Genomic DNA, 72,089 nt, shown 5'->3' on the forward strand with positions numbered 1-72,089 from the left:
ACATTGATACTTATCTTCCATTTGGCTATGGCTTCATCTGCAGGTATCCAGCTCCTTCTTCATTTCTAACTTCATTGCCTCTGCACTGCAAGTGGTCATGCCCATTCTCCCATAGCCTCATGGATGAGGCTCTGATACCATGTTAATATTGAGAGAGGCAGAGACACAGTGAAGAGCTAACATGCTCTCACCTTCTTCCATTCATTCATTAATTCATAACCACACATAGAGTAAGTGTATACAATAGTACTAAGGTCCGTAGGACCATTCACACTGGGTCTAAGACCATCGACTTATTTAATGTCCCACACTTGCTGATATAGCTAGACTAGGTTAATGTCGGTCATATATACTAACAAGAGAATAGTATGAGCTTGATATTCTAGCACCTTTTAGGGTTTCTAATCATCTTTTAGGTTTATAATGGGCTCTAGGGCTTCATCGATATCCAATTCTTGAGGGAAGTCAAATGTTGAACTTGTGCGGCTTCATTTTATTGTTGGTTCCTCCTCTTCCTAATCCAATTCAGGGCATTCTTCTTGGATATGCCCAAGCTCATTACAAAGCAAGCATCGATGATTGGGGAATCCCCTTTAGCTGTGCCCTATCCCATTGTACTCATGATGCTTCTTTCCTTGGTCCTTTAAAGTCATCTTCAAGAAGTTCTTCTCCATTAGGTCTTATCAAAGCTTTGGCTAGTATGAGAGAATCTTGCAAGTCTATTGGCCTTAAGGATTCTAGAGCAATGTCCCAACAATTGATTTGTTGAATTTTCACAAATTGGGAATAATAGGCTTCTAGACTTAGTAGGTGGCATAAGAAAAAGAACTTTTTTATCTTGATAGTGTAATAGGAAGGCGGCAAGTATCTCTATTTTATAGCCTTCTTGATATATTCTCAGCTTACAAGGGTTTCGAAGGGAGCATCTCAACACTAGTACTTCCACCATAAGTGTACATCACCTACCAGCTTCATATTTGTAATCAAAGCCTTGTTAGTTGTGCTTATACATAACACATTAAAATAATCTTCAAGGTTTTTGATCCAAACTTCAACGTTATAGTCTCAATATTGGATTGTTTTATCTGAACTCAAGCGACTTGACTTTATTCAAGAGGAACTTATTTTCTTGGAGTTTAGCATTAACAGAGTGTGTCTTGAGGCTATTGGGTTTAGGATAACTTCAGCTCTTCTTATCTTGAACTCACAAGTAAAAATGTTAAGGCAACACATGCGTAACTTATTGCAAACTTATTCATCTTTGCTCTAAGACCACATGTAACATGCCCAATTTAGGGGCCCTTGTGGTAGCACGATTTAGTAGTCCATCAAGAGACTTTTCTTAAACAACACCACCTAGTATTCCTTAGAATAACATGGGGTTTATTGCCTAGGCTCTCCCAAGTCCACTTCACAATGGAAGATTTCATCTATAACCTGTAAGGATTGACCTAATTTCGAGTTTCTAATTCAACATAAGGTCACCTAAAAACTTACCTAGCATTAATTAATCCGTGAGAGCCACTGCATTTCTAAGCTAACTCAACTAAAGTAGGTCAATGTTGCACTTGGTTCATAGTGAGTGAGAAATGAGAGGAGCAATATGTGACGTCCTCTTTACCTGTAGGGTATAGTCTCAACTCCGTTCCCCTAAAATGACATTGATCAGAATCTAAGAGAACACACTAGGTAGTCACACATTTGATTCTTCCCTAATTTCGTTACCTTTAAAAAAAAACTCTCGGCTCATTGGGACCACCCATCCATAAGATGGCAAACCCATTAGGAATATCACCCTCCCACTTTCCTTAGGGGTTTGTTTTAGTTATCTAATTATCCTAACATGTTTGTGTTTGATATGAAAAGACAATTTCTTTAATTAACCATTAAATACTAGTTTCTTTACGTAATTTATGATCACATACAAACAACAATGTCAAAATAACCCTTTGAAAGCAACTATAAAATAATGTATTTATTCATGCACCAAATGTAGCATTCCATCCCTTAATTTGGTACTCGTGTCTAATCTCAAGTATACAATCCCTGCCCTAATGTTCCCTTGATGAGACACTAACAAGCAATGAGCCACCCCTTGCTTCTCTCCACACTCTCACCATCGAGAGGGGGTGGAATATCTACTCATGCAGGATGTATTAGAAATTTTGGAGCCAAGAGAAGAAGAACTATAATGTATCATGGGGCATGATGCACTTGATGATTTTATAGATTTTGATATACATGATGCCACATCAAATTGATGAGGTGGATCAATATGATGGTATGAGTGTCGACGACATCTCTATCATTGTGAGCATCCAAGAGCAGATTGAGGATGCGGCACCACAGCATGAGATCTCAGATAAGAAATTTCGAGAGGTTGCAAGAAATCCTATTTGGTCCTCGACCCCAACTACACAGTTGCTTCCCAGAGGAGAGAGATGAGGGTGGCTTGGTTGCAAGAGGAGTCCTATATGCTCCATTACAACAGCAGATAGATGATGTAGAGAAGGTAATATTATCAGATTCACGTGTAAATTCACCAATAGGGCCTCTAAGGCATCGGGACCCTTAGGGAAAATTTTTGTTGGGATCGGGCCCCTAGAACAACCCTAGACGTAGGTTCGCATCTGGGGGCCTAAAATTCGTGGCCAAGGTACTCTGGGGGCTCAATCCTGATAAAAATTTACCCCAAGGGTCAAATTCAGTCCCCCAGATGCGAGCGTCTAGCTAGGGATGCTTTGGGGGCCCAATCCCGTTACCCCAAGGGTCCCAATGTCCTAGAGGCTCCACTAGTGAATTTGCACGCCGCATGCATAGTGAGTCTCACACAGTGAGTCTGGCACTGAACTTGTGTGATGTAGGAGATTGTCTATATAGATGATTTTACATCTAAGCAGCAAGGTGGATGATCTAGTAGCCAAGGAAGGGTGTAGGACTCAACATTGAAGGAGTACATCGCCCATCTTGTGAGCGATATTATTTTATTTCATAAGACATGCTCTCACTTGAGAACTTCCTAAAGTTGAGGGCACTGCCCTTCAAGACCATCCCGATGAACTCCAACTTGGAGAAAGTAGTGTTGCTTTGACATTCAAAGCTCCTCTACTTATTCTCTAGTACTAGGTTTGGGCCACTTTTTTCCATGATAGCCCATGGCATGGTTGCTGGTGTTCAAGACCAAAATGTCATTAGGTAGGAACTACTAGGGCAAAATGTGTTGCTGCTGCCTATGATCAAGAATAGCTCTGACCATGGTGAGTGTAGCTTGAAGAAGCCTAGGAGAGAGTAGATGTGCTTATTGCCAAATGATATCTCATCACCAATGTAATGCACTTTGTAATCTTCTCTTGAAGTAATAAAAACCGATGTTTGTTGGATTTGCGTGAAATGTACTTTGTCGTACGTGTCATTTATTATTATTTTTTCTTTTATTTGTCACCTTTATACGCAACACGATTCGTACCCTAAATTAAATACGCAGTGTTTTATCAAATTTGTGCACAACATGTATTCATTTGAATGCATGTAATGAGAACTCAAAGACATAAATAAAACAAATAACAAGAGAATAAATAAAAATAAGATGCACCAAAAAATTTGTATTCATATTCATAACATTTTACATGGGATCCATTAGAACCAAGGTTTTACAAAATCTCTTTGCAAGCTACATTCCCTATATGTTAAGTAGTATACCTCTATCATTGTTGATCTCTGTGAGGACTATCCTTCCATCACTGGAAGAACCTTACTATCCGCGATCCTTGTGATGGTAACTCTCCTTGCATGCATTGTTGCATAGACTGAGTCTTCGAACAAGTCGATGAGGTAGGCTTTAGCAGCTTCTTGTAGTGCAAGGAGGGCCTAGGTAGGATAGTACTTATCAAGTTGCTTAGCAACAACTGGTATCTTAGACTGGCACTTGGAGCCTTGGTTTACCCCTAACCCTACTAGTAGTGACGTCAATAATGTTGCAGTGCTCTACTCTGTTGTTGTGTTGTCTAGCAATCGCTTCATGAGAAGCTCACTCAGCGTCAAGTCTCGTTCTAGCGCTCTCTCATGGTCAATTTGACTCCTGCATGCTAGGTTCAACACTCACTATATCTCTTGTATCTCTACATTCTACCTCAGGCTCCTAGTGTTGAGTGTTGAAATGACTTGTTTTTTTGGCTGATTTTTGTTGTTTTTGAGAGCTGAATGGTTGATTTTATGAGATGATTGATTGGTTTGAAAGTGGTTTGAGAGTTTTTTGGATGATATTGATTGTGTTTTGGAAGTTCATGATGTTTATTAGTAGAGATATGAGGTTCTGATATGTTCTGATAGGTTCTGATTGGTTCTGTATAGCTTCTGTTTTGTTCTGTTTTGTCATGTTTTCTCTCTATAAGGAGGGATGGATTGATGATTGATGAAGATTGAGATCTTTTGAAAGCGTATTGAATATTTTTTAAGAGTTTGGAATGGTTTGAGTATGAGTTATGTGGTTTTGATGACCTTCTGTAACCTTCTGTAGATCTTATGTGGAGCCTCTGTCTCTGTACTGTGACTGTACTGTAGTTGTTCTGGTACTGTACTGTGACTGTTCTGTAGACCTTCTGTATGCTTCTGTATATATTCTATAGAATGTATATGTAGCTTGGGAAATTTTTCTAGCCTTGGAAAGAGGTGAATACAAGTGCAAAAGAGCTAAAAGAAGTGAAAGAAGTAGTTGCTGAAGACTCAAGTAAAAACTGAAGTGAAGTGACAGTAGTGAGCTATGAAAGGACACTGTAGTGGCTCTGGTGACTCTTCATATCAGACATATCTCTTGGGAGGGGTATCCACGACCTAAGAAGGATTGTTGAGAGTGATTATGAGAGATTGTAGTGAGGAGATGATGCATTATTGATGGAGAGAGAGAGAGAGAGAGAGTCAGAGATAGCCAATTCTACTAAAACAAAGTGATTGTATATGAGAGATTGAGAGAGAAGACTATGAAGATATTGAAGATGAATACTATGTGATGTATTTCCATTCAAAGATGGTGTATTCCTTTGCTTTCTTTGTTATATTGATGGATTTTGTGAAGATATTGAAGAATATGGTTGATTCTATCAAATCCGTGGGAGATCTACATGATGCTGCATGAAGATTTGTTGTGCCTGGTGTTCTTTTCTTCATTGTGATCATATAAAACCTAATAAACAAGCTTGTTGATGTTACAAGATAGATTTTCTTGCAAGAGAATTCCCTTTTCCTTGGTGTTCCTCTTGGGGCTCCATGTTTTTGGTGCGCAGCCGGGGAAACTTGCCATCAACAAGCACCAGAAGAGGCTAAAAATGAAGGAAATGGCATTGCCAAGAAGAGGAGAATTCAATGGATGTTTGCAAAGTTCCTTCTTCCACTGAAGAGTTGGAATTTCTCATAATCAAAGCCACTTTCCACAAGAAGTTCATCCCACAATGGCGGAAACACATCACCATTATAATGCATGCTCTATGTGGTGGACAGTTTCCTCTTCCTGATGAAGCAACAGAAACTTGCATCTTAGTGGTAAACTGTTTGGGAACAAACTGAAGAGTAGAAACAGAGAGAATGACCATACATGGAAGATTTGACATTCATTGAGAAGTTTCCAGACATCATCAAGTGGGAGATTGTGAAGAAGCTTCGGGAGTCTTGGTCTGTGGAGGTTCACAAAGACAAGAAGAAAAAGAGTTGGAATTTGTTCATAGATGCTCAACAGCAAGATACATGGGATGCTTGGTGCACTGATAATCTTCTGTTTGTCCAATTAGCAACCCACTGGAAGTTGGTAGACAGAGTGTTCTTTACAACATACACTGTTGAAACCATCAGAAGCTGGCATTACAATGATGATGGCACCACCACAATGCTTAGACGTATGCATTTTGACACCTTCAGAACCGAATACCTTCCTCTGTGCAGTGGCATGAAAGCAGAATTCAGAGATGTTGAAAAGGAAGAAGTAGAAGAAATGTTGGCAAGACAGCCTCCAGAGACTAAAGCCTTGTGTTATCCCTCTATGGAGCACTAACAACATAGTGGAGCCAACCCCCTGATGAATGACGCAATAAAGAGGCAAGCGTTAGAACGAGTCCAGAGGTACGTGAGAAGAGAGAAAGCAAAAATCAAAGTTGAGAACGAGCTCGCAGCAGAAGCCACCTTTGACGCCCTTGTGGAACTCTTTATAGAAGTCCCAATGGCACATCAAGCCCTTCCTCCTCCTGCTGGAGGTCCACTTCCAAGCCAGATCCGTCTTGGAAATATTGATGACAGGCCAGCGAATGTAGTTCCGTTTGCCAGTTTTTAAGGGAGAGTACAATGAAGACCCCGATCTTCATGTAGCAGAGTTTATGGTAGCATGAGTAGCTAACAATGCCAGATGCCCTGAGCATTGGTTGGTAATATTCCCCACCACTTTCAAGGGCACGGTGTTTCAGTGGTATGAGAGACAAGCAGCAGGAACTTTTGGCACATGGGACGACCTGAAGATGGCCTTCCTCACTAAATTCAGGCGTAAAGGTTTTGAAGAGCGAATGCGAGAGGAATTTATGAACCTAAGTCAGTCCTCTAGAGAAAGAGTAGAAGCTTATGTCTCACGAATGGAATCCATCCTGAAGAGATGGACTAATCATAATCTAGATGATGGCATTCAGAAGGGGGTGTTTCTCAGAGGATTACAACTAGAAGTCCGTAAGTTTGTGGAGCTGCAAAGACCAGCCACACTGCAAGCTGCAACAGAAGGTGCAAGACTGTACGATGAAGTGGAAGCTAGATTGGCGATGAATCCAGGAATAGGAGTCCTACCTCCTCTAATGCCATGAATGATGTACCCACCAAATGTAGTCCCAGGGACAGTCCCCTACCCCTACCAACAGATGCCCCCAATATCACAGTACAGTGCACCAAATCCACAGTGGCCACAATCCATGCCTCAAATGATGCTTCAACCACAACAACAATGGTCCCAACCAATTTCCCCAATGCAAATCAGCAGCAACAGTGGAACCCTACCAATTGGAGCCAACAGCCAACAGTTCAAACAAGAGCTCTGAATCAGAATCAGAATAGAGACCCCTCTGTGCCAGCCCAACCTATTTATGCAGTGATTGCAGAGACTCCTCAAAACCCTACTGCCAGTACCTCAAGAGGAGAAAGCTTGAAGGATTATTTATCCAACTCAGTTGCAACTATAAAAAAGGAGTTGATGTATGTGATTACAGAGCAGCTACAGACGCTGAAAGTGAATACCGCCAGCATATCCAACGTTGCAGGAGCAAGAAGAGATGTGATGCGGTCAAATACTTGGTGTGGGAAGTGTCATCAAGCAGGCCATTTAGCCATTGAATGTACGCGAAAACCAACCATTCCTAGAGCTTTCTGTTCCTATTGTTTGCGGAAGAACCATATAGAGGATATTTGCTCTCTGAAGGAGATGCATGATAGGAGAAGGAAGGAAAAAGACGCAAGATTCAACTTGCTAGAATCCAAAATGACAACACAGGATATTGGACCCAAGCCTAGGGAGTTTGGTCCTACTTTCGGACCCAGAAGATTTCCATCCCAAAGTTACAGAGGAAGACAGTCTGGCGGTGGTCAGAGATCAGAAGTGGAGTGTTACAGATGCGGAGAAAAGGGACACATTTCACCAAATTGTCCAAATCCCAGAAGGTCAGTGGATTATAAGCCCTTATGCAGTCGATGCAAAGGAGAATTCCACACCGCAAAAGACTATCCAAGCCCAGCCCCAGTAAAAAACAGTGCTACTGATAGTCCGGCCAACCCAAGAGCCTACCTCCAATTTAGTGGAATTGGAAGTTGCTGCCATCACACGTGCAAAGAAGAAGGAACCACCTATCCAGAAAGAAAACAATCCTCCTACCAGAACAATGAAGTTCAATCTTCCACCAGAAGAACAGAACAGAACAGAGCCTGACAGTGCCGTACAGAGCACTACAGTGCCATAGAGAGTTACAGAGACAGTTCCAGAGACAGGACCAGAGGTCCATGAGATAGAAGAGGAGGAAGTGCCACAAGTGGCAGAAGAAGTCCCCATGATGCCCCTGTTGGAAGAACAAAGGAAAATGAAAATGGGTGTTGTCCCATTCCCTAACCGGTTAGAGAAGCCAGTGGATCCTATTAAGGAATACGATCTGGTCAAATATCTAGATACCTTTAAACCAAACCTCACATTCCGACAATTATTGATATTGTCTCCCAGTTGCCGAAAAATGTTCAAAAGTATACTGACAAGAAGACGTGGATTAAGGATTGCTCCCTTAATAGCAACAAGGTCCAACAAAGCTTCAGAGCCTGTAAAAGAAGTGGACGTAGCTAACGCCTTCCTAGATCTGGGTACCCCAGAGACTGGCGTGTGGATAGAAGGCTGCTTCATTGCAAATGCACTGATTGATGGTGGCTCATAAGTGAACATTATGACGGATGTGACAATGAAAGATCTAGGCCTACAAGGTGTGCAACCAACCCAATGGCTCATTAGACTGGTGGATCATAGCAGAATCAAGCCTTTGGGCATTCTCCCATATGTGAAGACTACAGTGGCTGGAAAAGATTATTGGCTAATCTATCTGGGGGTGAAGCCAAACTCTTATGGTACATCCTACCCTCTGTTACTGGGCAGACCATGGCTTTTTGAAGCCAAAGCAAGGACGGATTGGTTCAAAGGAACCTTGACCTTGGGAAGAGGATCCAATAAAGTGGTGCTGAAGCTATATGGTGCTCAAAAAGGACATGGATCCACCTCCTTGGAATTATCTTCTGACTCCCCTAATGAGGCTACAGATGGAACATCAGCAGACGAAGATGCTGTCAAATAGATCCTTCCCAAGAAAACAGTGGCACGTTTCTTAACAGTGGATACTGTAAGCCAACTCCCAAAAGATGCAAAGCCATTATCAATGGGTGAATACTTCCTGCCTGAACTAGGAACGATTTTCGAAATCACTTCTGACAGTGAGATAGAAGCATGGATGTACTGCTCTCCCTGTTACATGGCCATATCAGAGCCAGAGACAGAGGCAGAAGATGAAACAGAGAACCTGTTTTTCTCTTACAGAGCTCCTACCGAGACAGAGACAGAGACAGAGACAGAGGCAGAGATAGAGCCAGAGGCAGAAATAGAAGAGGATGGAGAGGTTATGAAACCGAGATGGAAGAATCTATCCCACCCGAAGAGGATACATATGGAGAAGAAGTTCCAGAAGCATTGGAAGCAGACGAGCTCATGCTATGGGTAGAATGGCGATGGTACCATTTGGTCTGGTAAATGGATCTTCTCATATGCAAAATATTTATAAGAAATGGGTTAAGAAGACCAAGCTGTCTTTCAGCAGTGGCTCTTGCTGTCCTCAACCACCTTTGCTAAGAAAAGATGATGATGATGCACCGTGCCAACAAGCACCAGTCTCACAAACCCAATAGGCATCAGAGGGTCCCTGTTATGTGACGTTCCTGGATGTGTCATCAGAAGATGAGTCTTCAAGCCAAGAGGTAACTAATCGTGAAACCAAACCCGAAACGGCTCTAATCCCATTCCAACATCTCAAGGAGCACCCTAAGTCTCCACCAAAAGAAGAAGTTGGTTCTAGTGGGACATCAGAAGAGGACACCACTCCCTTGAAGGAGTCGGATCTGTATCCAGAAGCAGTCCGTGGGACCTTCATCCGTGAAGTAGAAGGTGAAAGGTAGCTAACTTTTGTGGATGCAGATGGCACTGAACGCCATTTGAAGGTGGATAGCAGCCTCCCAGAAGAGGAGTTGTCAACCTTGTACAACTTGTTGAAAGAGAATTTGGACGTGTTTGCTTGGTCCTATAAAGACCTAAAGGGGATTGATCCCACAATATGTTAGCATCATATTGACTTGGAGCCTGATGCCAAGCCAGCACGGCAACGATAGAGGCGAATGAACCCGAATTATTCCACATTGGTGAAAGCAGAGCTGCTGAAGCTTCTGGAAGCCGAGTTCATCTATCCAGTGGCAAATAGTGAATGGGTCTCACCCATCGTGGTTGTACCCAAGAAGAATGGTAAGCTTCATATATGTGTGGATTTCCGCAAGCTGAATTCCAAGACGAAAAAGGATCACTTTCCTATCCCTTTCACAGACCAACTGTTGGACACAGTGGCAGGACATGAGCTTTATTCCCTTCTGGATGGATTCAGCGGATACAACCAAGTCCAAATCACAAAAGAAGACCAATCCAAAACAACCTTCACCACAGAATGGGGGACCTATGCTTATCGAGTGATGCCGTTTGGGCTCTGCAATGCCCCTGCTACTTTCCAGTGAGTCATGATGGCCGCATTCCAAAATCATCTGCACGACTTTATTGAGGTATATTTGGATGACTTCTGTGTCTTTAGTTTGATCCGGGAACACTGGGGACACCTGGAACAATGCTTTGATCGATGCCGAGAGTATGGGATTTCCCTCAACCCCGACAAATGCATCTTTGGGGTCTCTTCTAGAGTTCTGTTGGGCCACATTGTCTCTGCACAAGGGATATCAACAGACCCTGCAAAAATAAAAAAGATCGCAGCTCTGACAGCACCCACCAACCTCAAACAGTTAAGGGGATTCCTAGGCCATGTGGGTTACTACAGAAGGTTCATAGCCCATTTTGCAACAAAGGCAACCTCCTTGCACAAGCTTCTGAGGAAAGATGCAGAGTTTGTTTGGACGGAAGAATGTGACACAGCCTTCAACACTCTGATGCAGTGTCTGATTGAGGCACCCATTCTGCAACCTCTTGATTGGACGAAGGAGTTCCATGTACACACTGATGCATCTATTGAAGGCTTAGGCGCAGTTCTCTGCCAGAAGGGCTCCTCAAAGCTAGATCAACCCATCTATTATGCAAGCCGAAAAGTCACTGATAGGGAACGGAACTATACAGTGACAGAGCTTGAGTGCTTGGCAATGGTGTTTGCCCTAGAGAAGTTCCGCCACTACCTCCTATCTACCCACTTTAAATTTTATGTGGATCATGAGGCCCTATCTTCCCTGATGAACAAAGCGGATGTGAAAGGACAAATGATGAGATGGCTCCTTCTATTCCAGGAGTTTGACTTTGAGGTAATTACCAAACCTGGTCGTTCCCATGTTCTGGTTGATCATCTGTCGCGTATCCCACAAATTGCAAATGAGGAGCAGGATGATCCAGACCTCCCTGATGCTTCCCTATTCCTGGTAGAAACTGTAACTCCCTGGTATGCAGACATTGCCAATCTGCTGGCAACCAAACAGTACCCTCCTGGTATTTCTAGTCGGAAAAGGAAGAAGCTTATGTTAGAATCAGCCCCCTACACCCTGCTAGGTGGTGCACTGTATAAGAAAGGCAAAGATGAAGTGCTCAGAAGATGTGTTGCAGGAGATGAGATTGGGATTGTTCTGAAGGCTTGCCATGACGAGCCATGTGGAGGCCACTTTGCAGGAGAAGCCACATCCAGGAAGGCTCTGCTAGTAGCAGGATACTGGTGGCCTACCCTTCATAAGGATGCCTATGATTACTGTAAAAGATGTGATACTTGTCAGAGATGGGAAAACCCACGAAGACAAGTGCCATGCCCTGCAACCTATCCTTCCTTTGAAGCCGTTTGAGAAGTGGGGCATCGACTTCATAGGCCCAATCGATCCTCCCACCAGAAGGAAGCAGAAGAGATATATCCTCGTATGTACGGATTATGTCACAAAGTGGTGTGAAGCTAAAGCCCTAAGACGAGACAATGGTAACAGCGTGGCCCTATTCATGTACGAGAATATCATCACCTGTTTTGGCAGTCCCTTAGAGCTGGTAAGTGACAGAGGCACTCATTTCATTAATAAAGTCATGGAAGAGTTGACAGAGGTGTATAAGATCTGCCATTGCAAGTCCACTCCTTATTACCCCAGAGCCAACGGCCAAGTCGAAGTCACCAATCGCATCCTCTCCTCGATTCTGACAAGGACGATTGCCGCACATCGTCGTGATTGGGAGATCAACTTACAGAGGCCCTTTGGGCGTACAGAACCTCCCATAAAGCAGCAACATGACAGACACCCTTCCAGCTGGTGTATGGTACAGACGTTGTTTTCCCTGTTGAACTAGAATTACCCTCTTTGAGAGTGGCTATCAAAGAGCGTTTGGGGGATGATGATTCACTGCAACGCCGTCTCCTGCACCTGGAATGTTTGGACGAAACTCGCAGGATGGCTCTACAGTGCATGGAAGCCACGCAAGCTCGATGTAAGGCTTACCATGACAGCTTCATCAAGCACAAGGAGTTCAAAGAATGTGATTTGGTCCTAGCCTATGATTCACGATTTGGCAAGTTTCCTGGCAAGCTTCAACAGCGGTGGATGGGCCCATATAAGGTACTTGCTGAACCCTAATGGCTCTGTCCAAGTGCAGACCGTTGATGCCTCTGATGATCCCTTCCTGATCAATGGATATCGCTTGAAGAAGTACTTCTCTCCTTGGGGATCTTGACAATCATGGTCACCTGATCCTTTCCCTCGTTGGCGTGGCACTGTCATTCTTATGATGCTACTTCTGATATCCGTTCTTCAGCCACTCCTGATGAGATGGACACAACCCTCTGTCCCCTCAACCCCACCTTCTAGCCTTGATCTTTTATCCTCTATTTTCCACCAGCGGCAGTGGTGAGGTGGGTTCTGACAAGTGGTATTTCTACCATTCCCTTGCTTAATTCAAAAATAAGAAAAGAAAAAAAATATATATCGGTCATGGGAGAAAAGGACTTAGGTCCCTGTCATGCCGACCTATATCTTCGAGAAAAGGTGGAAACACCCTCGGGAGTAGGAGAAAAAGAGACAGAAAAAAAAACAAGAAAAAAAAAACAAAACTGTTATGGGAGAAAAGGAAGCAATTCCCTGTCATAGCAGGCATCGTTCCAAGAAAATGTGGCAAACACCCTTGGGCGAGAAGCTGGTTGTGGAAAAGGTGGCAACACCCAGCAGTTCAGAAAGTGGATTCATCAATTGATATCCCCAGGATCCAATTCCAAAGCTACCTCCCTTGGTACGCTGTGTCCTGGGCCTCTCTGCAGAACGTCTAACTGTCCTCTAGCAGACGACGTGTTCCTATCCAACACAACGTTCGATTTGTTGGCTACCTCCCTGGGTATGCCTCTTCAACAAACTGACGATGCAATCTTCATCGACAAATAATCAAGTGACACGAGCTTTCATCCTAACCGGATGGGGAAGTGAGTATGGTTGCCCTCTGTATCTATCAGAGAGTGAGACAGAGGGTGGGGCGAGTGACTGGTCTTTTCCCTTCAAATCAAATGAGAGGTGAGCAGTGTGAATGAAGTGTTGCACGCACAGGATGGGCCTCTCAATGCACAAAGCACAATTTGTTTCTGTGCACTGCATTATAAGGCTCCATGGCCTTCCTTCTCGCACCGTATGCCGGCATAGGGCGGGATGCACAATTGCACCATCAAATGCACACAAGGCATACAACCTTTGCACAAGTGACCGTGAGGATTACATCAATGGGTTTCAGGAAAGGGCTGCCCTCCTGTATCTATCAACAGAGCGTGAGACAGAGGGTGGGTTGAGTGTGACTGGAGTTTCTTCAATCAATTATCGACAGGTGAGATTGAGGGACGTTACGACACTTGGAGTCAGGTATGTTCCCGTTTCCCTATGCACCCACGGGATGGGTCTCTGCCATCATCACAGGACACGTCACTATGTTCTGTACACTGCACTATAAGGCTCCCTTGCCTTCCTCCTTGCACTTATGCCAGACGGGTTGGACGCACTAATGCACCATCAACTGTGCACCCTGGCATACTCCCTCTGCACCATTCCCCCTTTCGATTTCTAAACCGGGTATGAGATATGGGTTTCAATCATTATTCCTCGAGTGATATTAGTCCTGGGGCGAGTGACAATTCTTTCATTCCATTTGAGTGACTATGAGTTGAGTGTAGTATCCCTCATCATCGACGAATTTCCTGTGATTTCTTCAACCAGCTACCTCCCTGGGTGTTGTCGCGTGGTCCCTGCCATGACGGATGTGTGCTGTGAAGATGCCTTGGTACCTCCTCTTGCAGAGCCGACAACGACACAGGACGTGCCATCGACAATCAACCTTGATTCTCGATAATATGGGCCAAGTTTTTCTAACCCTACAACTTCTGATTCTCAATGATGTTCATGTTTTAAGTGTGGGGACGTTAGTGGATGGTCTGTTATGTGGTCCTAGGTCCATGTTGCTCGGTTAACCCTATCCGTTAAGATTTTAGGTGTGGGGACGCGTCCCTGCGCGTCTACATTGCATATCCTTTTGCATATACCTCAACTTGCTAATGCCTCTATGCCATGACTTGCTTTTACCCTGATGGGGTCCCTTCCCATCCACCCGTTCATTTTCCACCCACCCTTGGGACTGTTCCCTTCCAGTTTTCCTTCATTCCCTGATTTTGCGGTCCTGCTATGTGAATGCACCCTACGTTCACCAAAATCCACATCCAACCTTATAGCCTTGTTCCTCCCTTTGAACTGACCAATTTTCCTTTTTACTTACCCCTGTTCCGGTGCACGATTTTCGAGTTATTAATTTTTGAAGCATTTTGCGCCCATTAGTTGCTTTTCCATGTGAATGTACTTTTCTTGCTTCGGAACGGTGATCTGACATCATAGCCCTGATAACAACTTTCTCCCTGACATTTTTCCTTTTTACTCCGTGTCATTTTGATGCACGGTTTGTCCAATATTAATTTTGCGGTTTTTTAAGACTTTTTCGTGCGTCTTTTTGACATTTTTCCATGTGAACTTGCCTTGTTTGCATTAGAATTCCAATTTGATTTGATAGCCGTGTCCACCGTGCCTTCCCCCACCTTTTTCCTTTTTCCTCCATCCACTTTTGCCTTCTGTATTTTTTATTATTAATTTTTAAATGTATTTTCGAATGTATTTTTGGTATTTTTTGCATGTGAACCCTTCCTACTTCAACCGAAACTGTGTTTTGACATGACAACCCTGTACCCCCCTTCCTGCGGACATTTTTCCTTTTTACTACCTGTCATTCCGACGAGCGGTTCCCAATATTAATTTCCGATTCCATTTTTGGGTCTGTTTTTTGGGTTTTTTCCATGTGAACGCATCTTATCTCCGTCGGAACTATATTTTGATGTGATAGGATTGTCGGGCACATCTTTCTGCATATTTTTCATTTTTCCTACACCTCGTTTCGATGCATGGATCTTTCGATATTAATTTTTAATTGCATTTTTGGATCCGTTTTTTATATTTTTTGCATGTGAACGCCCTGTCTTTCCCTCGGAACTCCCGTTGCACATTTTCCCTGTCTTCCCCCTGTCGTCCTGCCCACTTTTTGTTTTTACATCATTTTGTTTTGATGTTTGGATTGGGAGATATTATTTTTTTTTTATTTTTCCGTGTTTTCACCCGACTCGTCCCGCGCGTGAACGTGCCCGTTTTCGATTTTACGCGTCTCCACACGCCCCGGTCGCGTCCACGTGACCCGTCCTGCCATCCCGGTGCTATTTCGATCCCGTCACGGTAAAATTTTTTTTACCCCGCCCCGCGCACGCGCGTGGGACGGGGTACGCCTCTCTTGCATGGGCCCCCCCGCCCATTCTTTCCCCTTGGGCGCCCCATCCCTCAGGCACCCCACCCCATGACCCCCTTCCCCCTACCCCTTCCCTCGGGCACCCCTTTGGGCCCGTGCCCATACCCCTGCCCCTACCCCTGCCCATCCCCCTATGGCCACCCCCTGCCCATGGGCCCTCCCGCCCATTACCCTACCCACACCCTTCCCTATCCCCCCCCTACCCCGACCCCTTTCCCCCGTAACCGCCTCCCGCCCTCTCTCTCTTTCCCTCTCCCTCTGCGTGTCCCTCCCCTCCCTCCATCTCTGATCCTCCATCTCCCTCTCCATCTCTTTCTTCTCCCCTCCTCCTCCTCTGCTCCTTCCTCCCCTCCTTCTTCTCCCGCTTCCCCTCCATTATCTTCTTCTTCTCCCTCTCCTACTCTTCTTTCTTCTCTCCTCCCTCACTCCTCTCCTCCATGCAGTTCTGGCCCTGCCCGCCGTGCCGCCTGCCACCTCGACGCCCGCGCTGCCTCCGTGGACGCCATCCTCCTCGCTGTCGGCGCCTTCCTGCCCGCCGTGCCTCCAGCTATGGCCCTACCCTCTGCGCCCGCATCCCCACCTCGACTGGCGCCCGCCTCTAGCCCTCGTGGCCCCCGCCAGTTGCCTGCGCCCCCTGTGACGCTGCGCCCTGTCGCGTGCCGCCTCTACGCCAGGTGCCGCCCTGTTCGCCAACGAGCACCGCCACGTGGCGCCCCGCTGCCGCCGCAACGCCCCCTTCATCCGCTGACGTGGCCGCCCACCACGGTCTCCTACCCTACGCCCGTTGACCCCGCCTTCGCCCTCCTCCACGTGCCCCCCATCACACACATCCACCTACACCCCCTATCTAAGCCCCCCTTCCCCCCCTGCAACCAAACACACAATCCCACACCCCCCACACACAAGCCCCCTTTCCCATCACAAACACCCCATCCCCACCCAAGCCCCCGGTCCTACTCTCCAACCCCATTAACCTACCTAAGCCCCCCTTCCCCCCCCACATACACACAAACCTCTCTAAGCCCCCCTTCTCCCCATACACACACCTACCCCACCTCCACCCGAGCAACCAAACACACAAAACCCCCCTACCCCCTTGTAAGCCCCCTGTCCTACCCTGCAGACCCGCACCAGCCAACCCCTTCATAAACCCCTGTTCCCCCCAGAAACCCGCAGAAATCTGCAGCCCATTTTCAGTCCCCGATCACCCGCCAAGGGTGCGTCCGCACGCGTGGCTGTTCGTGCGAGTGTGCTTATGCGTGTTCGTGAGCGTGTGCGGGAGCTTGTTAGCTGGTTGCTGACATGCAGTTGCCACGCAGCCTATTTCTGGGTATTTTCCCGGATTTTTAATTTCAAAAACCTGCAAACCTTTTTTTAAAAAAACACACAACATTGAAATTTGAAAAATCATTCAAAAAACCACTTAAAATTCATAAAAAAATACAGAAAAATCTAGAACAATTCCAATCTTTCTGCAACAAATTGCCATATTTTTCTAAACTGAAATTTCAAGAAAAAAAAACATTTAGACCATTTTAAAATTCAAAATTCTTTTAAAAATACCCAAAAAATGAACAAAAATTCATTAAAAATTGTAAAAAATTCCAAATTAATTTCTGGAAAATTCCTTAAAAATTCCATTGATATTTTTACTTATTTTTTACCTATTTTCTAAGCTGTCAAAATACTTTATTAAATCCTAAATTAATTTAAAAATCCTTTTTCATTCAAAACACACACTGAAAAATATCGAAACAAATCCAGATATTTTTGGATTGAGGAGAGTGCATTCTTTGCATTTACATACACCCACTACCAGGTATTTTCCCTTTTATTTTTTATTTTTTCTTGCTACCCCAAATTTCAAGATTACTTTTTTTTAAAATGAACCCTAAACACCACCATGGCACGCGCGTTCGCGCTCAACACACCATTTTTTAATAAAAATAAACCCACCGTTCACTTAGCACGTGCTAAGTGCGCTTAAGAGGCACTTTAATATTTTTTAATTAAAATGAATCAGCCATCACAAGAGCACGCACTAGCAAAAAAGCACTCCACATCACTTTAATTTTTAATAAATGAACTTGCATTTAGAGACCTACGTTTTTATCATATTGGTTGATCTCTTATCCTTGGTTTTTGTCTATTGCTTTGCATGCATTCTCCTTGTTTGTCTGTGTTTGTGGTGTATGTGTAACCATCTGAATGGCGCATTCTCACGCTCCTCCCCCTATCCAGTATGTCCCACTAGTCAGCAGGGATTACTCTTCCCTACTCACTTTTGAGCCTCTTACGAAGGCGGGACTCGCTGCTTTTGTGGCTGCCTCCTTTCCATTGCTTCTAGAGGATCCATCGATGTGTGATGAGTTTTTGGCCTCCTACAGCAAGAAGTCGGGACTGGTCCAGGGTACTTCTCTGACTTTGACACCTCGAGGCCTAGAGAAGGCTCTGTCTCTTCCCTCCAAAGGTGAACCCTTTGTTACCACTCATCGCCAGCTTTTCTCTAACGAAGAGATTTTGAAGCTGTTACAAAAGCAGACCAGGGAAATTCTAGATGTTAAGAAGGTGATCAACTCTTCAGGAGTTTCCTTTTCCATGATCACTGATCATGTGTGGAAGTTGGTCTGTCAGTTTCTCCAGGACAGGTTTATGCCTGCAAAAACGTCATCCCATTACTTGTCCAAAGAGCTTTTCACAGCTTCAAGGATGGTGTTAAAAGGAGTAGCTATTGATTGGAGCACTTACCTACTCACTAAGATGGATCAACATTTCGTCAAAGTCACCCGGGGCAATGTTATCAATGTCACCTATGGATCGTACTTGTCTGCCTTCTTGACCTACTCAAGTTTATAGAAGAGTGTGCCTCCACCTCCTCCATCTGATCCAGTACCTCCTCCTCCACCTTCAGATGAGTCAAAACCAATTGATATAGAGGATGATGATTCTCCACCTCCCCTGGTCATACAGCACAAACGCTTGAAGCGGGTAGCGGATAAAGCTCCTTCAGTTCTTCCTTAAGTGCCCATTCCTACTACCTCTGGCAGTGATCTCCCTGGTTATCTCACATGTAATAACCTATTCAGAGCACATCGAGAAGGTTCGTTGGATATATCAGTTCCCTCACTGAACAGTCTAGTATCGGGAGATGCCATTCCTTTCCTACGTAAAGACATTCAGAGTTCCATTGAATTCTCCATGACTCCACTGGCTGCCGTTAAGGTGTTGACTTCCTTGGTTTTTCTCATATGATGTTGAATTGAGGGTTGATAGAGGCCAACCACTCGATTCATTTACCACCATGACACCATGAGGTTAGGGAAATTCAGGACAATGATCTTTTTGTGGATAGTATATTGATAGACATGTATGGAAAATGCAACTAGAAGCTTGTGGAGTGTTTGACAAGATGCCTTCCCAAAATGTGGTGGCATGGATAGCAATGATTAAGACCTATGGTATAAACCATGAGGGTAAAATGTTTAAACAATAGTTTAATTACATGCCACAACAAAGTGCCCCTTGGGTGAAGTGCTTCAAGATAGTGCATAGAGACCAAACATGAAACCTACTCTAGATTACTTTGCTTATATGGCTGACTACTTGGCAAGATTTAGGTGCTTTATTGAGGCATAAAATGTTGTTGTAGCCATGGAATAACTGTTAAGCCACTACTTTTGGGTTTCCAGTAACCCATTATTTAGTCTACTTAAACTAGTCTCAAGAGCTAATTAGTGCTACATTATTATTTTTTAAATGCCTTATTTTTGGCAATAGGTGAAATATCAAGTCCTCTATAAATAGGAGTGCATGTGAGTGCATCCCATAATCTATTTATTTTAACTAGTCCATCATTCAGCCCTCTATTGGCCACTATTGCCCTCACCCCTTTTGGAGGACATTGCCAATTTGTAGAGCCTTGTTGAAGTGCTACCCTATTGTCCACAACCACTACAGTGTCACATGACCTAATTATCAACCATCCTACTACTATGTCCTAAGTATACAACTCTTTCCTTGTTGGTTTGGAACACTTCTTAGCTGCTACATATCTATTTGATTGCTTCCCAACTAATTTTGCTTACTACCTCTAGCACTCTCAACTTTGTAGCTACTACTTTAATAGGTCACCTAGTCCCTCTCTATAGACGCGCTATGTTCCACAAAGGAAGGAGGGTGGCCCCATTTGTAACTTTTAATAAAGACACGACGAAAATATCTCGTGACCCATGTAACTTTTAATAAAGACACGCGGATTGTATTAAATTTTCCTCACTAAGCCTCAAGTTTGCTATTATTTCTACTATGAAATCAAGAAGGGTATTTGGTATGGAAAAACCCTAACGTAAGTCTCCTAGGAAGCTGAGAGGATTACAAACCCTAAAATGTTAGGAGTAAAGGATTTCTTTTCAAGCCCTATCGTGCTTGAAGCTGAAAGGAATTCAAAACCCTTAAGTAACTTTATGAGCTATGCGACAAGCCCTAATTCAAGGAATGGGTAGGATTTTTTTGTAGGGAATCCAATGTCCCAAATTGCAATCAACATTGCAAGGATACTCCTTCATTCAAAAGAATGAGGAAATGAAGTTAGACTATCTCTGGAAATCTCAAACAATAAGGGGAATAAAGCTGAGACTAGATGCTATCGGATCAAATAAAAAATTATGTTGTTAGAAAGAATAAAGAATTGTCTAGTATAAATTGTGCACTTCTACTTGTGATTGTACTTAGGATCACCTATTTGGAAAAATGAGCTATCTGATAGAAAGATTGATAAAGAATTCTTCAAATTGGATTCAAGGTGAACACGTGGGAGAGGTGCGCTGAGCACCCCCAGCTAGCCGCCAACCCTATCCAAGGGATTTTTTGATAGCCATGTCAGGAATGTGAACCGAACCCATCATGAGAGGTCTCTCTGTAGAAACGTCTATTCGTAGGAGGATGCTCAGGTGCCAGGGGGCTCTGCCTAGAAATCCCTTAATTTCGAGTCCTACTCAGATGGTCTGCATGACTCCCGAAGGAATCTCAAGGCCCTATTACTAGTGCAAGGGCAAAAACTTGGAGGAACATAAGACGCATCCTTATGGATTGCGGAAATTGTTCTATGGACACGATTTATATCTCTATTGAAATTTGTTTATAAAATTTACTTTCAAGGAATTTGTCTAAACTGTTTCACATCAGTGCATAAATTACGTAAAGGAACATGTGACTAATGGGTTAATTAAGGAATCTACTTGTATGTGTTACCACTAATGTGCCCTTATATCTCCATTGAAATTGTTCTATGGACACGATTTATATCTCTATTGAAATTTGTTTATAAAATTTACTTTCAAGGAATTTGTCTAAACTGTTTCACATCAGTGCATAAATTACGTAAAGGAACATGTGACTAATGGATTAATTAAGGAATCTACTTGTATGTGTTACCACTAATGTGCCCTTAGGTAAGTAGGAAACTAAAGCTATCAAGGGAAGTGGGTGGGCGGAACCCGCGATGGATCCACCCTATGGTAGGGTGGTCCCAGAAAATTGGGAGGCTTCTCAAGATTAAAATCATGATGACATATTGACCTTAGATAATGTAGGGTAGAACCCTGGCTCATTTCATTTTAGGGGACTGGAATGGGACTTTACCCTACGGGTAGAGCAATTGAGCGATGCATCCCTCTCATTTCCCATTCTCTTTGAACCAAGTGCGATATGAGTCCGCTTTGATTCAGATGCTCTGCGCAAAGCATATCGTCTTAAGACCAACGCTAGAAGGCTATAGAATGACTTGACCATTAGAAACCTAGAAAGATTCAAGTCAATCCTGTTAGAAGTCAAGCTCCCCGTGTAGTGTGTGACTGTCTTTATGTACTACCGACATGACAGCTAGTGTACAGCTGTCTCCTGCATGTGACTACATTAAATAAGTCGGTTAGCTAGTCAGTGACCTGACTATGGTTAGTCTGTCTAGTCAGCATGTCACTTACTCTATGTTACTCTTGTATGTGTGTCTTTACTCTATGATGATAGTATGAGAAGAAGATAATGGAACCTGAATGGTTCAGACATAGCTCAACCCTGTCTCTCTCTCTTCTTCAAACATGGTATCAGAGCAGGACTTGGTGGATCTCTGAGAGTTGGAGAAAGTGAAGATCTACTTCCAGGAAGTGAAGACTCATTTTTCTTTTGTGCAGACAGGCTGCCATTGTGGACTGCAGGTAGGCATTTGTTCATTACACACTCCAGGGTCAAGATCAGAGCTTGTGGCTTCTTGAGAGCCCTGAGGAGGCTGGTTAGAGTGCATTTGGGTGTGGCATCAACATCACCATCATCATCTTCATCAGCAGGAACTGGAAATAGAGGTCTGCAATCAACGTGATTGTGCCTGTTTGGGCTGAAGGCCTGCACTGTCTACTGCAATCACTGGTGACCATAAATGGGTCATGAGAGGCATGTATGGCTATTGAAAAAGGTCTTTGTGAAGTACATGGAGTAACTACTTGTGGTTGAGCTCTGATATGAGCTGAAACAGAGTGGGCAGAACTATGTAAATTGTCTGCACTGCTGTATACACAGCATACATGGAGTCTACAACACTTTGAAGAGCATTGGAAGCTCTTGAGTATGCCCAGAAGCACCTGTGAAGTATAGGTACATGCTGGAGGCTACATGTACTTGTCTTGATCAATTGCAAGCTGAGTTTGGTGGCTGAAATACACAGATCTGAAGCTTCTTTTGTGGCTGGAAACTGTCTTGGATTGTGGGCAGTAAGCATTTTGCTTTCTACTGAAGCACAGAGTGACAGATGCAGACATCTGAAAGACATATATACTGTCATATGCATGTTAGAATTGTCTTGGGTTGAGAGGAGCATCAAAAGCCACTGAATACTGGAAGTTTGCAGCTGAAATAAAAGAAATCTTGTCTTCTTGGGATGAATATAAATTGCAGACATTTTTGGTTGACTTGCTTGTCAGATATAGACAGGGTATTGTCACTACATAGTCATGTACTGACGGTGACATATTGAAACAAATGTATGGTCTGATTTAAGGACTTTTTTGAGCTAGTTGAAGCGGGTTATGCTGGTTTATTGACTGCAATCTTTACATAAACTGTTAGCATTGGCACTTGTTAAGAATACACTGGCTGATGTCTCTATGCTTATGTCTGAAGTGGCATATGTACCAGGAGTCAATTTAGCAGCTTTGGAACATGCATTACATGTATCCAGGTGGAGTTTGACTTTGGAAAGGCTGCTGTAATTGCAGTTTACAGGTTTGGACTGCATGCTTTTGGAACCTGGCAGTGGATCTGCAGGAGTTAAATCTGAACCGAACATCAGGCATATGTATTGGCAATTGTCTTTATGAGTTGGATCAACCGATTGGGACGTTGTTTGGGCTGATATTTGACTGAAATTTACTGGTTTTTTTCCTGCAATTAATTGCAGAAAACTGTCATAAACAGTTCCGGGCTGAAGTTGAACTGTTAAGAAAATCTTGGTTTGCAAGTAGTCAGGCAAGGTCTGCAACATGGCAAATGCTGATAGAACTGATAATGTAACCCAGATTGTGGGAGAAAAGCTTGATAGCAACAATTATGCAATATGGAAGTTCCGCATGGAGAACTTTCTGATAGGCAAAGGATACTGGGACTTAGTGACAGGTGTTGAGGCTGAACCTGAAGTTCTAGATAGGAATCCTACAGCTGATCAAAGACGAGCACATCGAGCTTGGACGGAAAGAGCTCGCAGAGTTTTACATTGGCTGTCATTATGTATCTCGGATGCTATGGTGATGCAGATCATGAACTGTAAATCCCCAGCAGATGCATGGAACATATTGGTCAGGTACTATGGCACAACTACGAGTGCCAGGAAGATACAACTGAAGCAAAAATTCAACAACATAGAGAGGAAGAACAGATCCATACAGGACTATGTCACGGAGATTAAAACCTTAGCAGATCAGCTCGCATCTGTTGGCTCACAGGTAGAAGATGAGGATATGGTTGCAGTGACCTTAAATGGCTTGGGTCCGGAGTATAAGTCTTTTGACACTTCAGTATCTGTGTGGGCTGAGATGCCTGATTTTAATGAGCTGGTTGCATTATTGATTCATGAAGAGGTGAAGCTTGGCTTAGCTACAGGGTCAAGCAGCTCTAAGAATAAGGATGCAGTTTTTTATTCGAATCAGCGTGGTCGTGGTAGCCGTGGTAGAGGCTATGGATCTGGCAGAGGAGGCCAGCAGAATGCATCCTATAGTAATAGCAATCAGCAGTCATCACATGCAAGAGGTAGTGGCAACTTTCGAGGAAGGGGGAGATCTAACTCCCGTGGCAGAGGCTCATGGCAGCAGCAGCGTCAGTCAGACAATCCAAATAAAGATAAGGATTGTCACTACTGTGGAAAGTATGGGCATATTGCAAAGGATTGCTGGAAGAAGCAGGGAAATCAGAAGGGCAAGTAGCATGGACATTATGCTACGTCCAGTCAGGCAGATGACTCTGGTGATAGACTGTTTGCCATGCAATATGTCAAAGATAAGGCTGCTGAAAAATCATCTGATGATGCAGTGTGGTACATTGACTCGGGGGCGTCGAATCACATGACCCCTCATGGTGATTGGTTCACGGATATGGTGGCTGAAAAGCATGGCTATGTATGCACAGGTGATGACACGCAACATAGCATTGAGCATAAAGGCAAAGTGCCTCTGGTTGTACATGATGGCATGAAGAAGAATCTTCATGATGTTTTGCATGTTCCTTCGATTACGAAGAACCTATTGTCTGTGGGTCAAATGACAGAGCAGAACTTGCAGGTTCACTTCAATAAGCATGGCTGCTTTATTGAAGAGTTTGGCAATGGATGCAAGTTGATCGCGAAAGGCCACAGAAATGGAAGAATGTTCACTCTTGATGCTACACTGCCAGAGCTGAATTCCGCTATGTTTGCTCAGGGTTCTGGCACTATCAAGGACTTAGAGATTTGGCACAAGAGAGTGGGGCATGTCAATTTGCAGAGGCTGCAGACCATGCAGAAGAAGCAGCTGGTAACAGGGCTCCCTAGATTCCAATATTCAGATATTGGTCATGTCTGCGAGGCTTGCCAGTTTGGTAAGCAGTCACGATTGCCGTTTGTCAGGCATGTAAGACAGAGTACACGACCACTGCAGTTAGTGCACTCTGATGTTTGGGGACCAGCTCATAATGCATCTATGGGGGGTTCCAGATACTATGTATCCTTCATTGATGACTATAGTCGATATACCTGGCTTCACATATTGAAAACAAAAGATGAGGTCTTTGCTGTTTTTCAGAAATTTAAGGCACAGGTTGAGAAGGAATTTGAGTGTTACATCTCTTGCTTGAGATCTGATAGCGGTGGGGAGTATGTCTCCAATGAATTTGCTGATTTTTTGGCTGAAAATGGCATTCGTAGGCAGCTAACCTGCAGCTACACTCCGCAGCAAAACGGAGTAGCTGAAAGGAAGAACAGGGTTCTGATGGAAGCTGCTAGGGCCATGATGAATGAGAAGCATATGCCTCTTTACTATTGGGCAGAGGCTGTTGTGACAGCCGCATATATTCTAAACAGGACTCCCACTGCAGGCATTCATGACATGACACCGTTTGAGAGGCTCTATGGCTATAAGCCGGATGTAAGACACATGAAGGTCTTTGGCTGCCTTGCTTATGTGCACATTCCAGATGAGAAAAGGAAAAAGTTGGATCCCAAAGCGCATAAGAGTGTGTTCATTGGATACTCGCAGGAGAAGAAGGCATACAAATGTTATGATCCCTCTACCAGGGAGACTTTGGTAAGCAGGGATGTCATCTTTGATGAGCTGGGCTCTTGGTATGTCTCACCAGTTGCAGTGTCATCCGATGTGCCTTCCACTCATGTCTCTACAGTTGATATGCAGCAGAGCACTGCTATGACAGGACCTATCAGTCAGACAGTATCCCCATGGACAGGGAGATTGAGGAGCTCACCGTCCACTGACACGGGTATGTCAGTGAGGGGGAGACATGATGTCTTGGACAGCAAAGGAAAAGAGAAAGTTAGTGAGGATGGTATGATGACACCTGGCAGAATGACTTCGGGCTATGAGTCTAGTGATACTTTAGACAGCGAACTTGGTATTCCGACTGTCTATACGCCTGGCACGAGGCAGAACAGGTACATTCCGCCTCATGAGAGAGGTGAATCGAGTAGTGCACCACAGCCTAGACGATCGCAGAGGGTCAGATACCCTGTTGACAGGTTGACGTACTCTGGTTATTCTGCAAAGCATTATGCATACATGACAAAAGTGATGGAGATCAAAGAACCAGGTACTTATGCTGAAGCAGCAAAGGATGAAAACTGGTGCATGGCTATGGACGAAGAGATGAAAGCCTTGGCTGAAAATCAGACTTGGGATTTGGTACCACTGCCTGAAGGGAAAAAGCCTGTTGGCTGCAAATGGGTTTATAAAATCAAATGTAAGTCTGATGGCAGTGTAGAAAGGTACAAAGCAAGGCTGGTCGCTAAAGGATATGCTCAGCAGTATGGCTTGGATTATGATGAAACATTCAGTCCGGTTGCAAAAATGGCAACCATACGAACTGTTATTGCCTTGGCTGCTGCAAAAGGCTGGAAATTGCAGCAGATGGATGTTAAGAATGCATTCCTCAATGGTGATTTAACAGAGGATGTATACATGGTTCAGCCGGAAGGGTATGAGCACCCTGATTTTCAGCATTATGTGTGCAGGCTGAAAAAGGCACTGTATGGGCTGAAGCAGGCTCCGAGAGCCTGGCATGCTAGGATCAGCAGTTACTTGCAGAGTCTTGGATTTGTTGTTGGCAGGGCTGATCACAGCCTGTTTACAAAGAAGACTGACAGTGGCTTGGTAGTGCTGGTCATATATGTTGATGACCTGATAATCACTGGAAATGATGACTTGGGAATTCAGCATGCTATGAAGATGCTGAAATCTGAATTTGACATGAAAGATCTGGGAGATCTGAAGTATTTCTTGGGTATTGAGGTCGTACCAGCTGAAAATGGCTTATGGCTGATGCAGAAGCACTATGCCATGGAAATGCTTAAGAAGTATGGCATGGCTGAATGCAAACCACTGGATACACCTCTGGACCAGAATGTAAAGCTAGACATGAACACTGGGGCTGAAGTAGAAGATGTGACTATGTACAGGCAGATGGTCGGCAGTCTGATTTACTTAACCATCACTAGGCCTGACTTGAGCTATGCAGTAGGGCTGATAAGCCAGTTTATGCAAAAGCCGAGAAAGCCGCACTTGGATGCAGTTAGACGCATCATGAGGTATGTTAAGTCCACTGTAGACTATGGGCTGTTCTATGTCAGAGATAAGCCCTTGATACTGATTGGATACACAGATGCAGATTGGGCAGGATGCTCAACTGACAGACGATCTACGAGTGGCTATGCCTTTGGCTTTGGTAGCGGCATGATCAGTTGGAGCAGCAAGAAGCAGCCTACGGTTGCTTTATCTAGTACTGAGGCAGAGTACAGGGGGGCTGCATTGGCAGCATGTGAGATTGCTTGGCTGCTCAAGCTTATGGCTGACTTGGATATTCAGGTTGATGCTCCAGTGAAACTGTTATGTGATAATCTGAGTAGTGTACTCCTGGCCATGAATCCAGTTTACCATGCCAGGACAAAACACATAGAGGTACACTACCACTTTATTCGTGAGATGGTCCTTGCAGGAAAGGTTGATCTTATGCATGTGAGGACTGATGAGCAGGTAGCAGATATCTTTACCAAGTCTCTGGGTAAAGATAAGTTTTGTGGTTTTAGACAGCTACTTGGTGTGCAGATGCTGTCTTGAGCTTGAGGGGGAGTGTTAGAAGTCAAGCTCCCCGTGTAGTGTGTGACTGTCTTTATGTACTACCGACATGACAGCTAGTGTACAGCTGTCTCCTGCATGTGACTACATTAAATAAGTCGGTTAGCTAGTCGGTGACCTGACTATGGTTAGTCTGTCTAGTCAGCATGTCACTTACTCTATGTTACTCTTGTATGTGTGTCTTTACTCTATGATGATAGTATGAGAAGAAGATAATGGAACCTGAATGGTTCAGACATAGCTCAACCCTGTCTCTCTCTCTTCTTCAAACAAATCCTATTAGGGTTGACCAATACGTTTTGTTATGGAGTAGACTGAGGAGTCACTAACCGACAAACCCTGTGACATTCCGTGGGAGTGCCATGCAACGTCTTTTGGATCAGACTCCTAATGGACTACTAAATTGGTATCAGAGCAAAGCAACAAATAACATACTCAAAATAAGAATAAATCAGATAGAGTGAAGTAAGGTTTTCACTAGAAAATATTTTTTTTGTTTACTCACATGAGGATTATTTTTGTGTCCAAACCTACGAGGCGTGGAGTAGATTCCTCATATTTCATATCATTTTTTGGATTGCTATGAGCTCCTCAAGCTATCGCCAAAGAACTTACATGATGGGGATCTTGGATTGCCTCTACAACCCTTCACCGTTGTATGTGGAAAAGTGTTTAACCTGGAGTGCAGGTTACTGCTACATAGATGCCAATCGGTTTTCTTATCTTCAAAACAATTTGAAGAGGCTAAAATGGTTGGAGGAATTGAAGATTATCAAGTTATTCATCTTCCATGAGGCACGTGTGAACTTGATCCTGCACATCAGATGCCGGCAGGTAGAACAGACTTGCTACATCTATGAAAAGGCGGTCAAAGTCTTCTCGGCAGATAGAATTAAAGTAATGGGGTGATACGAACGTCATGGCTATCAGAAGCCAGGATTTCTTAAACGTTCCATAACTTACCGCTTCCTAAGAATCCATTCCTCAAATCCATATTACTACTCTTTTGGACAATTATCCATCAGGAGTCCTCATGATGGACTATCCATGTCCCTATAGAAGAATCCAGTAAGAAATTGTTATCCTAGCATTGATGTATCTTTTGGACAATTATCCAACTTATCTCTGTCTCCCCCAAATGATTGTACTTGAGGCTTATACCTCTTTTGAATAAATGAGAATTTTATGATTATCTGACTTGTTGCATAGTGTTGAAGTATGTGTGATTCAATCATAATTTGTGCATTGAGACAAGTTGCGAAGAGATGTGTAAATGCAATCTTAACATGAAAATTTTAATCAAATTCAGACACAACCCTAAACATAGAATCAAAATTGTGTTCCAGCACTAAACACAATATTAGTGAGTTTGGGAATCTCCCAATTCCCATTTTTTGAATACTAAAAAGGTGGCACCCGAATAACATGCCCATAAGTTTCTCAAAACTATATGATGTGACCTATCATTGGAAAGCGCTTGAAAAATGGAATCTATTGAGCTATAGAGCACTCAATTTGGAGTTATAGTGTTCAAGTTATGAAAAATCCAAAGATTTGACCATGTGTCCCAAACTTATGGGAAATTACCATATTCCCCAATATGGTGTTACTAAGCCACCAACAGAGGCTCAAGAGAAGAAGTTTCTTCTCAAACAAATCAAACCACCACAATGTGATGGGAAGGATAAGACTGTTGAAGCCAATGCTAAGGTATGGATTGAATCCATGGAGGATTATTTCAATACAGTAGGAACAACACCTGCAAACCAGGCCATGATTGCCAAGCTCAAGCTGACCAGTGAGGCTAGGCTCTAGTGGAAGTAATGGTGCAAGGATCAAGCAATAGCTAAAAGTATAGTAACTTGCAATAAACTCAAGGAAGCAATGCAAGGGAGATATATGCCACCTGCATATAGGACTCAGAAGATGAATGAGTTCTTTAAGTTAAAGCAGTTTGGTCTATCTCTGGAGGCATACCACTCAAAATTTGTCTCCTTGCTAAAGTATGCCCTGACTATGAGCATATCCCAACAGGTTTCCAAATTTTGCGATGGGTTAAATCCACCAATGAATACTCGATTGGAATCTATGCGTCCTAGATTTACAAGACATGTTGATAAGAGTAGGTCCCATTGCCCAAGAAGTTCAACCCAAATCCATGAATAATAGATCTTGGTCTTACAAAGACCATAACTAGGCAATGACAAAAGCAGAATTTAAAAGAGTACAAGGACAAGGTCAAGGACAGTGGAAGAAACCAAAGGCGAACGCAGTTAGTGAATTTGTTCCTACACAAAGAAATGACCAAAACCTGCGATGCTTCTACTACAAGGAACCCATGCACTTCAAAAGAGAGTGTCCCAACTTGGTGAGGACCACCGCCAAGGATGATTGCATGGGCAAACCAGAGCTACGTGTGGTTGGGGTCAAGCAGGAATGGGGAGGGCAAGGACTTCCAATATCACCATCAAGGAAGTAAATGAAGAGGAAGAACCAACTACGAAAGCAACGATTGAAAAGGTGATAGTCCATGCTGCTCTCCATAAAAAGGGACCGAATTGCCAATTCTCAATGATCCAGACCCCTTCAAACTACCAATGTAAGAATTTCAAAACTTTGATTGACTGTGGAAGTATGCATTCTTTTATTTCTCCTGCTTGTGTAAGGAAGCTAGGAATAACCATAATAGATGCACCCACTTTACTTGTAGAATTAGCAAATGGGTGTGAAATCACTTGTACTAGACAAACTGCCAAAGTGAGATTCCTACTCGGTGGAAAGCCAACATTTGTAAAATTCAGAGTAATGAACTTAGGGGCCACATTCACTATGGAAGGGGCCAAATTTCCTTCCAAAGTTCTGAAGGGGGACTAGTCACAACTGAAGAGGAGACTGGTAAACCCAAAATCCAATTAGCAAAGGCATCACAGATAGTTAAGGGAATGCACAAGGGTTTACCCATCTACTTGATCAAGCTGAATAAGCTAAAGCAAAGCAAGGAGTTTGAAGAAAAACCTTCATGGTTGAAGGAGTACACAGATGTGTTCCACGAAGACTTGATGGAGCTACTGCCCCCAAGGGAGATTGATCATGAGATCAAACTCATACCAGACACAGCTCCAATTGCAAAAAGACCTTACAAAATGTCTATTCTTGAAGCCATAGAATTAAAGGAGAAGCTCAAGCAAATTTTAGATCAGGGGTTCATTCGGCCTAGTAGTTCACCATGGGGAGCTCTTGTGTTGTTTCAGAAGAATCCGGCTATGCATTGACTATAGAGGGCTAGATCAAGTAACCGTCAAGAATAAATATCCTATCCCAAGGATAGATGAGTTACTCGATCGCTTACAAGGGAAAAAAATCTTCTAAAAAATTGACTTAAGGTCAGGGTATTACCAAATCGGCATAAAGGATGAGGATATTCCAAAGACAGCTTTTAACATCAGATATGGTCATTTTGAGTTCATAGTAATGTCCTTTGGATTAACCAATGCCCCTGCTACATTCAATAGGCTAATGGAGGATATCTTTAGACCATATCTTGACGAGTTTGTACTTGTTTTCTTTGATGACACCTTGGTCTCTACTCCAAGGAAGAAGAAGACCATGAACCTCAACTTTGCATTGTCCTTGAAATCATGAGGATGCACAAGATTTATGCCAAAAAGAAGAAGTGTGCCTTCCTGAAATGTGACATATTGAGTATCTAGCCTTCATTGTATCAAAAGAGGGAATCTTTGTGGATCCTGCAAAGGTTAAAGATGTACAAGAATGGCCCCCACCAACCGCTATTAAGGAAGTGCGTAGCTTTCTTAGTCTAAAAAGATGGTATAGAATCTTCATCAAAGATTACGCCTTAATTGCGGCACCCCTCATAGATTTACTAAAGAAGTAGGTTGCCATAGCGTGGATAGCCACTGAACAAGCAAGCTTCGACCAACTCAAACATAGCTTAGTGACAATGCAAATTCTAAAGCCCCTGGACTTGAGCAAGGAGTTCGAAGTTGTTACAGATACCAGCTCACTTGCACTAGGCTATGTACTAATGTAAGAAGGCCATCTCGTGGCATATTCCTTAAGGAAGTTAAAACCCCATGAGAAAAATTATGCTACTCATGACTTAGAACTGTTGGCTATCATTCATTCCCTCAAACTCTGGAGACACTACTTACTCAAAAAAAAAATCTCCCTGGTCACGGACCACAAGAGCCTCAAATGGATCTTCACCTAGGCTGAACTCAACATGAGGAAATGCCGCTGGATCAAGGTGCTACAAGAGTATGACCTTGAGATCAGATATAGAGCTGGCAAGGAAAATGTGGTCGCTGATGCCTTAAGTTGTAAAGTGTTCATCAACTATCTCATTATGGAGGAACCTTCGACGGCTTGTAGATCACTATCCATCATGGTGTCAATGCCAAGCAACCCTATCCTCGAATTGGCTAGGGAGGACTCTAAACATGACCCACAATATCAAAAAATGATAAAGGAGATCCTAGAAAAGGACCAAAATCCCAAAATCAAAGTTAAATACCAAGAGTACTATGTCTATGAAGGCCTAGCCTACTTCAGGACAAGGCTATGTATTCCTTCAAGCCAAAGACTTAAACAACGAATACTCTGGGAAGCACATGATTCCCCTTTCTTTGGTCATCCATGATATGCCAAGACTCTTAACATGGTTAGGAAGATCTATCATGGGGAAAGACTTAAGGGATATGTACTCAAATATTTCACGTAATGTTTGTCTTGCCAGCACATCAAGGCAGAGCATGCCAAGATGCCTAGAAAGCTAGAACCTCTCGACATCCCTCAGATGAAGTGGGAATTTATCAACATGGACTTTGTTGTTGGGTTACCCCCAATTCCAGGTGGGTATAACTCAATTATGGTTTTAGTAGATATGCTCACCAAGGTTGCACATCTCATACCAGTAAAGACAAATTATAAGGCTTCAAATATTGCTAGATTGTTCATTAAGGAGATATTTAGACTCCATGGTCTACCCAAAAGGATCATCAGTGATTGAGTCTCCCTTTTCATATCTAATTTCTAAAGAGGGATATTTGAAGCTATTGGGACCCAGCTCTACTTTAGTACGGCTTATCATCCTCAAACAGATGACCAAACAAAAAGGGTCAATATTAAGTGATTCAAGATATGCTTAGAGCATATTGTTGTCGCAAACCCAAGAAGTGGATCCAATATCTACCCTTGGTGGAGTTTGCCTACAATGCTTCCTTCTAGCAAAGCATTCAAATGACACCTTTCCAAGCATTGTATGGGCATGATTTCCGTTCTCCATTAAATTTCTTGGACCCTACTTTAAGAGTAGAGGTTTCCAAGAAGATGCTAGAAGAAATGGATGAATAGGTTAAGGCCATTAGGCAAGACATCAAAGCCGCCAAGGATAGGCAGAAGGCTTATGTGGATTTGAACAAGCAAGAGTGGCTCTTCAAGGAGGGGGATATGGTTTTCATTTGTGTACGACCCAAGAAGAGTTCCTTATCCTTGGGAGAGTTTAAAAAGCTTAGTCCAAGGTATTGGGGGTCCTACAGGATCCTAGGACCTAATGCTTACAAACTTCAACTTCCTGAAAATGTAATAGTTCACAACGTATTTCATGTTAGTCTACTGAAGAAATATGTGCTTAATCCTAGCCATATACTGAATGATCAAAAAATTGTAATGCCTAGCCATGGAGTCATTGAGCTGTAGCCAAATAAAATCGTAGATACTAGGGAGAGACAATTGAGAAGTAGAACTCTTAGGAAATATCTCGTCCAATGGAGAGATTATCCTGAAGAGGATGCCACTTGGGTTGAGAAAGGCTCTCTCAACCAGCAGTGTCCCCTAGTTCCTTTCGAGATAAGGACATCTCGATTTCTCTAAGGGGGAGAGGATGTAATGTCCCCACCCTACATTCCCACACAAACCCCCCTACAACTTAACAACAAATGTTAAATGTTAATAAACATTTAATTGTTTTTTGAAAACAATTTTTTTAACCTCTCTGTCTCCCCGTCGCCACAAACTCAGAGAGAGAGAGAGAGAGGCGGTTTCCATTGACTAGTGGGGAGGGAGGGAGAACCTCGATACCATAACCTCCTCCCCTTTTGAACCACCCACTCCACCTTCTATTCCAGATGGATGGCCCATTGGCCCTGCTACCATGCTCACCACAAAGGAAGGAGGGCGGCCCCATACTTAGCTACAAGGGAGAGGGAGATCACAAATCACCTCCCCTCTCCTCACTCACCTATAAAACCCCTTCCCCATTAGTCTCGGCAGTCTTCGGTCGACTTGGGAGGAAGCCATCTGTGTCTTCTTCGTCTCACCTATGACATCTCCAGGAGGAAGAGAGGAGGTTCTAGAAACTTCTAGAACAACCTCTTACAAGGGATGCTTTCACATGCTCTATTTAGAAGACCTCTTGCGTGCTCTTTCTCTCTTGCCCCCCCCTCAGCAGTCAATTCAAATCCATTCGAGGGTAGAGTACCCTACTCCAAAAAGCAGAGAAATTCTTTCCAATTTTTGGCAGCCATCGCTCGAGAAGGAAGACCCACACTCTAGGACAAATTCTGTCTCAAGGCCCACAACTAAGTTATTCTGTAGCTCCACACACATTCATGGCTCCCAAGCGAAAGATCTCCCCAAATGTTGCAACTCCCACCACAACCAACAGGACCGCGGACCAAGGGACCGCAACTACGAGAAACACATCTCTTATAAACCAGGTGCACCCCGTTGTATTAGGAAAAGAAATTGGGAGAAAAGAATGTTTACATAATTCTCACAATTTAATTGAGCATGTTCTGAGATAGTAAACATACTAGGAAAATTTTATTCATCACATTCATCTTAGGTGATCGATTAAAATTACACTTAGAAGCCATTAATTTGCACATAAATTGCATAGTGATTTCATGCCAATATATATAAAATTTTCAAGATTACACATTAAACTGTAATTAAGCCAAATAAATTGTATGCATCCGTATCTTGGTTGAAATAATAGGAAATCTCATTACATCTCATAAAATATAGATTGAACTTGTGTTAGAGTACGTATGGGGTTAGTGCATTTGCATCAAATAAATTCACGAAGTTATGATTTAAGCAGTTGCATTAGAAAATGAATAATAGACTTTTTGCTTTGGAAAATTTACAATAGGTTTGAAGGCTTTTTTATAACTCCTTTAAATTGCACTTATATTATGCATTAGATAGAACACGCTTGTGAAGCTGAACCCATGAAAAAGAAAAGAAGATGAATGCATTTCCCGCAAGTAGGTGAGCTGATCACAACTTAGAATATTTTAGCCTTAAAGTTATGTGTAAACTATGGTAAAATAAACTTACTAGTCAATTGAATAATTGGAATAAGGGTTATGACGTTTAGATTTAAACCTAGGTTCCATACCATACAATAGTAGCTAGCTATTAATTGATGATTGAAAATCATCGGATTCTTTTCCTCATGCAAAACTGCTAGTACCAGTTGTGTTGGCCAATATCTCGTGGCCCATGTAACTTTTGATAAAGATGCGCGGATTGTATTATCTTGTTCTTACTAAGCCTCAAGTTTGCTATGATTTCTACTATGAAATCAAGAAGGGTATTTGGTATGGAAAAACCCTAACATAAGTCTCCTAGGAAGCTAAGAGGATTACAAACCCTAAAATGTTAGGAGTAAAGGATTTCTTTTCAAGCCCTATCTTGCCTGAAACTGAAACGAATTCAAAACCCTTAAGTAACTTTATGAGTTATGTGACAAACCCTAATTCAAGGAATGTTTAGGATTTTGTTGTAGGGAAGCCAATGTCCCAAATTACAATCAAGATTGTGAGGATACTCCTTCATTCAAAAGAATGAGGAAATTAAGTTAGGCTATCTTTGGAAATCTCATACGATAAGGGGAATAAAGCCGAGACTAGATGCTATCGCATCAAATCGAAAATTCCGTTGATAGTAAGAATAAAGAATTGTCTAGTATAAATTGTGCACTTCTACTTGTGATTGTACTTAGGATCACCTGTTTGGAAAAAGGAGCTATCTAATAGAAATATTGATAAAGAATTCTTCAAATTGGATTCAAGGTGAACACCCTGGGAGAGGAGTGCTGAGCACCCGTTGCTAGCCGCCAATCCTATCCAAGGGGGTTTTTGATAGCCTCGTCAGGAATGTGGATCGAACCCGTCACGAGAGGTCTCTCTCTAGAAACATGTGTTCGTAGGAGGATGCTTGGGTTCCTAGTTGTAAATCCATTGCCTCCAAGTCCTACTCAGATGGTCTTTGTGACTCGGGAAGGAATCTTGAGGCCCTATTACTAATGCAAGGGCAGAAACTTGGAGGAACATAAGACACATCCTTATGGATTGTAGGAATTGTCCTATGGATGGGATTTGTATCTCAGTTGAAATTTATTATAAAATTGACTTTCAAGGAATTTATCTAAATTGTTTCGCATCAGTGCATAAAATTACGTAAAGGAACATGTGACTAACGGGTTAATTAAGGAAGTTGCTTGTATGTGTTACCACTAATGTGCCCTTAGATAAGTAGGAAACTAAAGCTATCAAGGAAAGTGTGTGGGCGGAACCCTCGATGGGTCCGTTGTCCTACGGTAGGGTGGTCCCAAAAAATTGGGAGGCTCCTCATTCAACATTCAAATCACGACGACATATTAACCTTAGATAATGTAGGGTATTGACCCTGGCTCATATCATTTTAGGGGATTGGAATGGGACTTTACCCTATAGGTAGAGAGGTCAAGCGATGCATCCCTCTCATTTCCCATTCTCTTTGAGCAAAATGTGATATGAGTCCGCTTCGGTTCATATGCTCTGCGCAAAGTAGATCATTTGAAGACTGATGCTAGAAGGCTGTAGAATGACTTGACCGATGTAGCAGTGCGTAGGTTTGAAGGTCACCATAGGGGTTTGGCAAGAGAAGAATATATGGGGGTTCAAGAGCTTTGACTTTGAAGATGGTAGAGATAAGAGAAGGGTTGAAGGTTTCAAGCCGAGTTCTTGAAGATAAGAGACAACAGGGTGTAGGTAGATTCAAGGAGAGGAGCAGACGGAAGAGAAGGGGTTCGAAGAGATTGAAGATGTATAAGAATAATCCCAAAAAGAATTAGAAAATATAGAAGAATACTAACAGAGATGAAGCCTATCAGTTTCGTTCAACATTATGAGAAAATATAACTCTAATAGACAAAAGCGTGTACAAAATAATACCTTTCTCTATGCTGCTCAGATCGCCAATATGATGCTTCCAATGGCTCCGAAAGGGGGGTTAAATACTAGGACGCGTGGCTAGAATCATGCCAGATCACTCCTTCATCTCCCACTTTCGGAGTGCTGTTCACTGCCTGAAAACAGCGATCACACGTTGCACGATTTCACTAATCTCTCTTTTTACATAAAATCCTCTCAAATTAGCTGAAAGCTACATGCTTTCTTTTACATGTCATCCTAATCTAGAAGTTGCCTATAGTTTTATGGATTTTTTATAAGAGATAATATCTAGAATATCAAAAATTGACTAAAATCTAATATTTTTGAACCATGGACCCTAACATTAATGTCTAAAATGGCATTGGCTCTCTAAATCTAAAAGGAAGCCATACTCTAGATTTTTTTAAGATGGTGTGTGTGTAATGGCACGGCATCCACCCCCTCCTAGCCTACACATCCTTTGGCATGTGCCAAAGTCTTACAGATTTGCAGTGTTAGAAGAAGTATCTTCTGCCATGTCAATGTCTTCATCCTAACCTGCACATCCTCTGGCACGTGCCAAAGTCTTATAGATTTGCAGTGTCAAAAGAAGTATCTTCTGCCATGTCAATGTCTTCATCCTTTGAGAATAGGTTGATGACCACTCTCACTCTTTCCATTGCCTTCAGGGTTGTAGGATGATGTTAAAGCCAACTTAATACCCAATTGAGCAAAGAAGTTGTGTGCCTCATCAGCATCCAACTCTCCTCTATCTGCAGTTACTTTACCCACACAACCATATCTACAAAACACTTCTTCAAGCAAAAAACGACAAACAGCTTGAGTGGATTTGGTTGTTAAGTCTTTTCCTTCAACTTGATTGGTTAGATCCTCTCTTGCAAGCACTAAATACCGCATATTCCATATTCTTGTAGGCATGGTTACAAGATCAATAACCCATCTATAATATATAGACAAAGGATAAGTTGGTTGTAACCCATCTCGATGCTTGACTGTAGAATACATTTGACACACATAACAGGTTTCAACAAAATGTGCTATGTCTCGATACATGTTTTGCCACCAATATTTTTCTTTGACTTTACTAAAGGTTCCCCATATGCCTCTATGGCCAGCCCACATGCTTTCATGAAATTCCTTCATTACCTATTATTGCACTCTTTTGTTACCTAAAACTTGGACAGGTGCTCCTTTCTTCTTCTTTACGTGCTTCCATAGATGTCCTTCTTTAAGAAAAAAGCCATAAGCTTTCCTCTTGATATGTTTGAACTCCTCATCAGTCTAAGTCTCCTTCTTGTTCATTGTGCTCAAATATTGGCCGATCTTTAGCCAATCGAAAATGAACTAGAACTTGAGCAATGCAATGAGCATGATGGCTTCTAGTTGACCATCTTGTTGTTTTCAACTTTGGACCAGTATATGCAGTAAGTGAAAATGTATTTTCAGCAGCCATGGAATGAAATTTAGCAAGTATAGATTCTTCAGCTTCATCTTCTTCCATCAGCTCTTCTTCATTGTCATATCTTGCACGTGATAGCATGCCAGCAACTGGATTTGCCTTTTGTACAATATGCTTTAATTCGGGGTTGAGAGACTTAATATATGCAATCCATCTTAGCATAGCAATATCGGATGTAGAGCAGTTGGCAATCATGCCCAAGAGTGGAAGACAATTAGTTTCTACCACCACGGAAGCACCTATAAAGTATTCACAATCACACTTTAATGCTGTTACAACTCCCCACAATTCCCTTTTTACTTGTGCATACCTTCTTTGACGTTCATTGAGAACTTTTGCTCCAAAACGAATTGCATACTTGTTACCTTCAAGATCCTCTTGGCCAACACCCCATCCTATCCCAATGGGACTTGTATCCACAGTAAGGATGATGGGTTGACCATTTGAATAGTCAGCCCTTTTGAGAGTGGGGGATGAAAATATTAACTTCTTTAATTTACGCATAGTGAGATTATGCTCTTTATTCCAAGAGAATCTTTGGCCTTTTCTTAATAATTGATAAAGTTTTTTGGCTACATGAGCAAAATGTGGTATCCATATGAGATAGAATACACATGCGCCAAGAAATCTTCTCACCTCTGAAACATTTGTGCATTTTTCTTGCATTATGCTGATGGCATCTATCTTGATTGGAGAAGGTTTGTGTCCATAGGGACCACATAGATGACCGACCACTAGGACTTCTTCTACTCCAAAAATTGACTTAGCTCTAGAAAGGGTAAAATATACCTCTTCTAGTCTTGTCAAAATCCTATCACAATCATGAATATGGTTAACTACAAATGTCCTACAACCATCTTTGTTAAGCTCCTCATTCTTTTCATTGACTTCACATCTCTTGATGGGTACATCATCAAGATATGGACGAGTAAGTTGTGGAATAAAGTCCCTTAAGAATTTGTGCATGGCATTCATCATATGGGCTACGGAGTTTGTTGCACCTTGTGGTAGCATGCACATGTGGACCAATCCAAGAGGTGTCTTCATTGTGGTAATGTCTCGGCTTTCTAATGAAAGCTGAAATTGGTCATATCCTACCTGCAAAAGCTTCACCAAACTCACCAACATTTAGACCCAAACCAGCATTTCGGATTGTGACACGATGATTGATAGGTTGTAGATCTTGAATGAACCGTAAAGATCCATTTTTCCTAGGCACAATAAACCATCAGTTTGAGTAAGGTGCTGAAGAAGGTTCTAAAATCTTCATTATGATCTTCTAATTTAGAAGTTCCAATAATTTGGACAGATGCACCCTTGGAATGGGAATGGGCTTGAGGTTCTAAGGCACATGTGGGACCGTAAAAATGACCATAGGAGCCGCAATATTTGGATCCACATAGCCTATTTCACTTGGTTGAAATGCAAAAGCTTTTCCATGTTTCATTAGCATTTGCATAAAAGAGTGTTTTTCAACCGACGAAAGAAAAAAAATTTCACCTATTTTGAGCTCTTTAATACTTTCAGATGTGAACTTGTGACCATTGTTGAAAGGATCACGAAGACTTGGCTAACTTGCTGCCCTATCAGCGAGCCCTTCACTTTCAAGAGGCAGTGGGACTGCCACAGGTTTGACTTTCTTATCCACTGTCTTGTATTTTGTCTCCACTTGTGCTTCAGCCTTGTTGAGTAAACCATTGTCTTCTTGTCCAACAAATTTTTGAAATTTTTTATAAAAATCCAATGTGCATACTTCTATGGACTGATTTTCAGCCTAATTTTCTGCATGAGCAATTGTATATATTTCAGCCAATGTGTCAGTAGTAATCAGTCCAAAAAAAATGCCCGAAATATCTTCACTTTCATCCATCATGTCATAAGTTTTCAACTCCCTTTTTACATGACATAAATATTTTCTTTCAGCCTTAATCATGGCCGAAAGAGACTTATAACTACCCGTACTATTGGCTATACATACATACAAATTTGCTAGAGACACAATTTCTATAGCATGAGGTTCAATCTTTTTACATGATGCACTACCATAGCCTCCCTTTATAGTAGTGCTGCCTGAAAACCCTTGAATTCTTGGGCATTAGGAGGCACAGGATAATCACGCAGTCGATCTCTGTTTCGATGATGGTTAACACACATAGTAAGAAATTGGACAGTTTGTTCATTATCCTTACTTTGGATTCGAGCATAGGAAGAACCGTCATCAAGAGCTTTTGTTTCCAAGCAGGCTTCAGAAATGTAAGGTTGCCCAAGAATGATAGGGTAACTTCAAGAGTCTTGAACAAAAAAGTGAAAATTGTCTTTTATGTCTCCAATAGTCACCTGCACATTAGGACATGCAGCATATAACTCTCTAGAAGAGTTGTTTGCATCTCTCATTCACCAACCTGGATCAACATCTATGGGCCATCCGCCACTTTCATAGAGACTCCTTGCCATGACGTTTATCTTCGAGCCATGGTCTAAGAGTGCAATACATGGTGTTTCTTTTTCTCCAATTTTGATGACTCTGTCTCCATTGTTGCTCTTGCCCAATGCATACGGGAGTAGTGACTACTTGGAATAAACCGAGCCTCTTCTTCCTCATGCATGTGCTGTAGATAGCCTTCTTTTTGAGAGGTGGGCTGTCCAACTGGTTTGGACCAGCTGACCATTACATTTTTAGCTTTCACTTCTTTAATTTTTGCATTCATGTTTTCTTTATCTTCAGCTTCAATTGATGCAATTAATTCTTTAACTACTTCAAGTTGAATCCCTTGTGAAGTCAACTTCTCTTCATCCTGCATAAAAACTCGAAGAACTTCCAAAAAAGCATGCACTATTTCTTCATCACCAATATATTGTCTTTTCCTTTTGATCACATTAATAATTACATCATAGAATTCACATTTGGCAATTCTAAGAATTTTGCCTAAGGTGAATTCAATTTTGCTTCCTAGAATTCGTTCTTCTAGGACTCATTTGAGATCGGTTGTAGATTCTATGTCAGACTGCAATTTGTAGCCTAACTGCTTGCCTTTCTTCTTTTCCTCGGTCTTCTTTGTTTGTGGCGCATCTTCCATATCTTGATCTGGGGTTATATTTTCAGCAAGCTTCGGTTGTTCAAGTGTTCTTCTAGTTACCCGTTTTGGAGGGCTAGAAGAGGAAGGCCCTGGTTTATCTTCTCTTCTTCTCTTTTCTTCAATCAAGACTTCTTGACATCAGCCAAATGTGCAAAGGCAGAAAAAGAATATACCGGTTCTTTCCAACCAATTATTCCTCAAATATACTGACTAGCGTTAGCCAAATCTTCTTTGGCTGCTTTACCATGTTCCATTTGATCTAGTGCCTGCATCCATACTTTAGATTGCACATTAGGTTTACATGCTTTCAAACTTGATTTAATTGGCTCCATTTGCAGCCCATAGGTGCATCAATTGCTGCATAGGCATTCTTTACAACTAAATCTTCTAATGTTTTCTTCATTCCACCATTGCCAAAATTTGGCTCCATTGGAAGACCAGTTTCAGCCGCATGAATTTTTTTATCTTTCCAAAAGATGAGCTTATGTGCTTCAGCCTCACGGAAGGCAAAACACTCCCTCTTGTCATGTTGTTGGCTGTCACACCAAATACAACGCCTCTTAAAGCCTTCTCTCGTGGGTCTTTGAGTTGATGCTCATCCTTGCTCTTCGACTTTGACATCCAACTTCTCTACTTTGGAACTAATTTCTATAAGATTCAGATGAAGGTCACACATGCTTTTAATGAGTTCATCCATTACATCATTTTTAGAAGGAACAGAAGAAGAAAGAGTTGGTTGATTAGTCAAAGGAATAGGGGATTTTGAAGGTGGAACAAGCTCCATCAATGGAGTTGTTGAAGTTGAAGTCTTAGTCGCATCCGCTCTCTTCGAGCAATCATGTTAACTACATCAGTAACATCTGTCCATGCATTCTTCACTCTTGATTCGGAGGTAGCATCTTCTAGGCGATCAGCAAGCTTCTCTTGCAGAATGGGATCTGTAGCCTTAAGGAATAATTCAATCTTCTGACCTTCCATACTTTATTGGTCTTCAGCATCAAGTTGTCCAAATTTACTTTCAAACTCATGGTATAGAGCTATTGCAGCTAAACCTTTGTTGGGTTTTTCAACCCATTCAGTGAAACTTTTCTTCGTCATTAGACCAGAGTCTTCTAAGAAGAATTCTTCGCGTAGGGCTTTTTTGAATGCAGCCCAATCCGCATCTTGTTGAAAAAGACCATGGATTCTTTCTTGAAGACCATGCTTGGCTAGTCTGGCAAAATAACGGCTCCATGCATGTTGTGGTATACCAAAGAAGAGCATTTTTTCAACATATAAGTGAATAAAAACAGAGACATTTTGACCATTAAATTGTTTTAATTCACGCCCAACTTCCTCTAGGGCCTTGATAGCTATGGAATCATCTTCTCTTTGTCTTGCCTTTGTTATTGTTGTTGTAACATTTGGATTTGTTGTTGTTGAGTCTGCTGCAGTATGCACACCAATTGTTGTAGAGTATCTCCTGAAGAATCCCCCATCTTGGAGTTCTCTTACACCGACCTTCACATCGGGTTCACCAATGTCGCAGTGCATAGGGTTGAAGGTCACCATAGGGGTTTGGCAAGAGAAGAATGTATGGGGGTTCAAGAGCTTTGACTTTGAAGATGGTAGAGATAAGAGAAGGGTTGAAGGTTTCAAGCCGAGTTCTTGAAGATAAGAGACAATAGGGTGTAGGTAGATTCAAGGAGAGGAGTAGACGGAAGAGAAGGGGTTCGAAGAGATTGAAGATGTAGAAGAATGCTCCCAAAAAGAATTGGAAAATATAGAAGAATACTAATAGAGATAAAGCCTGTCAGTTTCTTTCAACATTATGAGAAAATATAACTCTAATAGACAAAAACGTGTACAAAATAATACCTTCCTCTATGTAGCTCAAATCGCCAATCTGATGCTTCCAATGGCTCTAAAAGGGGGGTTAAATACTAAGACACTTGGCTAGAATCATGCCAGATCACTCCTTCTTCATCTCCCACTTTCGGAGTGCTGTTCACTGCCTGAAAACAACGATCACGCGTCGCGTGATTTTGCTAATCTCTCTTTTTACATAAAATCCTCTCAAATTAGCTTAAAGCTACATGCTTTCTTTTACATGTCATCCTAATCTAGAATTTGTCTATAGTTTTATGGATTTTTTACAAGAGACAATATTTAGAATATCAAAAATTGACTAAAATCTAATATTTTTGAACCATGGACCCTAACACTAATGTCTAAAATGGCATTGGCTCTCTAAATCTAAAAGGAAGCCACACTCTAGATTTTTTTTACATGGTGTGCGCATAGTGGCATGACACCGTTAGAAACCCAAAAAGATTCGCGTTGATCCTAACAAGGTTGGCCGATACGTTTTATTGCGGAGTAGACTCAGGAGTTGCTAACTCACAAACCCTATGACATTCCATGGGAGTGCCAGGCAACGTCTTTTAGATCAGACTCTCGATGGACTATTAAAACGTGTCGCAACCCAGGCATGTTGCACAAACACTAATGATTTAGCTCTCTGTGTTGCAAATTGAAAGCAGGGTGCTATATATTTGGGTCTCATTTGGGTGTTAATAAACACGATTCATCTCTTCCTCCTCCACTCTTTGTTACTAGATTGAAGAAGTGATTTGTTGGAGGCTGGATGATGGAGAATCAATAGGCTATTGCATCTTTGCATGCCAAGAAAGTGGAGTTTCTTTGTTAGTAAGGAAGAAAGAGAGATAGGATCTCTTATTTGTATAAGTCTAAATGGCATGTTTTGTATGTGAGTCACCAAGAATTTGCATGGGATAATATTTGTTATGCTTTAAGTTTAGAATTAAGACTTCATTCAACAATAGCAAAGATTACAAGGTTTGCAATCTTTATTGCAGTAGCAACAACAAAATAAGAAAAAAGAACCAAAAAGGAAAAAGCTAGGGAACATGCTACAGACCTAAAAATCCATTGTTTAGGAGAAAAAATAGAAAGTGTACAACTAGCCAAGGTGTCTCCTAGCCATATGAAGGAGATATATCATGATAAAAAAAGGTTCTGATTGATAAATGCAAGTATACTAGGTCTAAAATCATGTCATGCAACACCTTATGTGGTCACTTTGCACTGCATAAGAGAGACAAAAACTTAAGTAGAGTGACTGATAGGGACTAGGAAAAGTTTATAGTGCCATGTCCATTCATTACTTTGCAGTTTTGGGGGCATTTACATGCTTATGGTGCTAACATGTTTTTGTACTATTGCTTTGTAATTTTTGGATTATTGATGAGTGTTCATGCATTTTAGTTTCTACCCCTAGCATTTCAATGCATTTTAGTTTTCAATGTGGTTTTGAGAGTTTATACTACTAGACAGTAAACCAATTCCAAAACATTTTAGTTTTAATGAAATTTATACTATATTTTCAATGTGGTTTTGAGAGTTTATACTACTAGACACTAAACCAATTCCAAAACATTTTAGTTTTAATGGAATTGGGGTTGTGTTCATTCTATAGGAGGATGTTTGGGGTTGTGGGTGACATGTTTATGCAAGTTAGACACATTAATTGTAGCCATGTGCATAAGGTTAGATGCAATTAAGATAGTCAACTCACATCCTGGAGATACTTGTATAATAATAGCCCTTAAGTAGCCCCTCCATTCATTTTGCATATTTCGACACTCCCTCTCTATCTAGCCCATGTGATTGCTTCACATCATTATCTTGATGCCATGCCCTCATTGACACATGGGGCTATGTGCAAGGATTGATTAGTCCATTATATCTTCTTCATTCGATTTTCAAATCAATGCAATATTTTACTTCTATTAGTTATGTTCATAATAGTCTCTCACTTCCCTTCTTTCTCCATGTTTATGTTTCTCTTACATTCCAAACTCACATGGTATGATCACCAAAGGAAAGGCCCCAAAGCTTCTACAAAGATAGACCACACATATCTTGCTATAATTGTGCAAGTTTTTGCATTTTCTAGCATCTAAGAATAGGGTGATAGTTGCCAATTGTTGAGAATATCATTTCCACCCTTGACAACTTGAAACTCAATTTTTTTCTAATGTTTGAGCTATTTCCAATATGTGTAGATCATCTACGCTTGTTTTGTAGTGTAGCTAGCCAATCCTCTATTTGGGATGCAAGACATCAAAGCAAGCTAGATTTTTTATGTGTTTGTGCAAATACTTCGAAGAGGTAATGGATTCTGTGTGTTGGTATCAAGCATTTTTTTACTATTGAAATTCAATTTGGCTAACATCTAATCATGATAAATGGATTACCAATTAGATTGGTATTATGGCAATGATAAGGACCATTAAAGCTTACGAGATTGATGCTTCCATTGATAAGATTGTTAGAAAGACCCTCACAATCATCAATATCATGAGGCATGACATGAAGATTGATGATAACAAGGAATGATGTAAGGAATAGAAGGCTCAAAAGCTAGCTCAAAGAGCATGGGAGAAACAATAAGTTATTTGATCTTGGATGGTCATCGTAGTAGCCACACCAGTTTAGAGTTTGTTGTAAAGGTCAAATCATGGGGCATAGACATTGTCACTCTCACATCCCTACATTCCATCGACATCAACCATTGGATGTGTCCATCTTTAAGCCATTTAAGGCTACGTTCAAGAAGGAAAATTTGCAATTAAAGAACCAATGAGAATATATAGGTGGGATTTAGAGCCTTGGGCATTTGGCCTCTCAATTGAGATGCACTCAACTTTTCTCACCTCCCTTGTGTGCACATGTAATTTGTGGCCATGAAAGCCATCGTGTAAGAAAATGTTGATGCTTTGGGTAGTCAACATGTAGTGAGGTACCCAACACATAAAAGATGGGAAATGAAGAGGCTACTACTGCCGTGAAATTGGCAAATCTTCAATAGTGAATATCAAGCCTACTCGAGTTTGTGAGGAGTGTTGGACCATGTCCAATGTCAATGTGAAATCCACTTTGGCTGAAACCCTTCCACAAACACTAAAACTCCTAAATATGCCTCATGTTGAGGTGAGTGTGTGTAGGCCTATAGGAGAGGCATTTGTGGATTACAACAGTTCACTTGTATTGACTTCTAATCAATACATTGAAAGCATGACAACCAATATCAAATACCAAGAAGAAGTGAAAATATCCAAGAAGGAAAAGAAGGAGTGGCAAGCCTAGAAGAGAGCTGAGTAACATGCCACTATAGCAACAAGAGAAGGCAAAGGGGTGAGTAGTTGTTTTGTAAATAACAAGCTCCCAAAGAGTGGGAGTGTCAACAAAGCATGTTTGTCTGAAAGCTACAATCTATCCTATGGGAAGGGTAGCATTCGTGTTGAGGATTTGACAATGTGGTGAATCTTTCTATGTGTGATCCAAAACTTGCAAACATTGGCGTCAATTTGACCAATTTCTTTGAATTTTTCTTTCACATGAATGGTGAAAGAGTTTCTATAACCTTGATATACCTTAAAATGTGGGTGAATAAAAAATCTCAAAGTTATAACTCAACTTAACTTTCAAAAAAAAAACAAATATATAAAATTTTAGCTAGTTGGTGAATATTAGCCACTAAAGGGATCCCTTATTGACATCATCAAACATCCATTTAATAATTGTGTTCTTAGCTTGTGTGTTGCCTACACTATTATTGGATTAGTTAGACATCATTAAACAACACATCCAAATTATTAGTGCTATGTTTTGGGATTTCAAGGTTCTTTGATCGCATCTTTCATCACTAAAATTATTAAAACTTATAATGCTCCTCCCCCCCTCCACGTGAACTAGCATTAGGAGGGGGGACAAGTTTAAAGGTTTTAACCCTTAGTATTTTTATAAGAGAAAAAGTGTGAAAAATAAAAACAAACAACTGTTGCAACTAAGCATGCACCACCACCCTCCTCAATCTCATCATGACTAATGCTACCTCAAGTATGCAATTGATATCAATCATTGTGATCATCATTGCAGTCTTGTCATATCCCTCTCAATGATAGCAATGAGGGTTGCCATGCCACCACCCAATTAGCTTCATATCATCAACCATAATTATGTGATTATAGTAAATAAATAGCCTATAGCTATGGCTATAAAAGCCTTAGCTAAGGCTTAGTCATGTCTCGATTGGGCATCAACTTCTTTTTTATCAAGTCAAAAATCGATTCTATTTAGTTCTATTAAGATGAGACATGAACCTTAGTTTAGACTCATAAATATACGTAAGTCCAAATACACTTGCATCATAATGATGCGGGAGGGTAAGTCAGGGTAAGTCATTGATGGTATAGGAGGTTTCATGGGTTTACAAATAGAAAGGGAACAAAGGGTTACTTTATCATTGTTCTTGACTATAAGAGACTCCTAGAGTACCAAAACAAAAGAAATTACATGTCAGAGAATGCACATAACTTGCACAGGTTTTGTCCAAACAAGATAAAACTTTACCATAGAACAACCATGGAAGAGAACAATATACTTGTAAAATTTTATGAATAAAATCTTAGGGCTTTGGTAGAATAAACTCTGATCTCATAAAACATGTGAAACTCAATCTATGTTTGTGTATAGAAAATGAAATTTCACAGGGTTACAGATAGGGTAGCCAACAATGAGGCTGTAAAAAAGAAGAAGCAAGGAAAGAGATATGATAAATTTAAGTTCCGCCTAAGAAAGAGGGGAAAACTGAAAAAGAGAGAAATGAAAAGTCAAACATTAAAAAATAAGAAAATGAAAATTCAAGTCACAAACTTCCAGGAAGTGACAACATTGTATTTTGCACATTTTCCCTTATTTTATTATTGAGGAAAGATTTGGGCCAAGATATGGCTAGAAGATTCATGTTACATGAATATGGAATCCCAGCTCTCTCATTAGTTAGGCCTATATTTGTTTATTCACTCCTTAAGGGACAAAAAAGAGAGTCCATATTTCTCCTAATAGCACTATCAGTTCTTCCATAATCTTGTTGAGAAAGTGAGTACCTCTATCACTTACCAACTCTAAGGGACTGCCAAAAGAAGGTGATGATATTCTGGTACATAAACAGGGCCATGCTATTTCCATCATCTCATTTTAGAGCTTTGGCTTCACAACACTTTGTCACATCATGGTTTGTACACACCAAAATCTATCTGTTCTGCTTCCTTTTGGTTGGTGGATCGATGGGCCCCATGAAGTCAATGCCCCACTTCTCAAATGGATTTAGGAAAAGAATGGGTTGTAGTGTCAACACTAGTTTTGGTAGGCTTTCCTATCCAACTCTTTGCGCTGACAAGAATCAGAGCATTTGCAGTAGTCATAGGTAGCTTTGTGTAATGCACGCCACCATTATCTTGCAACAAGCAGATCCTTTCTAGCTGTCGCTTCTCTTGCAAAGTGTCCTCCATAGGGCTCATCATGGCATGATTTTAGAACTATCCTAATCTCATCTTCTGAAACACATCTTTGCAGCACTTCATCTTTGTCTCTCTTGTACAGAGCACTACCTAATAGGGTGTAGGGGATTGATTCCAATAGAAGCTTCTTCTCATGGTTGGAGATGCCATGAGGATACTATTGAGTGGCCAAGAGGTTGGCTATATCTGTGTACCTCTAACGTGCCTGCTCCTCAAATCGCAGGACACATCTTAGCAGTTTAACAAGAGATATATCTAGAAGACGCTGCCCGGCACTCCCAAGGAATGACACAGGGTTTGCCAACTACGGTCTCTCGAGTCTACCCCACAACAAAACTTATCCGACCATTCCCACTAGGATCGACCTGAAGTCCAGGTTCCTTGTAATTGGGTCTTCCTAACAGCCTTCTAGCGTCGGTCTACAACTGCTCCACTTTGCACAGACACAACTGGGCCAAAGTAGACTCATACCGCACTTGGTTCAAAGAGAATTGGAAATGAGAGGGATGCATCGCTCGACCTCTCTGCCCGTAGGGCATAGTCCCATTCCGGTCCCCTAAAACGATATGAATTAGGTTTTTAACTTACAAGTTCTAAGGTCCTCGTCTATCTAATGTTCGCATCAAATAAATTCCATTGAGGAAAGCTCTCGGCTAACCGAGACCACCCTGCCGTAGGATGGACCCGACGGTCACATCCACCACGCTTCCCTCAGGGGTTGTTTTAGTTATCTAATTACCTACCACATTATGTTTGACACATAAAAGCAACTTCCTTAATTAACCTATTAATCACAGGTTCCTTTACGTAATTTAGGGCACCGACACTAAGACAAGATAAAACAATATCAAACACTTTCTTAACTTATCTTCAGATTAATGTTTGTCTCCCGCCCATACAGGAGGATTAAGTGTCCCTTTCTGCCTCCGTAGAAAAATCATTCCGTCTCCCGGCAATAAAAACCTGAAGGTCTATCTTACCAAGATTTTGCCATGTAACTAGTATCTAGAGCCTTAGGATCCCATCCTGAGTCATGTAGAACACTTGTGTAGGGTCTGGAGGCATTGGGATTTATGGCCAGAGCCCCCCTGGCACCCAAGCATCCTCCTACGCCAAGTATTTTCCACGGAGAGACCTCTAGCAGCGGGTTCGGTCCACATTCCTAGCGCGGATTCATAACCCCCTTGGTTAGGGTTTGGCGGTTCGGGGGGTAGCTAGCGCCATCCTTCCTTAATTATCTCTTTAGGAAATCATCCACAGCTGAAGCAACTAGCCCAATAGCATTTACTAGGGAAAACATCCCATTTGTTCCCATGGCAATTTATCCTTACAGTTCCCGGCATGAAAATATAATCACTTGGATATTCATCCAAAACCACAACCAATCCTTAAGTATCCTTTCGGAAACAATCAAGCTGAAACAACTAGCCTAACATCCTTTAACTAGGAAAACATCCTTTCCTAATCCAGCAAGTAACCACTCTGCCTAGCAATCACTTTTTCCATCTTTAACAAGATCAACCTTCGTTAAAACCATTTCAACAGTTCCAAGCAACATGCTTAGCATAAATCAACTACCCTAAAGTTCACTCTCCCCGTTGAGTTAGGGCTTTGCAAGGTCAATTGAACAAATTCCTTCTAGATCCTTTAAATGATCTAAGTGATTTCACCTTGACCCTTATTAATCATGGCTACCTATTTAGGGTAGAAGATCAACCCATCCTAAGCCCTTTTAATGGCGAATACATGCAATTCTACCTCTATTTAAGAATTCAAGATGTGTGAGAAGAATCTAGATCTTGGTACAACTTGGATATGAGCTATAGTTGTTGGAGGGTTGGTGGTATTCATGTCTCCGCTTGCATTTAGCTCTGTTTGCAACTTCAGCACGTGCTCCTTGTAACTCGTCTCTTGGGTGCCATCCTTGTGTGTTCCTAGTCTTGCAACCCTTGAGGTAAAATGACAGCTCTTGCCCTAGCGGAAGGAAGTGGTACGCAGGTTCACAAGAAATATAAGGCCAAGCAATGTGACTTCAACATGCATAACTCTTCTTCTTCTTTTACCCTCTCCCCAATTTGTTTTCCATCTATCTCACCCTCTCCATCTCATAGTCTTCTCTCCCTCTCTCTTTCTCTCTCGCTCTCCCTATATCCTCCCCTAATTATCTTCCACTTCTCTCTATCCCTCTTCTTCTTCTTCTTCTTCTTTTCCTCTCTCTTCCTCTTATTCTCCTCCTTTCTCCTTCTCTCTCTCCCTCTTCTTCTCCTTATTTCTCTCCCTTGCTCTTCTTCTTCTTCTTCTTCTCCTTATCTCTCTCCCTCTTCTTCTTCTTCTTCTTCTTCTTCTTCTTCTTCTCCTCTCTCTCTCTCTTCTTCTCCTTCTTCTTCTCCTCTCTCTCCCTCTTCTTCTCCTTCTTTCTCTCCCTTCCTCCTCCTCCTCCTCCTCCTCCTCCTCTTCTTTCTCTCCCTTCCTCTTCTTCTTCTTCTTCTTCTTCTTCTTCTTCTTCTTCTCCTTTCTCTCCCTTCCTCTTCTTCTCCTTCTTTCTCTCCCTTCCTCTTCTTCTTCTTCTTCTTCTTCTTCTTCTTCTTCTTCTCCTTTTTTCTCTCCCTTCCTCTTTTTCTCCTTCTTTCTCTCCCTTCCTCTTCTTCTTATTTTCTTCTCTTCTTCTCCTTCTCTCTCTCTCTCCCTCTTCTTCTTCTTTTCTCCTCTTCTTCTTCCTCCTTCTTCCTCTTCTTCTTCTTCTTCTTCTTCTTCTTCTCCTTCTCTCTTCTCTCCTTCTTCGTCTTCTTCTTCTTCTTCCCTTCTTCTTCTCCTTCTCTCTTCTCACTGATCACGGGGGGGGGGGGGGGGGAACCTTACGTCACGGCCAGGGGGCGCAGCTGCCGCAACAGAAGGGGGGTCCAATAGATGGCCACAGGGGGGGAGGATTTGCCTGCCGATGAGCTAGAGGAGGGCACACTGTTATAAGGGGGGGAGGTGGCTTATGGGGGGGGAGGGGGAGGATGGCACCTCCTACCATCTGGGGGGCTACATGCCCCCCATCTCACACTTCACTCCCTCTCTCTCTCTCTCTCTCTCTCTCTCCCCGATGTGCTGTCGGCGGGGAGAGAGAGAGGGATCATTTTTTTTAAAAGAAAATTAAAATTTAAAGGGGGTGGTTCGCATGGGGAAGGCACAGGGGCACATGGGGGATGTTACATCCTCTCCCCCTAAGAGGAATCGAGATGTCCTCATCTCGAAAGAAACTGGGAAAGACAAGCACTAAAGGACTTATGACCTGTGAGTTAAGACCCACCATCCATCTGCTGTGCTACTCTTAATGTTTCAAGTAGTGCACTCACATTATTTGAATTGACCATAGGTACATGAGTTGGATTTATTCTCAATTGTGTTACATGTTGATTAAGCTTCTAGGAATTTTAGTCCTCCCAATAAGGTTTAGTGGGCTCTAGATCTTTTTCTTCATCTGATTTGTCTATATATCCATAGACTGCGCCTGTGTAGCTTCATTTTCTCGGAGGCTCAATGTCTTCTGGACTTAGATTAGGGCAGTCTGCTTGGATGTGTCCTAGCTCATTACAATGGAAGCATTGACAGTAGGGACATCTCCTACGGATGTGCCCTATCTCTCCACATGTATGGCATCTCTTATCCTGATCTCCATAGTCATGTTTGCTACAATTTCCCAATTTAAGTTATTGGACGATTGGATTTGCTCGGAGTAATGCATCTTGCAAGTCTATTGGGCGCATTGATTTCAATCGAGTGTTTATGGGTGGATTCAACCCAACACAGAATTTTGACACCTGTTGTGTCATATCCATTGGGGGTGCATACTTTAGGAGTGAAACGAACTTTGAATAATATGCTTCAAGGGATAATCCTAGCTGCTTCAAGCCATAGAATTCATTCATCTTTTGTGTGCGGTAGACAAGTGGTAGATACCTCCCTCGCACAGCTTCCTTAAGCTTATCCCAAGTGACTATCCCCTCCGAGATCGCCTGGTCTCTGCACCACTATTTCCACCAAAGTCTTGCTTTGTCTGTAAGCTTAAGTTTGGCAAGCATGGATTGGTTAGCAGGTGCAGTTCCTGCTGCCTCAAAATAGTCCTCCATGGACTCAATCCAGATCTCAACATCGGCTTGAACAGTCCTTCCCTTGCCATAAAACTCGGGTGCCTTAATTTTCTTGAGAAGAAATTTCTTCTCTTGTATGTCAACATTTGTGGATGCAGAAGGTGCCTGACAATCAAGCCATATCACTTAGGTTATTTCTGTTTAGGATATGTTTATGAACCGAACATTAACCACTCATATATCATTATGAAGTTTTGCTCTCATACCAACTGTAACGTGCCTGCTCCTCAAATCACGGGACACGTCTTAGCAGTCCAACGAGAGATATATCTAGAAGACACCGCCCAGCACTCCCAAGGAATGAGACGGGGTTTACCAATGGGTTCCTTGTAATCGGGTCTTCCTAATAGCCTTCTACCGTCGGTCTACAACTGCTCCACTTTGTGCAGACACAACTGGGCCAAAGTAGACTCATACCGCACTTGGTTCAAAGAGAATGGAAAACGAGAGGGATGCATCGCTCGACCTCTCTGCCCGTAGGACCTCTTCCCATTTCGGTCCCCTAAAATGGTATAAATTAGGTTTTTAACTTACAAGTTCTAAGGTCCTTGTCTATCTAACATTCGCATCAAATAAATTCCATTGAGGAAAGCTCTAGGCTAATCGAGACCACCCTGCCATAGGATGGACCCGACGGTCATATCCACCATGCTTTCCTCGAGGGTTGTTTTAGTTATCTAATTACCTACCACATTATGTTTGACACATAAAAGCAACTTCCTTAATTAACCCATTAATCACAGGTTCCTTTACGTAATTTAGGGCACAGACATTAAGACAAGATAAAACAATATCAAACACTTTCTTAACTTATCTTCAGATTAATGTTTGTCTCCCGCCCATATAGGAGGATTAAGTGTCCCTTTCTACCTCCGCAGAAAAATCATTCCATCTCCCGGCAATAAAAACCTGAAGGTTTATCCTACCAAGATTCTGCCATGTAACTAGTATCCAGAGCCTCATGATCCCATCCTAAGTCACGTAGAACACTTGTGAGGGTCCAGAGGCATTGGGATTTACAGCCAGAGCCCCCCCTGGCACCCAAGCGTCCTCCTACGCCAAGTATTTTCCACGGAGAGACCTCTCCTAACGGGTTCTGTCCACATTTTCGGTGCGGATTCATAACCCCCTTGGTTAGGGTTTGGCGGTTCGTGGGGTTAGCTAGCACCATCCTTCCTTAATTATCCCTTTAGGAAATCATCCACAGCTGAAGCAACCAGCCCAATAGCATTTACTAGGAAAAACATCCCATTTGTTCCCATTGCAATTTATCCTTACAGTTCCCGCCATGAAAATATAATCACTTGGATATTCATCCAAAACCACAACCAATCCTTAAGTATCCTTTCCGAAACAATCAAGCTGAAACAACTAGCCTAACATCCTTTAACTAGGAAAACATCCTTTCCTAATCCAGCAAGTAACCACTCTGCCTAGCAATCACTTTTTCCATCTTTAACAAGATCAACCTTCGTTAAAACCATTTCAACAGTTCCAAGCAACATGCTTAGCATAAATCAACTACCCTAAAGTTCACTCTCCCCGTTGAGTTAGGGCTTTGCAAGGTCAATTGAACAAATTCCTTCTAGATCCTTTAAATGATCTAAGTGATTTCACCTTGACCCTTATTAATCATGGCTACCTATTTAGGGTAGAAGATCAACCCATCCTAAGCCCTTTTAATGGCGAATACATGCAATTCTACCTCTATTTAAGAATTCAAGATGTGTGAGAAGAATCTAGATCTTGGTACAACTTGGATATGAGCTATAGTTGTTGGAGGGTTGGTGGTATTCATGTCTCCGCTTGCATTTAGCTCTGTTTGCAACTTCAGCACGTGCTCCTTGTAACTCGTCTCTTGGGTGCCATCCTTGTGTGTTCCTAGTCTTGCAACCCTTGAGGTAAAATGACAGCTCTTGCCCTAGCGGAAGGAAGTGGTACGCAGGTTCACAAGAAATATAAGGCCAAGCAATGTGACTTCAACATGCATAACTCTTCTTCTTCTTTTACCCTCTCCCCAATTTGTTTTCCATCTATCTCACCCTCTCCATCTCATAGTCTTCTCTCCCTCTCTCTTTCTCTCTCGCTCTCCCTATATCCTTCCCTAATTATCTTCCACTTCTCTCTATCCCTCTTCTTCTTCTTCTTATTTTCCTCTCTCTTCCTCTTCTTCTCCTCCTTTCTCCTTCTCTCTCTCCCTCTACTTCTCCTTCTTTCTCTCCCTTTCTCTTCTTCTCTTTCTTTCTCTCCCTTCCTCTTCTTCTTCTTCTTCTTCTCCTTCTCTCTCTCCCTCTTCTTCTTCTTCTTCTCCTCCTCCTCTCTCTCCCTCTTCTTCTTCTCCTCTCTCTTCCTCTTCTTCTCCTTCTTTCTCTCCCTTCCTCTTCTTCTTCTTCTTCTTCTCTTCTCTCTTCCTCTTCTTCTCCTCCTCTCTCTCCCTCTTCTTCTCCTTCTCTCTCCCTTTCTCTTCTTCTTCTTCTTCTTCTTCTTCTCTTCTCTCTTCCTCTTCTTCTCCTCCTCTCTCTCCCTCTTCTTCTCCTTCTTTCTCTCCCTTCCTCTTTTTCTCCTTCTTTCTCTCCCTTCCTCTTCTTTTGCTTTTCTTCTCTTCTTCTCCTTCTCTTTCTCTCCCTCTTCTTCTTCTTTTTTTCTCTTCTTCTCCTTCTCTCTCTCTCCCTCTTCTTCTTCTTTTCTTCTCTTCTTCTCCTTCTCTCTCTCTCCCTCTTCTTCTTCTTTTCTCCTCTTCTTTTTCCTCCTTCTTCCTCTTCTTATTCTTCTTCTCTTCTTCTTCTCCTTCTCTCTTCTCTCCTTCTTTCTCTTCTTCTTCTTCTTCCCTTGTTCTTCTCCTTCTCTCTTCTCACTGATCACGGGAGGGGGGGGAACCTGACGTCACGGCTAGGGGGGCGCAGCTGCCACAACGGAAGGGGGGGTCTAGCCGATGGCCACAGGGGAGGGGAGGATCTGGCGGCCGACAAGCTACAGAGGGGCGCACTGTTATAAGGGGGGGAAAGGTGGCTTATGGGGGGGGGAGGATGGTGCCTCTCGCCATTTGGGGGCTGCATGCCCCCCATCTCACACTTCACTTCCTCTCTTTCTCTCCTTGACATGTTGTCAGTGGGGAGAGAGAGAGGGATAAAAACTTTTCAAAAAAATTTCAAAAATTTAAAGGGGGTGGTTCGCATGGGGAAGGCAAGGGAGCACATGGGGGATGTTATAGTACCATGGGGTTATAGTTTCAACCAGAAAGAAGGAAATGTCAAGAATCGCGTGTTGGGGGGAGTTGCTCAAGATGCTGCGCCGAACACACACAGAATACACAAGGAGAAGCTCACTCAAGAGACAAGAAGAGAGATGGAGGCCAAAACGTTTTCTTGCTAGTTTCTTCTTCTTCTTCCACACACTTTACAATGTATACAAAGTATAGATAAGATGCAACATAAAGGAAAGTGGCCTACTAAGTCAAACAATGCATAACCGACTACACTAGTCGACTGGCGCTATAACTATGCCAACTGTAAATAGGTGTAACAACCTGAATATAATAAGTAATGAGTCAGTGGCCATATGTGAGTCATAATGACCACCGACGTGCTAAGTGTAGACGTGTGGACCCATCTAACCAGGCGGTCCATCATCAATGTCCGCATGTGTTGAGCTTGTCATCTCAACACTCCCCCTCAAGCTCAACTGCATCTCTGCAACTCCAAGTAAGCTTCGAAACTTTTGAAGCTTCTCTGTACCCAATGCCTTCATGAAGATATCAGCTATCTGATCCTATGTATTGACATACACCAAGTCAATCTCACCTACTAGTACCTTCTCTCTCACAAAGTGGTAGTGTACCTCAATATGTTTTGTCCTAGCATGGAACACAGGGTTTCTAGCCAATTGTATACTGCTCATGTTGTCACAATAAATGACAAATGGACCTTCCACCTGCACATCCAAATCAGCCAATAACTTTTGCAGCCATACTACCTCACATGCTGCAACAGGAGCACCTCTATATTCAGCCTCTGTACTCGACAAAGCAACTGTAGATTGCTTTTTGCTACTCCAAGCAACTGCTGCACTACCAAGAGAGAACATGTATCCGCTGGTAGATCTTCTATCAGACATACTACCATCCCAATCTGCATCTCTGTATCCAAACACCTGTACATCTGTACCTGCCTCATAGAAAAGTCCATAATGTAATGTGGGCTTCACATATCTCAATATGCGTCTGACTACATCCAAGTGTGGCTTTCTAGGTACTTGCATAAACTGACTCACAAGACCAATAGCATAGCTCAAATCTGGCCTTGTAATGGTCATGTAGATCAAACTCCCCACTATCCTCCTGAACATAGTAGGGTCTTCTATCTCATCCCCAACATCAGCACTCAACTTTACATTCTGCTCCAATGGGACTGAAAGTGGTTTGCATGCTGTCATACCATACTTGGACAACATATCCAAGCCATATTGTCTTTGGGACAGCCATATACCATTATCACATCTGATCACCTCAATGCCAAGGAAGTATCTTAGCTCACCTAAATCCTTCATCTCAAACTTCTTCTTCAAAGAATCCTTGACTTCAGCAATCCCACTATCATTATCACCTGTAATAATCAAGTCATCCACATAGATGACTATGATGACCAAACCTGCATCTCCCTTTCTCACATAAAGTGAGTGATCAGCATCAGAAACATAAAAGCCAATATTGACAAGATACTCTCTGATCTTGTTAGACCATGCTCTGAAGAATGTTTTACAAGTAAGAAGCCTGATGTCTCATACTTGAAAGTGTTTGGCTGTATTGCATATGTTCATGTGCCAGATGAGTTGCAGAAGAAACTGGATATAAAGGCTGAAAAGTGTGTCTTTGTTGGATACTCTTTAGAGCAAAAAGGGTATCGTTGTTATAACCCTGTCACATATAAGTTAAGAGTGAGCAGGGATGTCATCTTTGATTAAATGAGCAGTCGGTATGCATCTAGTGGTGATGCATTGGATGATGATGATGATCATGACACTCATGTGTAGGCTGAAAAGCAAGAATCACGGACTCTTAGTGGACCAGAGACATCATCTAGTAGTCCTTGGTCTGGGAGACTAAGGAGTAGCTCTACATCTTCAGGTGCATCTAGTAGCACTACAAGTAAAGACAAAGGAAAGAATAAAGTGTTAGATGGCATTGATGCAATTCTTGATGGAGACTCCAGTGGCTCAGAGAGCTTGGATGATGAGCTTGGCATTCCTTCAGTGAGGAATCCAAGTGTGCAGAGAGCACGCGTCAATGCAAAGACTCCATTGAGTGATCCAGTGGTACGCAGGTCTAGCAGGGTGAGATACCTTATTAACAGATTTGGTTTTGAAGGTTATGCATCTCACCATTATGTTTATATGGTGAAAATGATTGAGGATGTTGAGCCCACATGTTTTAAGGAGGCTGTTGGTCATGCTCATTGGGATGCAGCAATGGATGAGGAGATGGCTGCATTAGAGGCCAATAAGACTTGAGATCTAGTATCATTGCTGAAGGGCAAGAAAGCTATTGGATGTAAGTGGGTTTATAAGATTAAGCACAATGCATATGGTTCTATTATTAGATACAAAGCTAGGATGGTTGCAAAAGGCTGTGCCCAGACATATGGCATAGATTATGAAGAAACCTTCAGTCCAGTTGCTAGGATGGCAACTGTCAGATGTGTGATTGCTTTGGCAGCAGCCAAAGGTTGGAGGTTGTAGAAAATAGATGTGAAGAATGCCTTCTTGCATGGTGATTTGCAGGAAGAAGTGTATATGGATCAGCCAGTAGGTTATGAAGATTTAGAGAATCCCACGTATGTATGCAGGTTGAAGAAGGCAATCTATGTGCTAAAACAAGCACCTAGAGCATGGTCTGACAAGATCAGAGAGTATCTTGTCAATATTGGCTTTTATGTTTCTGATGTTGATCACTCACTTTATGTGAGTGATCAGCATCTAGAGCATGGTCTGACAAGATCAGAGAGTATCTTGTCAATATTGGCTTTTATGTTTATGATGCTGATCACTCACTTTATGTGAGAAAGGGAGATGCAGATTTTGTCATCATAGTCATCTATGTGGATGACTTCATTATTACAGGTGATAGTGATAGTGGGATTGCTGAAGTCAAAGACTTTTTGAAGAAGAAGTTTGAGATGAAGGATTTAGGTGAGCTAAGATACTTCCTTGGCATTGAGGTGATCAGATGTGATGATGGTATATGGCTGTCCCAAAGATAGTATGGCTTGGATATGTTGTCCAAGTATGGTATGATAGCATGCAAACCACTTTCAGTCCCGTTGGAGCAGAATGTAAAGTTGAGTGCTGATGTTGGGGATGAGATAGAAGACCCTACTATGTTCACGAGGATAGTGAGGAGTTTGATCTACATGACCATTACAAGGCCAGACTTGAGCTACACTATTGGTCTTGTGAGTCAGTTTATGCAAGTACCTAGAAAGCCACATTTGGATGCTGTCAAACGCATATTGAGATATGTGAAGTCCACATTACATTATGGACTTTTCTATGAGGTAGGTACAGATGTACAGGTGTTTGGATACACAGATGCAGATTGGGCTGGTAGTATGTCTGATAGAAGATCTACCAGCGGATACATGTTCTCTCTTGGTAGTGCAGCAGTTACTTGGAGCAGTAAAAAGCAATCTATAATTGCTTTTTCAAGTACAGAGGCTGAGTATAGAGGTGTTGTTGTTGTAGCATGTGAGGTAGTATGGCTGCAAAAGTTATTGGCTGATTTGGATGTGCAGGTGGAAGGTCTAGTTGTCATTTATTGTGACAATATGATCAGTATACAACTGGCTAGGAACCCTGTGTTCCATGCCAGGACAAAACATATTGAGGTACACTACCACTTTGTGAGAGAGAAGGTACTAGCAGGTGAGATTGACTTGGTATATGTCAACACATGGGATCAGATAGCTGACATCTTCACGAAGGCATTGGGTACAGAGAAGCTTCAAAAGTTTTGGAGCTTACTTGGAGTTGCAGAGATGCAGTTGAGTTTGAGGGGGAGTGTTGAGATGACAAGCTCAACACATGCGGACATTAATGATGGACCACTTGGTTAGATGGGTCCACACATCTACACTTAGCACGTTGGTAGTCATTATGACTCTCACATGGCCACTGACTCATTACTTATTATATTCAGGTTGTTACACCTATTTACAATTGGCATAGTTATAGCGCCAGTCGACTAGTGTAGTCGGTTATGCATTGTTTGACTTAGTAGGCCACTTTCCTTTATGTTGTATCTTATCTATACTTTGTGTACATTGAAAAGGGTGTGGAAGAAGAAGAAGAAACCAGCAAGAAAACGTTTTGGCCTCCATCTCTCTTCTTGTCTCTTGAGTGAGCTTCTCCTTGTGCATTCTATGTGTGTTCGGTGCAACATCTTGAGCAAGTCCCCCCACCATGCAATTCATGACATCTTTGTCTATTGATGTGCCATCTATTAGTTTGTTGGAGGAGTCTGTTTAAACTTCAATAGAGGTGGATCCATTACCCTTTTGCGAACCATACAACTTGACTACCACCTCATTGGGTCCTCTCCCTAGGGTTAGGGTTCCCTTGAACCAATCTGTTTGTGCTCGTGCTGCTTTAAAAAGGCATGGTCTTCCCAAAAGTAGAGGGTATGAGGTCCCATAGGAGTTTGATTTTACCACCAAATAGGTCAGCCCAAATAGTCTCATCCTACAAGAGTTGTCTTCAAAGATGGGAGAATGCCCAAAGGCTTAATTTTGCCCTGGTCTGCGAGTCTAATAAGTCATTGTGTATGCTGTAAGCCTAGATCCTTCATTGTCACATCTATCATTATGTTCACTGATGAGCCTCCATCAATCAATGCATCTACTATAAAATATCCTTCAATCCAAATACTAATCTCTAGGGTACCATGATCTAGGAAGGCATTAGCCACATCTACTTCTTTCATAGGATTTCAAGCTTTATTAGACTCAATGGTAGCTATAGGAGAAATCCTTAGGCCTCATCTTCTTGTCAATATACTTTTAAATTTCTTTTGACTATGAGATAGCATTACTAACTGTTAGAATGTTAGGTTGGTTTGAAGGTATCCAGGTCTTTGACCAAGTCATACTCTTTGATAAGATCCATGGGCTTCTCCAATCGACTAGAGAATGGGGAAACACCCACTTCTATCTTTCCTTTTTCCTCTAGAAGCATCAACATCTGCACTTATTCTATCACTGGGGGTACTTCTGTGCTCTCTATCTCTTAGACCTCTAGTCTTGTCTCTGTAATTGTTTGTGTATCCTTCTGTGGTATTGGGCTACTATGTACTATATCATTCTATCATGTATTGATCTGTTTCTCTTTTGGAATTACCATTTTGGCATAGGAAACGTTCTCTTTTGGAACTGTGAGTTTTCTTTTCTTGGCACGCATTATCACAAAAACTTCCAATTTTACCAAGTTGGAGACAAGTTCTTGAGTCTTTTGTTGATTAATCAATGGTAGTAGCTTTCATAGGAGAGCTGGACTGGGATAGTCTTTTGTAGTGTGTCCTTCTCCTTTGCATTGACTTCATAAGAGTTTGTAGTCCATGGACCTTCTAGGATTTGGACAATTTGGTGAAATATGTTCCTTTTCTCTACATCTGTAACACTCAACTTCTGATCTTTAGCTAGTGCCCACCAGACTATCGTCCTTTGTAACTTTGAGAGAGAAACCTCCTAGGGATGAAATTAGGACCAAACTTTCTAGGCTTTGGTCCGATATCCTAGGTAGTCATCTTGGATTCCAACAAGTTGAATTTTTCTTTCTCATATTTCTTATTTCTTTCATGCATCTCCTTTAGAGAGCAAATATCCTCTCTATGGTTCTTCCTTAAACAATGAATAGAAGGCCCCCAGGGATAACTGGTTTTTGAATACATTTAATGGCTAAATGCCATGCTTGATGGCACTTTTCGCACCATGTATTAGATTTCATCACATCTCTTCCACCTCCTGTAGGACTAGATATGTTGGTGGTATTCATATTTAGTATCTATAGCTATTTTGTAATCATATCCATAAGCTCTTTCTTGATGCTTACAGATGAATTGGACAAATAGTCCTTTAAATTTTCTCCTCATGGAGTACTTGTAGTAGGGTTTTGTGAAATCTTTGTAATCACTGCATAGATTGGTTGGGTTGGTTCAGAGAGTCCTCTTTTTTTATTTTGATTTAGAGCTCTTTTTGAGACTAGTGGTTGTTGGTTCCAATTGATAGAGTTCCACTATTGTTGTTGAGTTACCATTAGGGAAACTATATAAGGCCACTATTGTTGTGCTTGAACTATCATTTGAGATAATTCTATGTCTACGGGCCACTATGGATTTGGTGTACTATATTATGGCACCGCATGCATGTAAGGGTAGGGGTAAGGAAAATCCCCTGGGACTATATTTGGTGAATATACCATTCCTGGAACGGGAGGACTTGAGACTCCTCTTCCTAAGGTCATTGATATTCATTCTTCAACTTCATCATATAGCCCTGTACCTTCCACTGCAGCTTACATGATGACAAGTCATCTTAGCTCTACAAACTTATGAACTTCTGGTTGTAGGCCTCTAAGAAAAACTCCCTCATGGATTCCTTCATCCAAATGATGGTTGGTCCATCTCTTTAGTATGGATTTAAGACATATGCTTCCACCTACTCACCAGAGGACTGACTTAAGTTCATGAACTCCTCTTGCATCAACTCTTCAAAACCTTCACGCTAATTGAACTTAGTGAGGAAGGCCAACTTCAGATCATTCCATGTGCCAAAAGTTTCTGCTGCTTGTCTCTCATACCACTGAAATACCGCACCTTTAAAAATGTCAGGGAATATTGCCAACTAATTCTTGAGGATTCTGGCATTGTTAACTACACATGCTACCATGAACTCGGTAATATGAAGATCAGGGTCTTCATTATACTCTCCCTTAAAGATGAGCAATGGGACTACATTCGCTAGCCTTTCATCAATATTTCCAAGATAGATTTGACTAGGAAGGGGACCTTGAGTCACCATGGGGACTTTTGTAAAGTGTTAAGGACTTCTTCCTTATGTGCCTGGACGCTGTGATAGATTTGATTAGGAAGGGGAGCTTGAGTCACCATGGGGACTTCTGTAAAGAGTGTTAAGGCCTTCTTCCCTATGTGCTTGGACACTGTGTTTCACTCAAAAGAAAGATTCAAACTGAAATGAAAAGAGCACAATATATTTTATTTTGGTTTTTAGTATTGTGTTAAATTATGTGTTTGTGGAACTATTAATATGTAGTATGTTTCACGTGAAAATGCATGTTTTAAATGCCTAATTTCATATTTATTTTCATGCAAATTTTAATATAGACATAACTTGTCATGCCTATTTGTATATTTTCTTGAATTCCCATGGCCTTGACTAGGGCGGTAGATTTTTTATGACCATAAAATCACATCAACCATCAGCATCTTTTCTTTGATTTTTTTGTAGTGAATAATTTATTTTGTATAACCTTGAGTAACAACGGCTACTCTCATATACCTATTGCTTCCATCTAGCTTTGATGTCTAGGTACTTGGTACTTGGATGATACATGAAGTTGGGATCTATAGTAGGAACATCATGTTCCTCTTTTTGCAATTGAAAGCTAGAAAATATTATTATGTTCTTTTGGTATTTTTTTGCCTCATTATGGATAAAACTTTTGGTGAATACTTTGCTTCTCTTAATACAAGTATGATGAACTAATGCCCACTATTCTTCATGATTTCATTATCTATATGTAAGATGCTATATGAGCAAAATATTTTGATACTTTCCTTGGGTGTTGGGTGATGGACACTTCCCATAATCTTTCCTTCATATAATGGTTCCAGTGATAGACTTGAGGTCAATTTCTTGGCTTCCCATGATCTTTCCTTCATATAATGGTTGCATGGGAATTCTTGGTGGTCATAAATGATATTAAATTGAGTTGAAAGCCAAGCCAAATTACCCTTATGGTGCTCCTTGTCTCTTCTCATTGCGTTGTGTCTACATTTCTTCCCTTGCACTACTCGCATGATGATGTATCCTTGGATTTGGTTATATAAGGAGTATGAACAAACCATTAAGATGATCGGCAAGCCCAAGGATACACCCTCAGTACCAATCTGCATGATGGTAGGAAACCTCGCAAAAGGCTGAACCCTGTCACCTTCCAAGTGCCAACCAACTAGAGGGAGCTCCATGGGGTTTTAAAGCATTTGGCCGGCAAGCTAGCAGGCATTCCAACATCAAACTTCGAGCCACTCCAAGATCTCTTAAATGAACCAAGGTGGCGATGGGCCAAGGTGCATGACCTAAACCTCAGGTACAATTGGGTCCTAGTCCCTGATCAAACACACGAGACAAACCAAGACCTAGGAGATGACCAGTGCGGTCAGATGAAGATGCTTCCAATGACAAATACAAGGACTACCACTGCTTTAGTGGCAAGAGTGAGGACAAGATAGATACCATAGAATACGACAGCGAAGGACGAGTGATAGAACATATATGGGCAGACTCCAGGCCAAAGAGAAAGAACACCTTTAGGATAGAGCAAAGGGTCATGCATGTGGATTGTGACCGTGCTTGGTTGGAACGTGTAAGGGCAAAAGATCTGGAGCAAACAAGCTTAACCCAACCAAGTAACATACCGGTGCTTAGAAATAGTCACCCTCTAAGCTGCGACCATCGAGGGAGACTCCCTCATCTAGCAAAGATGGGGAGTTTGATTCCAAGTCAGAAGTGAGTTCAGAAAGTGACCCAAAAATACCAAGGCATCCCAATACTAGACATACCAAGGGGTACCTACCCGTCCACTTGAGGCGGCACAGACGCTTGAAAGAAGAAAAGGCAGTATAGTCTAAGGACGCAAGAGCGGACGAACAACAAAAACCACATGACCTCCCCAAGAGATTTACGAAGTTTAAAAAGGGTGACAAGTAGTGATCCTGCCGGGTGCCGAACATTAAGGGCAAACGAGTGAACCCATCAAGGGACCCACCAAGGTCAAGGAGGTGAACCTAGCCCAGGAAGGGGAGACACCCTGACCTGTCTCTTTATTGCCGATGACCTAATGGAGAAAAAGGAGACACATCTCGTTGTCCTCTTACGAGAGTATATAGACGTGTTTGTCTGGTCCTTAGAAGAACTCAAGGGGGTAGATCCAAGTGTAGTGACTCATAACATACCCATGACGCTAGCCAAGCAGCGACTGTACCCCATGAATCCAAAACACACTCATGCGGTAAAGGACAAGCTGATGAGAGCGGGATTCATCTACGAAATTGAACACACATATTGGGTATCACCCATAGTCATTGTAATGAAGAAAAACAGAAAGATTAGGGTGTGCGTCAATTATAAGAAGGTGAATGCTGCAATTACGAGGGACAACTACCCATTTCCATACATCGAGCACATGCTCGAGAGAGTGGCGGGCAAAGAGGCCTACAATTTTTTGGACGGCTTCTCTGGATACAATCAGGGGTAGGTGCATCCTGATGATAGGCATAAGACTGCATTCGCCACTGAGTAGGGTGTCTTCGCCTACATAATCATGCCCTTCGGGTTGACGAACACTCCAGCCACCTTTCAATGCCTTATGTGAACTATATTTAAAGACATGCTCAGGAAAGAGTTAGAGGTCTTCATAGATGACTTGTGTATTCACTTGACCTAGAGAGAACATTTAGACAGACTCCAAGCAGTCTTTGAATGGTGTTGTCTATATCGCCTCTCTCTGAATCCCTTAAAGTGCTAGTTTTCTGGGGTAAAGCACTGATGTATCCTAGGGCACATGGTGTCAAAAAATGGCATTGCCACGGACTTTTCGAAAGTCAGGGTCATTGTTGATCTTCCACCCCCAACCAATTATAAGGGAGTACAATGCTTCTTAGGCCATACAGTGTATTATCAGCGGTTTTGCTGAATTATGCATTAATTGCCAGACCTTTGTACAAGCTATTGATTATATTTTGAATGGACTGAAGAATACCAACACGCATATGAGGAACTAAAAAAAGCTCTGACCACAACACCGATTCTGCAAGCCCCAGATTGGACCATTACCTTCCACGTGCATATTGATGCTTTGAAATTCATTGTGGCGGCAGTGTTGTGCCAACCTGGCGAACACAATCTCGACTACCTAGTGGGCTTTGCTAGTAGACAACTCATTGAGACTGAGATAAACTAATCGATGACAGAAAGAGAAGGTCTGGCCATGGTATTTATCATGAAAAAATTTCGGCATTATTTGTTAGCCACTCCTTTCACCTTCTTTGTAGATCATCAAGCCTTGCTATATTTAGTAAACAAGGCTTGTGCTACAGGCCGCATAGCTCAATGGCTCCCTCTGCTTTTGGAATTTGACTTCTCCGTGGTTGTACAAAAAGGGAAACAACACTACGTGGCCGACCACATGTCACACATCTCCATGGGAGAGGCCGCTGGGACGAGGCACCGTGGATGGTTAGCCAAACGCGCACTTGTTTAGCCTGTCTAGCGAGTGAGATTTATTTTGAGCCGACTTGACGCCATATTGGACAGACAACATAGTCCAAGTGCTTGAGCATGGACTACCTAAATGACCAATAGAGAAATCCTGACTTAGACAACTCATCCTCAAGATCCAACCCTATCAGTTGATAGTGGGTCATTTGTATAGGCTAGGGCAAGACAAATTGTTGCATAGATGTGTATGCGAGTATGAGATGCACAGAGTGCTCTCAGAAGCACACAGTGGAATTGGAGGAAACTTTAGAGAAGAAACAATAGCCTGCAAGGTGCTAAAGTCTCAACTGTGGTGGCCCAAACTTTTTCTCAATGCGGCACAATTCGTTAAGCACTGTGATGAGTGCCAACGGACAAAGGTCCTATTTTGCAAGGATCAAATGGAGCTTACCCCGATAATTGCACAACCACCCTTCGAGAAGTGGGAAATTGACTTTGTAGGACCTATTAGTCTTGCAGCACAATACCAAGTATATCATTGTAGCCACTGACTATCTGACAAAATGGGCAGAAGCAAGGGCTACGAGAAAGAATTATGCGAGAACGACTGCCAAGTTCCTATGGTAGCAAGTAATCTCACGATTCAATGCCCCATCAAACTGGTTAGCGACCAAGGCACACACTTCATTAATGAAGTGATCGCGCATCTTCTATCCACCTTTCTAATTATCCATAAAAAATCCTCGTCATACTATCCTCAAGAAAATGGCTAGGCAAATCCACCAATAAAATTCTAGTAAACGTCCTGACCAAGGTAGTCTTTACTTCGCGCAGTGACTGGGATAACAAGTTGATGGCAACCTTGTGGGCTTACCACATAGCCTACAAAACAACTGTAGATCAGACACCTTTTAGGTTGACATATGGAACTGAAGCAATTCTGCCTGTAGATTTCTTCATTCCTAGCTTGAGGATTGTGCTTCACGAATGATGGGAAGGGAAGGAAGCATAGACAAAACGTCTAATTGAGTTCGAACGCCTCTTGAAAACTAGCCTCCTAGCTACCCACGCCCTCATATGCGAGAAAGCACGATGCAAAAGCTAGTTTGACAAGCATGTCAAGTAGCGCAACTTTGAACAAGGCGACTTAGTACTCCTATACTCTGTTAAGGGGCATAAACAGAAAATGCAATTTAAAGGTCTAGGACCCTTCAAGGTTCATGCCATCAGCCGAACTGGTAATGTCGAACTCGAGACTTTGGAAGGTGAGGGCATAGGCTTCTTCAATGGCACTTGCATCAAGAAGTATTATCCCCCCACGCACCCCTTGCACGAATCACCAATGTTAGAACCGTTGGTCAAAGTACGAGTAGCCACAATCATGGAGATTGACGATGAAGATGAGGAAACCATAGAACTTGCCTACCTCCCAATCACAATCACTGCCAAGCAAACATGCACTGTCAATGCCTTGATCGATGAGGGAGCAGAATTCAATGTCTTAACCCACGATCATTGGACCCATATTGGTAAACCACAACTACAACCCACTACCGCCAAACTGAGCCCATATGGGGGTCGATCATATGCACTCCTAGGAAAATGCAAGCCCACAGTTTCTATTGAGTCTGAGAGCATACCAATGACATTTTATGTGTTGCCAAACACTGAAAATGCAGGCAGCAAATCACTACTGGGTCAAACCTTTAAAAAGCAAGCTCATTGCAATGTCGATTATGAGTCGAAATGTATCCACTTAGCCATTGGCAATGTCCACATAGTGGTGGCTTTCAGCAAGGGCTGCATGACTCCCACCAGACCCACAATGCCATCGATAGACACGCATTCAGCCAAGTCCAAGGAGGAGGGTTGTGATTTGTTACACCCTCTTATGCCGGCAACCTGCTGAAACCAAGGTCAATGCCCATGAACCCCAGTTAAGGTGGGTACCTAAATGTTAGAGCCTACTACCGAAAAGCCATCGGCCACGCCTTTACAAGGCTAACAACACAACCTCAAAACCTAGGAGGCCAGAACAAAGCTACAAATAGCAACGTGTGGTCAAGCCACAATGGGTTCCTAAGACCCTATTGCAGGTGCAAGGCTATTATGAGGGTAATGCTTGGATATGGATCCATAAGTCTAACACAGCCAAAAGCACTAATCAAATGCCACCCTCATGCGTAACAATACCCAACCACACAACGTGTCAAGGCCTAACGCCGCAGAAACCTCAAGACACCAAGCCCATTGACTCACAACTGATTATGCCCATGAAGACCAACCAGGTCTACCCGCACCCAAATCTCAGCCTACTGCTCCCGAACCAGTCCCACGCAACTCAACTAGGACTCAAGAGGCCACATGCACAAGTAGTGGTGCCCCATTTGCAGTCCAATTGTCCCAGCTTGCTGGGCAAGGGACCCAGCCACAATTTCAGGAACAACCGAGCCTGCAACTATCTGCCTGCCAAACTCTCTAGTTCTATCAAACCTCAACCATCTGTGCAGGTCTTAGACCCTCCTATGAGCCGAAATCATTCTTTTCCACTGGCCATAGATCTAGCTGAAGACACACGGGATGACGTCATTGCTTGCCTCATATGCTTAGATGCCACATTTATGTCGTTGGCTCTGAGCTATGACCGCTTGGACTTGGACCTGTTGCGAGAGTCCTTTGCGACAGAAGTTCATACAATGCCTTGTTCATGGAACACACTGGAATTCACATTCGTCAAAGCACCCCACTCTCCACACTGAGATATCTATAGAGCTAGCCATCAAATAGCATCTCATCACGTCATAGGATAAGCGAGCCTCTTCTGCTATCACTGATCGAGAATTAGAGAAGTTGAAAAAGCTTGCTGAAATCGAAACCCCATTCTTACGTAGCTGGTACGCTCTTTGATTGAAATGGAAACTCAAAGGATGCCAAATAATGACCAACGCTAAGTAGCGACGTGCCATCAAGACATCGGAATACGACCCAACTTATGTCACTCCAACTTCGTATAGGGTGTTAACAACTATTCGCGACTAACCCCTAAAGAGCACATCAAAGGACACCCTTACTTTGGTCGCCTCTCCTGATAGAGGAAGAGTTACATATTGCTAGCTGCATCGATTTTGGTGATGTCCTAATAGATGCCCTTACTTACATCACACATGTAGGTAGCCGACCCTTCGATCTGGATTGCGACGCTCAGTTGGAGTACAATCCAGACTTCTATGCTTGGCTCATGCGAAAGTAAACACTCGATCGTATGCTGAATGCCCTGGGCCTGCTAGTCTTCAATCCTAGGAAGGATTCTCCCCAAATTTGGAAGGGGAGGGGATAAGATAAGGTGAGTGAGTCAAATCAAAACCAATCAAAATCAAGCAAGCGCATAAACACATAATGAAAAACACACCGTTGTGAAAACCTTAGTCAACATTTAAACATAGGAAGAAAAGAAACACATTAAGTTGTGATTGAGGAAAAATGTCATGAAAATGTTGAAATAAAGGGTAAAAATTCTGAAAGGAAAGTTTATGTTGGAGCTTAAATGTTTTCATTCAACAAACACGAAGCCTTTCTTTTTAGCAAATAACTCTTTCGAAAGCACTAATGGGAATGATGGTTCATGATAGGAACAAAAGTTGTCGCAACAAGATCGTGCTCACTCACTCCCTTTCACGGAGGAGGAGAGAACGCAGTACGACATCAACTTAGAAAACCATGCTTATAGTCAGCTGAAATTTTGCAGCATTCATAACCTTGAGAAGGTGGTAGCCAAGGAGGAGGTTGCAAGGAGAGTAGTGGAACAGTGTAACCTCTCCAAGTACCTAGAGAAGTTTGCATAGGAGCCTGACCACACGAAGTGTGCGGAATTTTTGAGAATTTACAACCCCGATCAAGAATGCGGAATGGTGATTGTGGGAAGAGGGGACAATGCTCAATGGGTGCAGGTGCCATTGAACCAGGCCTTGGTGGAGAAGGCACTGGGGCTGGAGCCTAAGGTGGAGAAGAAACGTAACAGAGATGTGTATGATATGCTAAAGATGAAGAGGGAGGATATTTTAACAAACGATGACATCAACATATAGGATATCCCCAATGTTGAGATCCACATGTAGGCAAAATTGGTGCGCTCACTTTTTTCCAGCCAGTGCTATAACTCCCTCATGCATCGAATCAGTGTGCCTATGCTGGAGAATGTGGCAGCCCACACCTTGGATGAGGTGGACTCGAATGGCTAGTGTGCAAGACTATAGACTAAGTAGCCAAAGCACTAGCCTTGGATAGCAAACAGGCGGGTAGAGAATCCCTAACCTCTAAAAACATGGAGAGGAAGAAACATTTCTTGAAAGCTTCCTTCATCGGGTATGGAAGTGTGTTGATGGCCATCATCCATGAGGCTGTAAAAGAAGCCCAACAAGGAAACGAAGGAGCGGATAAGATCCCAGATAGGTCGCCGACCCACCAAGGGAAAGAGCCATCAAGCAACATGACAAAAACTGAGACAAAGAAGGAGAAGCAGGAGGCTCAATCCAAAAGGAAAAAAAAAAGAAGCCCACTAAAAATACAACTCAAAAGAAGAAACAAAATTGGGACAGGAAGAAGGAAAAAGAAGATCTAGAGAGAGCCAAATGGGAATCCCTAAGAGAGGCTACGAAGAGGAAAAAGAAGGAGAAGGAAGAAGCTGAAAAGATGGCAGAAGAATCAAGGAAAACATAGAAAGAGAGAGAAAGAAGAGCTATGGAAAAGGAGGCATAGTTGAGGAGACAGGAGGAGGAAGACATGGCTGAACCAACTCGCCAGTCCATAGAACAACAAGCCCGACTCAATGGCCTAGGGGCTTTAAGTCTGCATTCGAAGGACACACCCGGCTCAAGCGCTCACATACCCAAAGTCATGCCGCCCATGGTCATCGAAGGCAAGGGTAAGGCTCCCATCCATCCCATCCCGTCCCTCTTGGTGCCCTCCAGCGAAGCAACCACTGTCACTCCAAGCATCCCAACCAACACCGATGTGAACAGTTTTGTGGTCTAGATGCAATACTTCATCAATAAGGAACTAGCACAAGGAAAGAGTGAGGAGACTATGGCCACCAGGTAGAAAAGGATGGCCACAGATGCCGAGTCTAGGCAAAATCCGAAACGCCAAAAGATGGAAGCTTTGACCACCCCAATCCCTACTACTATGATGCCACCAACAAACCATGATGAATATGTTGATGAATTCCTCTCTCAATTAGAGAAGGAAAGGGAGGAAAGAAAAATAGAGATGGCCGAGTTGGAAGCGGAAAAGGAGCTGATGGCAGCCTTCTAGCTCAAAAAGACAAGGCAAATGGCTATGTAATAAAAGGAAATCCTTGATCTGAAATGGGAACTAAAAGCCAAAGATGAAAAGGAGTAAAGCTGGTGGCAACAACTCATAGATGAAAATCAAAAGCTAGTAAAAATGCAGAGAGATTATAAGCTTCTAATCATGCAACATGAGGATCTTGCAGCAAAAATAGGTCGCAAATAGGGCATGAAAGAGTTTGCCACAAGGGAAGAAGGAAGGAAGCGAGAAGAGGAACAACACCACAAAGAAATGGAAACCATGACCGAAAAGCCGAGTCTTGAAAGAGAGGAGCAAGAGAGAATGAGCAAGGAATTGGAAGACCAGGAGCAAATGGCCTTGGTACAAAGACAAGGAAGCGAGAAGAGGAACAACACCACAAAGAAATGGAAACCATGACCGAAAAGCCGAGTCTTGAAAGAGAGGAGCAAGAGAGAATGAGCAAGGAATTGGAAGACCAGGAGCAAATGG

The sequence above is a fragment of the Lygodium microphyllum genome, chromosome 12 (assembly GCF_053477565.2).
Source record: "Lygodium microphyllum isolate KBCC chromosome 12, Lygodium_microphyllum_v1.1.10, whole genome shotgun sequence".
Taxonomy (NCBI): domain Eukaryota; kingdom Viridiplantae; phylum Streptophyta; class Polypodiopsida; order Schizaeales; family Lygodiaceae; genus Lygodium; species Lygodium microphyllum.